This window comes from Nomascus leucogenys, chromosome 10, assembly GCF_006542625.1.
Source record: "Nomascus leucogenys isolate Asia chromosome 10, Asia_NLE_v1, whole genome shotgun sequence".
Classification (NCBI taxonomy): Eukaryota; Metazoa; Chordata; class Mammalia; order Primates; family Hylobatidae; genus Nomascus; species Nomascus leucogenys.
The window spans coordinates 56,172,507-56,233,454 of NC_044390.1; the positions used below are offsets into that span (position 1 = coordinate 56,172,507).

The 60,948-nt window shown below is 41.5% G+C and overlaps 3 protein-coding genes and 2 pseudogenes across 3 annotated transcripts in view; 1 reads left to right on the forward strand and 4 right to left on the reverse strand.

Annotated features, from left to right (window-relative positions):
- Nucleotides 1-1,469, reverse strand: part of LOC100588656 (olfactory receptor 7A17-like) — a 7,640-nt gene extending 6,171 nt beyond the window's left edge. The window contains exon 1 of the mRNA XM_003275869.3: nucleotides 1,397-1,469. The gene's annotated coding sequence lies outside the window, so the exon portion shown is untranslated. The remainder of the gene's footprint in view (nucleotides 1-1,396) is intronic.
- Nucleotides 1,470-1,666: 197 nt separating this feature from the next.
- LOC100601740 lies at nucleotides 1,667-10,978 on the reverse strand (annotated as a pseudogene).
- Nucleotides 10,979-15,176: 4,198 nt separating this feature from the next.
- Nucleotides 15,177-16,169, reverse strand: LOC100588325 (olfactory receptor 7A10-like). Its single transcript, XM_003275868.4, has one exon. It carries the CDS (start codon nucleotides 16,148-16,150, stop codon nucleotides 15,182-15,184), a length of 969 nt encoding a protein of 322 aa, XP_003275916.2. The 5' UTR covers nucleotides 16,151-16,169; the 3' UTR covers nucleotides 15,177-15,181.
- Nucleotides 16,170-40,671: 24,502 nt separating this feature from the next.
- Nucleotides 40,672-41,600, reverse strand: LOC100599989 (olfactory receptor 7A17-like). The gene is given in 2 exon segments (XM_012509382.2): nucleotides 40,672-41,090; nucleotides 41,093-41,600. Coding segments are annotated over 2 exon segments (927 nt in total).
- Nucleotides 41,601-54,024: 12,424 nt separating this feature from the next.
- LOC100588005 lies at nucleotides 54,025-54,921 on the forward strand (annotated as a pseudogene).
- Nucleotides 54,922-60,948: the final 6,027 nt, after the last annotated feature.

Consider the following 60,948-nt stretch of genomic DNA (forward strand, 5'->3'; position numbering starts at 1 on the left):
ATACCCCACCTTAACTCCAATTCCTTTTATTGTTTTGTGAGATAAGGTCTGGTTCTGTCACCCAGGCTGCAGTGCAGTGGCATGATCTCAGCTCACTGCAACCTCTGCCTCCTGGGCTTAAGCCATCCTCCCACCTTAGCCTCCCAGTAGCTGGGACTGCACGTGCATGCCACCATGCCTGGCTAATTTTTGTGTTTATTTTTGTAGAAATGGGATTTCACCATGTTGCCCAGGCTGGTCTCGAACTCCTGAGCTCGAGCGATCTGCCCACCTCAGCCTCCCAAAGTGCTGGGATTATGGGCATTAGCCACCCTGCCTGGCCTAAAACTCCAATTCTTATGTTTGAAAGAATGCAATCAAAAACAGAAATAAAGACACTGCAAACAAACCCACTCCGTGAAAGCAAAGCACTCACACAGACAATTTGCAATTGAGAAAGTAAATGTCTAACAAACCCACAAATATGTTCAGACTCAGCAGTGAAGAAATAATTGCAAATAAAGCTCTTTAGTGTACCCTTTTCCACCTACCCAATGTATACTTTTTCCATCTGACTATCTAGCATGAAGGGAGATTACTGCAAAACGTATGCCTCACGAACTACTGTTGTAAGGTAGCATTAGCAAACAATCCACTGGTCTGGATCTTTCTCACCAGTGTGGAAGCATGCTCAAATATACTCCATCTTAAAAACAAAAAGGAGACCAGGCACAGTGTCTCATGCCTGTAATCCCAGCACTTTGGGAGGTCGAGGCAGGCGGATCACAAGGTCAGGAGTTCAAGACCATCCTGGCTAACACAGTGAGAGAAACCTCGTCTCTACTAAAAATACAAAAAATTAGCTGGGCGTGGTGGTAGGCGCCTGTAGTCTCAGCTACTCAGGAGGCTGAGGTAGGAGAATCGCTTGAACCTGGGAAGCGGAGGTTGCAGTGAGCCGAGATTGCCCCACTGCACTCCAGCCTGGGCGACAGAGCCAGATTCCATCTCAAAAAAAAAAGAATGCGCTCACATCAGTGTGTATCCCTCCACAGCCAATACCCTATTTGTCTGCTTCCGAAAATTGCAGAGATTCATGGACATTTGTTCTCAAATATACATAGAGTGTTTCTACTGGAACCACTCTATGCCTACAGTTCTCTCTTCTCATTATGCTTCCATCACTTAAATATCAACAGTGAGCAGTACATTGCTGATGTCAATGTTTATGTCCCTTTTTAGCGTCATAAACAAAAGCCTGAATTAATTAAGCAGACAAGCAAAAAAAAAAAAAAAACCCACTGCAATCTCTGGGCTCTGGACTAGGCTGTACTGACTCTCAAGTGACCTCAGAAAAATGTTCTCTGTTTCTATTCTCTCTGAAGCTTTTCTGAAGTAGCTACTGGGCTGTCCGACTCACCTGGATGGGATCTCTCAGAGGAAAGGCTCTGTGTGGGAATTCAAATTCTTCTCTGAATGGTTGATGGTGGAGATTGAAACTCTGTCGCCAGACAAGACAGCAGGAAGGAGTCAAGCACTGGTCCCTGAGGTAGACCTAGCACTCCAGAATAAATAATCACGTGTGTCCCTTCCAGCCCAAAGTTGTACACGCTGAGGGACAACAGTGATATTTATAGCTCCCCGTATCTGCTCGTTAGGCACATAGCTTATTATTCAGACCCTGAGCACATCATTTTCCTGTGGGACGTTGCTTTGCACAGAAAGGAATTTTTTCTTGCAGATTCTTTAAGAGTCCAAGTTAAAAGTTAGGTGCATCATGAGAACACATAGACACAGGGAGGGGAACATCACACACCGGGGCCTGTCAGGGGGTGGGGGACAAGGGGAGGGAGAGTATTAGGACAAATACCTGATACATCCAGGGCTTAAAACCTAGATGACGGGTTGATAGGTGCAGCAAACCACCATGGCACATGTATACTTATGTAACCAACCTGCATGCTCTGCACATGAATCCCAGCACTTAAAGTAAAATAAAATAAAATAAAATAAAATAAAATAAAATAAAATAAGTCAGGTGCATCTAGTCTTTATTATTCCTTCTCCATGAGCTCTCCTGCTTCCCAGAGGTCTAATCTCCCATCACCTTGTCCCAACCCTGAGAGAAAGTTTCCCCGGAACTCGAAGAATGAAGAACCTCCCCTGACTAGGTTTCTTGGATTTCCAAAGCATTGACATGGTGGGCACAGCCCTCACCCCGATACCTCCAGAAAATTGTTATTGTTTTCTTCAACAAGGGAGAGAACTATATTCCTTTGATATAAAATCATAGATACTGTACTCCTTGGCTTCATAACACTTTTGATGAAAAAATAAGGAGATCCATGCTTGTGACACAAGTCAAGAGCTGTCCTCCTCCTCCATTTATAAAACATTTATTAGGCCCACAGTGGCTCACGCCTGTAAACCCAGGACTTTGGGAGGCCAAGGTGGGTGGATCACTTGAGGTCAGAAGTTCAAGACAAGCCTGACCAACATGGTGAAACCCCGTCTCTACTAAAAATACAAACATTAGCCAGGTGTGGTGGCGCATGCCTGTAATCCCAGCTACTCGGGAGGCTGAGGCACGAGAATCACTTTAACCTGGGAGGTGGAGGTTGCAGTGAGCCAAGATCATATCTGGTGAAATGTTGCTTGTCACAACTGGGGAGGTGCTACTGGTGCCTAGTGTGTTGAGTCCTGGGATGCTGCTCCACAACCTATAATACATGTGACAGCCCCCACCACAAACAACTACCCAGCACAAATGTCAAAAGTGAGTAGGTTGGGTAGCTTTATTAAAGACAAGCACTTCTGCAATTTCGTTGTGTAAGAATCACTTGGAGAGCTTGTTCAAGTGCAGGTGCTAATTTGTCAGGGCTGGGGTGGGCCCAGAGATGCTCCATTGGTAACCATCTCCCAATTGATGTGGTTGCTGCCAGTTTTTGCTCTGTGGACCACTCTTTGAGTATTAAGGCAATGGCCAAGTTTTACAGTCAGGTGTAGATATTTTGAGGCCACCACCAACTGTTGGACTCAGTAGCTCAGTGCTATGATTTGCAGGGGTCCCTCAAAATTTATTGTTGGACACTTAGGCTGTTTCCATACTAAAATTCACAGTATTGTGAATACTGCTGCAATGAACATGGTAGTGCAGATTTCTTTTTGACATACTGAAGCGGCATCATTGTTTGGGGTAAATACTCGAGGTTCGTTGTCTCATGCCAAGGAAAGCAAGGACATGGATACACAAGAAGTGAGTTTAAGAGCAGAGGTTTAACAAGGAAGAGAAAAGTGAGAAGCTCTCATTCCTGCAGAGAGAGAGGGGCTCCAGAGTGGGTCTTCTGGCCCATGGCGAAGTGCAGGAGTTTTTTAGATGAGCTTGAGGAGGTGGTGTCTGATTTACATAGGGGATGAGAGATTGGTCGGACCAGGACGTTTGTGAGAAGAAGCTGCCCACCTCACCCTAATCTTTTATTATGCAGATGGAGTCTACCTGACCGGTGCCACGTTGCTGTTCCTTTACTGTACACGTGGTTGACAAAGAAAAGGAAGAGGGAGCCTCCATGTTGAACATGCCTGGCCCCCAGCTAGCCCTTTTTCTCTTGGCACAGCTGCCGGCATTCACTCACAAAAGCTTCCAGCTTGCTTATCTATGGCTGCAGCTCGATTTTACAGGCTGCTCTTTGTTAGAAAAGAAATGATTTGGGGCTGCTTTTTGTTGAAAGGGAAACCTTACCAAGGACTCTCTTAGCCTCTCTAACTGCCTAAATAATTTCTTTTTAGCTCCTATATCAATACCAATTTTAATTCCTTTAAATATGTACTCAGAAGTGGGATTGCTGGATCGTATGGTAGTTCAATTTTTAATTTTTTTTTAGAAACCTCTTTAGTATTTTCCAAACTGTCTGTACTACTATACTTTCCCACCAACAATGTAGAGGTGTTCCCTTTTCTCTATATCCTTGCCAATACTTGTTATAATTTATCTTTTTATCAATAGCCATTCTAACAGATGTGAGATGATTTCTCATTGTGGTTTTATTTTGCATTTCCCTGATGGTTAGACACGATGAGCATTTTAAAATATACCTATTGGCCATTCATTCTCTTCTTTTAAGAAATGTCTGTTCAGATTATTTGCCTGTTTTTTCACTGGGTTATTTGTTTTCTTGCTATTGAGTTGTTTGAGTTCTTTATGTATTTTGGTTATTAGTCCCTTATCAGATACATGATTTGCAAATATTTTCTTCCAGCCTATGGGTTGCATCTTTACTCTGTGAATTGTTTCCATTCTGTGCAGAATCTTTTTAGTTTGATGCAATCTCACGTATCTATTTTTGCTTTTGTTGCCTGTGGTTTTAGAGTCTTATCCAAGAAATCATTGCTGAGACCAATGTCATGGAGTTGTCCCCCTACGTTTTCTTCTAGTAGCTTTACAGTTTCACTTCTTACATTTAAGTCTTTATTCATTTTGAGTTGATTTTTTTTTTTTTTTTTTTTTTTTTTGAGACGGAGTCTCGCTCTGTCGCCCAGGCTGGAGTGCAGTGGCGCAATCTTGGCTCACTGCAAGCTCCGCCTCCCGGGTTCATGCCATTCTCCTGCCTCAGCCTCTCCGAGTAGCTGGGACTACAGGCGCCCGCCACTACGCCCAGCTAATTTTTTTGTATTTTTAGTAGAGACGGGGTTTCACCATGGTCTCGATCTCCTGACCTCATGATCTGCCTGCCTCGGCCTCCCAAAGTGCTGGGATTACAAGCGTGAGCCACTGCGCCCAGCCTTGAGTTGATTTTTTAAATATGATTTGGGTTAAGGATCCAATTTTCATTCTTCTGCATGTGGATTTCCAGTTTTCCCAATACCATGTACTAAAGAGTCTGTCCTATTTCCATTGAACGTTTTGGCACCTTGATTGAAAATCAATTCACTGTAAATATTTAGGCTTATTTCTGGGCTTTCTATCGGCTTCATTAGTGGCTGTGTCTTTTAAAATGCCGGTACCATGCTGTTTATAATAAGATTGTTTTCTTAATTTCTTTTTCACATAGTTGGTTGTTAGTGTATAGAAACACTACTGATTTTTCGTATGTTGATTTTATATCCTACAACTTTACTGAATTTGTTTATCAATTCTAACAGTTTTTTGGCAGAATCTTTAAGATTTTCTTTTTTCTTTTCTTCTTTTTCTCTTTTTTTTTTTTAGTTGGAGTCTTGCTCTGTCACCCAGGCTGGAGTGCAGTGGCATGATCTCGGCTCACTGCAACATCTGCCTCCCAGGTTCAAGCAATTCTCCTGCCTTGGCCTCTTGAGTTGGGACTGGGACTATAGGCACGCACCACCGTCAGGCTAATTTTTGTATTTTTGGTAGAGACGGGGTTTCACCATGTTGGCCAGGCTAGTCTCAAACTCCTGACCTCAGGTGATCCACCCACCTCGGCCTCCCAAAGTCCTGGGATTACAGGTGTGAGCCACTGCACCTGGCCCAAGTTTTTCTTTATATAAAGTCATGTCATCAGCAAAGAGTGACAGTTTTACATTTGCCTTTCCTGTTTGGATGTCTTTTATTTCTCTTTATTGCCTAATTGTTCTGGCTAGGATTTCAAGTACTATGCTGAAAAGAGTGTGAATCCTTGTCTTGTTCCTGATCTTTCTTAGAGGAAAAGCTTTCAACTTTTCACCTTTGAGTATGATGTTAGCAAGAAAAGAGAAAGTGCTGGAATATGCGTCCAAACTCATCTATCTGTATATATCAAACACATGCAGTACTTGTATATTAATTATACTTCAGTAAAGCTGATACCCAGAATCTACAAGGAATTCAAACTATAATCAATGTAATAAACATATCCATAATTTCTCAGAGTATCCTGTGTCCTTTTCTTGTTTTGTTTTGGTGTTAAGAACACTTTAGGCTGGGCGCAGTGGCTCACGCTTGTAATCCCAGCACTTTGGGAGGCCTAGGCGGGTGGATCACGAGGTCAGGAGATCAAGACCACGGTGAAACCCCGTCTCTACTAAAAATACAAAAAAAATTAGCCGGGCGTGGTGGCGGGCGCCTGTAGTCCCAGCTACTCGGAGAGGCTGAGGGAGAAGAATGGCATGAACCCGGGAGGTGGAGCTTGCAGTGAGCCGAGATTGCGCCACTGCACTCCAGCCTGGGCGACAGAGCGAGACTCTGTCTCAAAAAAAAAAAAAAAAAAAAGAACACTTTAACACAAGGTATTAGTCTATTCTCACACTGCTAATAAAGATATACCTGAGACTGGGTAATTTATAAAGGAAAGAGGCTTAATGGACTTACAGTCCCACATGGCTGGGGAGGCCTCACAATCATGGTGGAAGGCGAATAAAAAGCAAAGTCATGTCTTACATGGCAGCAAGCAAGAGAGCTTGTGCAGGGGGGCTCTCATTTATAAAACCATCAGATCTCGTGAGATTTATTCACTACCACGAGAACAGTGCAGGGGAAACTGCCCCCATGATTCAATTATCCCCACCTGGCCCCACTCTTGATGACACATGGTGATTATTACAATTCAAGGTGAGATTTGGGTGGGGACACAGCAAAACCATATCAAGAACCAAAGCTGCGGTCCCATGTAAGAGTCAGATATAACTGTTTTGAGGCCTTTTCCAACAAGAATTCTATCATGCACCTCATGTCTGACTTCAGGAGGTCAAATGTTGGACTTGGTAGCTCAGCTTTTGCACAGGTTTACACATGCCTTTTGAGTACTTCTCTCCGGACAGGAAATGGAACTTTAGAAATTCCATCTACCTTAGGGAGTTTACTTGAGATGTAAATAATATTTTAAAGCTCATTGGAAAGTGCCTGCCACAGAGCAGATGTTTGATGGACAGCAGCTTGTGACTGTATCATAGTTTCTTATATTTACTAAGATCATTGTGACACCAGAAAGGTTTCTTGGGACAGGAAGTGAGTCTACCAGTGCTCTGCTTCTGGGAGACAGCAAGTTGTGCTTTTGAAGGAAGACCTCCTCCAGGACCCCACACAGGGAAGAGAGTGCTTGAGAGTTCGCCAGTTTATGCTTATTATTACACTGGCTTCAAATAGTCACATTAGAAATTTTTAGAATCTTTTAAAGCTGTCCTACTATCTTCTACTCTTTTTTTTTTTTTTTTTTTTTTTTTTTCGAGACAGAGTCTCGCTCTGTCACCCAGGCTGGAGTGCAGTGGCGCAATCTTGGCTCACTGCAAGCTCCGCCTCCCAGGTTCACGCCATTCTCCTGCCTCAGCCTCTCTGAGTAGCTGGGACTACAGGCGCCCCCCACCATGCCCGGCTAATTTTTTGTATTTTTAGTAGAGACGGGGTTTCGCCGTGGTCTCGATCTCCTGACCTCGTGATCCGCCCGCCTCGGCCTCCCAAAGTGCTGGGATTACAAGCGTGAGCCACCGCGCCCAGCCTCTTCTACTCTTAAGAATATCTATAAAGCTGATGTTTTGTGGTGCATCAAATTATTTCTTCAATTCTTCTAGGACCTCCTCCAACACTTCATAGAACTCTTACCTTCCCTGTTGCCAGTTTATAGTATATAATTCATAAACATTTAATGTCAACAGAAGGGAGAATGTCTCATGTGTCTGTTTCCCCGCCAGATATATTCTATATATCAGATACATTTTCACTTATTTATTAACTCTCCTGTTGTCTCAGGAGGATTTTTTTCTTCTCCACTCTCTGGGTCTTCATGAGAACTCAGTTGGGGAAGAGTGGATATCTCTTTAATGGTGGAGTTTGATCTCGAACATGTGACATGCTTTGTCCGGAAGAAAGAGCATGTCTCATTGGTCGTCACAGAGTCATGAGACAATGACTCATGAGCTATGAGATGTTCAATGCCTGAGAAGATGCTGTAAGAGGCATTGTGAGATCACTTCACTTCTCTTGATCTTCCTTTCTTCAATTGTCCTTGCTCTCCCAAATTCAAGAACTAACTAGATTTGGATAGTCACATGGACTAAAAGTGTTTGTCATTTCCAAAATATATGTGTCCTCATACCCGAAGTGAAAACTTCCCCAACATAGATTCTGATGTGTTCTTTTTTTTTTTTTTTTTTTTGAGATGGAGTTTCACTGTTGTTGTCCAGACTGGAGTGCAATGGTGGGTTTTCGGCTCACCACAACCTCTACCTCCTGGGTTCAAGCAATTCTCCTGCCTCAGCCTCCCAAGTGGCTGGGATTATAGGCATGTACCACCACGCTGGCTAATTTTGTATTTTTAGTAGAGATGGGGTTTCTCCATGTTGGTCAGGCTGGTCTTGAACTCCTGATCTCAGGTGATCCACCCGCCTCGGCCTCCCAAAGTGTTGGGATTACAGGTGTGAGCCACCGTGCCCGACACTCTGATGTGATTTTTAAAAAGCATGACATTAAACCATTTGGTATTGGGAATTTTTGTTATGCAAGAGTAACTTACTGACACAATAATCGATGTAAACAGAATTAGTGACATTCAGAATCATCTTTGCTTCTTTGTTTTTCACATTTGTTCTGATATTTGAAGGAAACATTCATGATTACCTGGTTTTCATGTTCGTTTCAGATAATTGTATTAAAATGAGTCTACTTTTAGATTTCCTTCTAGGCAACCAAGAGAGGTTGAAAAAACATGCGATTCGGAGAAATAAATTATGACCCTGTAGATTTTTGGGGAACAGGAGTTCAGTTACATGAGCAAGCTCTTTACTGGTGATTTGTGAGATTTTGGTGCACCCATTACTCGAGCAGTATAGACTGCACCCAATTTGTAGTCTTTTATTCCTCAACCCGCTCCTTTTTATGCTCTCTCCCCACAAAATCTATGGAAATAAAAACAAACAGCCCCTTTTGATGGCAGACTTGTTAATTTCCCCTTGTAACTTACTATAATAAATTTTGCTTTCTATGTTTAAAAAAAATTGTGACCCTGAATCCCGAGTCTCTATTCTCACAGGCAATAGCGGCCAGAAATTCAAACTATTGTGTGAGTTGATCCTTTCATCATGAAGATTGGAAGGAGTTGAGTGTAAAAGACATAAAGCAACTAATGATAAAGTAAATACAAACATTCTTCATTAATTTACACTTTAATGATTATGACACTTTTTTTGTAGGTGGAAGTATTAGTTAGGACAATAGAAAGAATCATGGTTGCAGGTAGCAGTGGGACATTTTAAACAGGAAGAACAATAGGATTCAATTTAATATAGACCATGATACAAAATCCTTCACCTGGATGAACAAATCTCATTACACAGAGAGACCAAGCTTTCACACTTCAATGAGTAGATGCACGTCATCAAAAACAAATGTTACACAGTAATGCAATGTATGATTGAACATTTTACTCCATCGTATTTAAGGTCATATCTGAATCTAAGGCCATATGAAGTCAATGGATTCAGGCAAATTTATCTCTCTGTGTAGATTACACCTGAAACATGTATTTGATGTGCAATTTTTTTTTTTTTTTTGAGACAGTGTCTCGCTCTGTCACCCAGGCTGGAGTGCAATGGCACGGTCTCGGCTCACTGCAGCCTCTGCCTCCTAGGTTGAAAAGATTCTCCTGCCTCAGCCTCCCAAGTAGCTGGGACTACAGGTGCGTGCCACCACACCCAGCTAAGTTTTGTATTTTTAGTAGAGGTGGGGTTTCGCCATGTTGGCCAGGCTGGTCTTGAACTCCTGACCTTGGGATCCACCCACCTTGGCCTCCCAAAGTGCTAGGATTACAGGCGTGAGCCACTGCTCCCAGCCTGCAATTTTTGTTCCATTCCTGCCCAGGGAATGTGGTAGGCACTGTGGACACTGGTCTGAATAGAGCACAGGATCCTAATGAGGAGAATAAAATGTGATGATGAGCTGTAAACACACTAATGTGTTAAAGTTTACATTGTCAAATGCAGCAGTCAAGTAGTGATAGGGAAAAGAATGGTGGACTCAGAAGAGAAAAACTGTGGTCTCAGATATTTACCTACAGTAAAATTACATTAATGAGGCTGGGCGCGGTGGCTCACACCTGTAATCCCAGCACTTTGGGAGGCCGAGGCGGGCGGATCACGAGGTCAGGAGATCGAGACCAGCCTAGTCAACATGGTGAAACCTGGTCTCTACTAAAAATACAAAAAATTAGCCGGGCATGATGGCAGGCGCCTGTAATCCCAGCTACTCCAGAGACTGAGGCAGGAGTATTGCTTGAACCTTGGAGGTGGAGGTTGCAGTGACCCAAGGTCGCACCATTGCACTCCAACCTGGGTGACAAGAGCGAAACTGTCTCAAAAAAAAAAAAAGATTACATTAATGACTTATAGTTGCCAAGTGTAATTTTTCTTTGCGCTAACACAGCTCACAACTCTATGGACTAATAGGAATCTCCACTTTGTTTCTGACCTTAGTTTGGGAATAACTTTGGAAAAGTAGGAAAATGACAAAAACAAAACAAAAACAAAAACAAAAAAAAAGGCGGGTGACCTGATTAAGTTTACAAAGCGTGGAATTTGGAAATCTGTGCAGAAGGGCAGTGACAACACCATGAAGCTATGTAATGAGGAATCCAGAGCACCAATAATCCAGGACACCAGAACCAGCAGTCCACAGAGCCCAGGGGCTCATGATGACCGTGTAGTGCAGAGGGTGACAGACGGCCACAAACCGGTCATAGGCCATCACGGTCAGGAGTAAGCTGTCCAATGCTGCAAAGAGTACAAAAAAGCACATCTGGGTGCTTGCATAGGTGATGACTCTGCTCTGTGTCTGGATGTTTATGAGCATCTTTGGGACTGTAGTGGAGATGAAACAGATGTCTGCAAAGGACAGGTTGGAGAGGAAGAAGTACATGGGGGTGTGGAGGTGGGAGTCTGAGATTGTGGCCAGGATGATGAGCACATTCCCGAGCACGGTGACCAGGTACATGGACAGGAACAGCCCAAAGAGGAAGGGCTGCGATTCTGGTTTCTCTGAAAGTCCCAGAAGAAGAAATTCTGAAATCTGTGTATCATTCCCTGGTTCTATGTGATTGATAATGACTTTCAAAATGAGAGAAAAAGAACTTGATGAAAGTGTGCATTACAAACCTATCAGAAACGCTGTCATTTATATTCTACTGTCAATAACTTAATTTTTAAAATAAATTTTATTTCTTTTTAAGTTGACAGAATTGTTTGTATTTGCTGTGTATAATATGATGTTTCGAAGTATATTTACATTGTGGATTGGCTAAATCTTGTCAATTAATATTAATTAATATCACCCCACACAGTCATCATTTTTATGGTGAAAATACTCTGCAACCACTCTCTTAGGATTTTTCACGAATACAATGTATTACCATTGACTAGAGTCAACATACTGTACAATAGATCTCTTGAACTTTTTTTAATTTAACTGTAATTTTGTATTCATTGACCATCATCTTCCCCAACAACCCCCCTCCCCCAATACTCCCAGGCTCTGATAACCTCCATTTTACAAGAAGTTAATTTCTACATTTTGCATGTGAATCTAGCCCCTGTTAGGGCATCCCTTTGACAATTCTGGTTAGGAATTCCTGTCCCACTCACAATCTTTCCCTGAATGCATGAACTCTGCAGTATTCATGAGAAAATTTTTAGGCATTTGAGGACTGTAAAGTGAATTCTGATGTGTTACAAATACTGGCTGGACATCGAATAATTAGTTCTATAAAACAAGTCACTACAGGCTGGGCGAGGTGGCTCACACGTGTAATCCCAGCATTTTGGGAGTCCGAGGAGGGTGGATCACCTGAGGTCAGGAGCTCGAGACCAGCCTGACCAATGTGGTGAATTCCCATCTCTACAAAAAATACAAAACAAACAAACAAACAAACAAACAAAAACAGCTGGATGTGGTGGCACGCACCTGTAGTCGCAGCTACTCTGGAGGTTGAGGCAGGAGAATCGCTTGAACCTAGGAGGTGGAGGTTGCAGTGAGCCAAGATCACGCCACTGCACTTCAGCCTGCGTGACACACCGAGACTCTGAAAAAAAAAAAAGTTGCTACAAATCAGTGACAGAGAAAGAATACAAACAAGAGAAATGCCATATGGTATCACCATATGGTATCCGATGGTGACAAATCCTTTGAAGAGGAAAAAAGAAATAAGAAGGAAAGTGTGGATGGGGTGTTATATTTTTTTTTACTGACCATTTTTTTACTGGTCATTGATGCAATATCAGCAGACCAGGTGACAATTGAACAGACACCATAGTGAAGGCAGGGCAGAAGTCCATAAATTATTGGGGTACAGTTGGTATTTGGTTACATGAGTAAGTTCTTTAGTGGTGATTTGTGAGATTCTAGTGCACCCATCACCCAAGCAATATACACTGCACCATATTTGTAGCCTTTTGTCCCTTACCCCCTTTCCACTCTTCCCCCCAAGTCCGCAAAGTCCATTGTATCATTCTTATGCCTTTTTGTCTTCATACTTTAGCTCCTACATATCAGTGAGAACATACAATATTTGGTTTTCCATTCCTGATTTAATTCACTTAGAATAATAGTCTCCAATCTCATCCAAGTCACTGCAAATGCCGTTAATTCATTCCTTTTTACGGCCGAGTAGTATTCCGTCAGGAACCACCACACTGCTTTCCATAGTGGCTGTGCTAGTTTACATTCCCACCAGCCGTGTAGAAGTGGTCCCTAATCACTGCATCCACACCAACATCTACTGTTTTTTGATTTTTTGATTATGGCCATTTTTGCAGGAGTAAGGTGGTATTGCATTGTGATTTTGATTTGCATTTCCCTGATCGTTGGTGATGTTGAGCATTTTTTCATAGGTTTGTTGGCCATTTGTATATCTTCTTTTAAGAATTGTCTATTCGTGTCCTTACCCCACTTTTTGATGGGATTGTTTGCTTTTTTTCTTACGATTTGTGTTTGTTGTAGATACTGGATATTGTCCTTTGTCATATGTATAGACTGTGAAGATTTTCTCCCACTCTGTGAGTTGTCTGTTGACTCTGCTGTCAAACAGACTTCTGCCATGCAAAAGTTCTTTAGTTTAATTAGGTCCCAGCTATTTATCTTTGTTTTTATTGTATTTGCTTTTGAGTACTTGGTCATCAAATCCTTGCCTAAGCCAATGTCTAGAAGGGTTTTTCCAATGTCATCTTCTAGAATTTTTATAGTTTCAGGTCTTAGGTTTAAGTCCTTAATCCATCTTGTGTTGATTTTTGTATAAGGTGAGGGATGAGGATCCAGTTTTATTCTCCTACATGTGGCTAGCCAATTATCCCAGCACCATTTGTTGAAAAGGGTGTCCTTTCCCCACTTTCTGTTTCTGTTTGCTTTGTTGAAGATCAGTTGGCTGTAAGTATTTGGGCTTATTTCTGAGTTCTCTATTCTGTTCCATTGGTCTATGTGCCTATTTTTATACCAGTACCACACTGTTTTGGTGACTATGGCCTTATATTATAGTTTGAAATCAGGTAGTGTGATGCCTCCAGATTTGTTATTTTTGCTTAGTGTTGCTTTGGCTATGTGGGCTCTTTTTTGGCTCCATATGAATTTTAAAATTGTTTTTTCTAACTCTGTGAAGAATGATGGTATTATGATGGGGATTGCATTGAATTTGTAGATTGCTTTTGGCAGTATGGTCATTTTCACAATACTGATTCTATCCATCCATGAGCATGGGATGTGTTTCTATTTGTTTGTGTCATCTATGATTTCTTTCAGCAGTGTTTGGTAGTTTTCCTTGTAGAGGTCTTTAGACTCCTTTGTTAGGTGTATTCATAAGTATTTTATTTTTTTTGCAGCTCCTGTAAAAGGGATTAAGTTCTTAATTTGATTCTCCACTTAGTCACTGTTGATGTATAAAAGAGTTACTGATTTGTATATATTAATCTTGTATTTGGAAACTTTACTGAATTCTTTTATCAGTTCTAGGAGCCTTCTGGAGGAGTCCTTAGGGTTTTCAAGGTAAACTATCATATTGTCAGCAAATAGCGACAGTTTGACTTCCTCTTTACTGATTTGGATGCCCTTTATTTCTTTCTCTTCTCTGACTGCTCTGGCTAGGACTTCCAGTCCTGTGTTGAAGAGGAGTGGTGAGAGTGGGCATCCTTGTCTTGTTCCCATTCTCAGAGGGAATGCTTTCAACTTTTCCCTATTCAGTATTATGTTGGATGTGGGTTAAATGCATAATTTTAAATTTACTTATATTAACTTTTATCTCTGACTCTAATGCCATACTAAGACAAATCATTTTTTTCAAATTTGTCCATTTGGAGACATGTGGATGAAAATCAGTTTTTTATCAGTCACTGTGTATGCACTTTGGACACCAAGCTGAATAAGAAAAAGGATTCTAAAGATGAGAATAAAACCCAATGGCAAGTAATTAAACAAACTGATGTGTTAATCACCACGTTACCACGAAGAACAGTTTGCGTGGTGATGTACAAAGGCATAACGAACACGAAATTGAAAAAGTATTTTCTTCTGCTATAAAATTACACAAATGACTTTCATTGCCAAGCGTAGTCTTTTTCCCTTCATTGAAGAAGTACAGCATATAACATTTTTTAGAAGAAAAATTATTTAACATATGTCATTTGAGAAGAACTTATTCTTAAGAAGTCCATGTTGCTCCATGAAATGAATTGGATTCCATGTATTTCTATTAAATTAAATTAAATTAAATTAAATTTATTTATTTATTTTTTGAGACAGATTCTGTCACCCAGGCTGGAGTGTAGTGGTACGACCTCTGCTCACTGCAACCTCTGCCTCCCGGGTTCAAGCGATTCTCCCACCTCAACCTCCCAAGTAGCTGGGATTACAGGCACCTGCCACCACACTTGGCTAATTTCTGTATTTTTAGTAGAGACGAGTTTCATCATGTTGCCTAGGCTGGTGTCAAACTCCTGACCTCAGGCAATCCACCCACCTTGGCCTCCCAAAGCGCTGGGATTACAGGCATGAGCCACCATACCCGGACCCAGATTCCATGTATTTCTGACCCGTAGTTTGTATTAACAGGTGAAAATATAAAAATGGACAAAAAGCAGAACTGTCTAGATATTAGACAGAGCAGAAAGCTTAATGAAGTGAGTCACTTACATTGTATAACGAAGGTGTAATCAAAGTAATGGAAAATCCAGGAGGTAAGTAGAAGGAACAATTTCAATTTCCATATTCTAATCAGATTTCAAAGCTCTGAGGCTTTGAGTCCTGCTATCATGGACACTTCTTTAGCCCAAGGAAAATTGATCCTTTTGTAGTTTTCCTCTTGAGGAATCTTCCCAGAGCCCCCTTTATGTCTTTATTCCTCAGGCTGTAGATGAAGGGGTTGAGCATGGGGGTGACCACAGTGTACATCACCGAGGCTGCAGCACTTGAGTGTGAGTTGTGGGTTGCAGCAGAACTAAGATACACCCCTAGGAGTGTACCATAAAATAAGGAGACAACTGAGAGGTGAGAGGCACAGGTGGAAAATGCCTTATACTTCCCCTGAGCTGATGAGATTGCACGTATGGAGGAAACTATCTTAGAGTAAGAGTAAAGGATCCCAGTGAGGGGACCACCGCCCAGCAGCACAGATGACAAATACATCACCATGTCATTAAGAAAGGTGTCAGAACAGGCAAGGTGGGTGACCTGATTAAGTTCACAGAAAAAGTGGGGGATTTCCAAATCTGTGCAGAAGGAAAGCCGCAGCACTATTAAGCTTTGTAACAAGGCATTCAGGGCACTCATGATCCAGGATGCCAGAACCAGCAGTCCACAGAGTCTGGGGTTCATGATGATCATGTAGTGCAGGGGGTGACAGATGGCCACAAACCGGTCACAGGCCATCACAGTCAGGAGAAAGATGTCCAATCCTGCAAAGAATATGAAAAAGCACATCTGGGTGATGCAGCCTGCATAGGTGATGACTTTGCTGTGTTTCTGGATATTCACCAGCATCTTTGGGACAGTGGTAGACACAAAACAGATGTCTGCAAGGGACAGGTTGGAGAGGAAGAAGTACATGGGGGTGTGGAGGTGGGAGTCTGAGATTGTAGCCAGGATGATGAGCACATTCCCGAGCACGGTGAGCAGGTACATGGACAGGAACAGCCCAAAGAGGAAGGGCTGCAATTCTGGTTCCTCTGAAAGTCCCAGAAGAAGAAATTCTGACATTTGGGTATTATAGCTTGGTTCCATGTGGTTGATGTCACTATCAAAAAGAAAGAAAAGAAACGATAAAAAAAGGGAGAGAAAGAGTACATGACATAGGCATGCATTACAAGCCTAACAAAAATGCTACCATTTCTATTCTATCGTCAAGAAGTTAGTTTCTACTTTTTTTATTTTTATTTTAAGTTCCAAAGATCTAGAGCCAGAAATACCATTTGACTAAGCAATATCATTACTGAGCATATAGACCCAAAGGAATATGAATCATTCAATCACATAGGTACATGCACACGTATGTTCATTGTAGTTTCTGTTTTAAAATGTTTATTTATTTTTAATTGGACACAGCAAGTTGTATGTATTTCTTGCATACATCATGATGTTGTGAAGTATATTTACATTGTGGAATGAAAAGTTACCTTGTGGGATGGCTAAATCTAGCCAGTTAACATCTGCATTACATATCCTTTTTTTTGTGGCGAGAACACTCTACATCCACTCTCTTAGCATTTTCCAAGAATAAAATATGTCATCATTAACTATAGTCACCATGGTATACAGTAGACCTCTTGAACTTAATCCTTCTGTCTAACCGTAATTTTGTGTTCATTGACCAACAGCTGTCCAATCGCCAGCCTGTGAACCACCCCAGGAACTTCCATTCTATAATACTAGAATTTAACTTCTATAGTTTTTGTGTGAAGCTGGTACCTGTTATGGGATTCTCTTGTTATTTCTCATTAGGAATTTCTGCCCCATTCTCAGCCTTTCCCAGAGGGCATATATTTTGCAGGATTTATGAGAAAATCTTTTATGCATTGGAGGATGATAAAATGAATTTGTCATATTCTAGGAGGTCTAGGATAGTGAGTGAGTGGTGCTATATAACAAATGTCCTTACAGTTTCATGAAAGAGAAAGAATACAAGCAAAGCAAAGCAAAACAAAAAATTGGAATGTACTATGTCAGGTGGTGATGAATATTTTGAAGAGGGAAGAAGAGGTAAGGAGGAAAGTGGATGGGGTGTTATTTTTTACTGGGCATTCAGGCAAGACCAGCAGACAAAGTGGCAGTTAAACGGAGATCGTAATGAAGACAGGACAGGAGTCACCATGTGCCCTGCAGAAGTGTGTGCAAGGCGGAAAGAATGATCAGCAAAAGACCCAGAGAAACGTGCTTCTTTCGGGTCTTCGAAGCCAGCAAGGAAACCAGAGTGCAGAGGAATGAGCAAGAGGAGACGGATGAGAGGATACTGAAGAATGAGGTGGCCTCGTAGCTGCTGAAACTTGAAGACACAAAGAGTTCAGGGCGGATCACCTGAAGTCAGGAGTTCAAGACCAGCCTGGCCAACATGGCAAAATCCCATCTCTACTAAAAATACAAAAATTAGCCAGGCGTGGTAGTGCATGCCTGTAATCCCAGCTACTCGGGAGGCTGAGGCACAAGAATTGCTTAAACCTGGGAGGCAGAAGTTGAGGTGAGCCGAGATCATGCCATTGCACTCCAGCCTGGGCAACAAAAGTGAAATTCTGTCCTCCTACCCCCCAAAAAATTACCAAAAGACAAATGCTTACAGATTGAGAACTTCAACAGAAAACATGAGCAAATTAAATAAACCTAAAGGAAATATACAAGGAACCACAACATTTTGGCATTTATTTTTACATGAAACAGTGGAAGATTTGTTTTTCCTATGCCTATTCTATGCTCATTTAAACAACTAGTTTTTATATAATCTGATAGCAGATGAGACAGCCTTCTTTTCATTTTTCATGTGGTATCTTTTGTTGTTGTTGTTATTCTTGGTCTTTGGATTTTGATGTCTTTTTGACAAGTCTAATGGGCACACTCTAGTCCTGGTTCTGGTCTTTATGTAACATGCAAAGACCTCCCCAGATCATGCTCTATGAAATCCTAGAGTCACCAGGGTAACCATATCCTCTTGTACTGAATATAATCCTGTACATGATTTTCCCCTGAGAACATTGTTTTATACACACATTTATTCCAATGTACTGTTTCTCTGCTGTTATCATGCAAGAGCCAACTGAGCAGAAATTTCACTTGTTTTGTTTACCTTTGTATTTTCACAAAGGTGTACGGATATATGTGCATTATTTAGAAAAAAATTAAAGCAAGAGGAAGTTATGAAATACAAAGATTTCAGAGCAACAAAGCCAGGCTAAGTAGAGGGATTTTTAAAACAACAGTAGTAAACAAAATTGAATGGAACATCAAAACATTAACTTAAATGAGATACAAATAACAGTAATTTAATAGTATCAAAATAGATTATTTAATTGAGAATGAGCTAGACATAAAATTGTATAATATATGATGTTCCTAAAATGTTTTAGTACATGGAAAATTCTCATTTTTATTGAAATAATCAGGAAGTAAGTTTCAACATATATGGACATTTAATATTTGAAAAAGTTCGTATTTCACTTGGAAAAGGCTAGTTTGTTGAATCAAAGCTGGCATAAAAGCCTATCTACTCAGAAGACAGTAAGGTTAGTCCCCTGCCTCACATCTTACTAACAATTAGTGGGTTTAAAAAACTCAGTGTAAAAGGAAACAATACATATTAGATGAACAGCTAGAAAACTATATATACAATTTATATGTAGGCAAACCTTCCAAACTAAGGAAACAAACAGAAGTAAGAAGATGGACATATAGTTAGCTAAATAAAAGTTAAAACTCTCTTTTTTTGTTTGTTTGTTTGAGACAGAATCTCACTCTGTCACCCAGGCTGGAATGCAGTGGTGCGATCTTGGCTCACTGCAACCTTTGCCTCCTGGGTTCAAGTGATCCTCGTGCCTCAGCCTTCTGAGTAGCTGGGATTACAGGCACACACCACCACGCCTGGCTCATTTTTTTGTATTTTTAGTAGAGACAGGATTTCACCATGTTAGCCAGGCTGGTCTTGAACTCCTGACCTCAGGTGATCCACCTACTTCAGCCTCCCAAAGTGCTGGGATTACAGGCGTGAGCCACCAAGCCTGGCCTTTAAAACTCTTTATGGCCAAAAATATCTCCTTAAAAATCTATGAAGAAACAATTTTCTGTAAAAATCATTTGAAACGCTGATAATTATAGAAAAATAGGAATATAGTAATAATATTTATAATAACAATAATAACAATAACAATAACAAATGCAAATACTTTTTATTACATGAATTTTTGCTCAATCCCAGGAATAGTTTAAGACAACAAGAAGTCTCTTGCACATCCATCAGCCTGGGAAAAAACTTAAGCGCTGCCACATTGAGTGGGGTTGGAACTTTTAAACAGGCAGCAAAAGGGGGCTCTCTAATTTTTCTGGCAGAAATGTGAAGTGTTACAAGACTTTGGGGGAAACAGTTTGGATATGGTTATAAATGTTAAAAATGTACATATTCAATTAACTTGAAATTTATCAATGCCAGTGCTACTGCAATTCTGGTCCACATCATTTATTGTGCTGGGGTCTGCCCTGCAGATTTCATTATGTTTATCAATGTCCTTGTTCTCTGCTGACCCCACCCCAGCGTGAAACACAAACATGTCATTTCTCAGTGTTCCCTAAGGAACAAAATTACTTCCCAGTGAGAATCACAGTTTTAACATAAAAATTTAAAACTATTTTTTTGGTATTGATATATAGAAAAGAAGAGGAAGAAACATGCTTAAAAAAAAAAAAGACTACACTAAATTGGCCAGGCATAGTGGCTCACACTTGTAATCCCAGCACTTTGGGAGGCCGAGGCGGGCAAATCATGAGGACAGGAGTTCGAGACCAGCCTGGCCAACATGGTGAAACCCCATCTCTACTAAAAATACAAAAATTTAGCTGGGCGTGGTGGCGGGAGCCTGTAATCCCAGCTACTCGGGAGGCTGAGGCAGGAGAATTGCTTGAACCCAGGAGGCAGCGGTTTCCGTGAGCCGAGATTGCGCCACTGCACTTCAGCCCAGGTGACAGAGTGAGACTGTCTTAAAAAAAAAAAAAAAGACACTAAATTATAAGGAGCATCTGTGATATCCAAAGAATACTATTCAAATATTTGCATAGACATTGTATGAATATATATGTGGTATGTAATAAAGAAAGAAAAGTTTTTAAAGAAACTAAGAACTCTGAGGACAAAGAAAGGCAGTGAGGATGCAATTAAGTTAAGCATCGTCATGTCAAAGCAACTGCATTGGACAATATAGGATGAAAATCTGAAAAACTTTATATATAAAGATATAAAATAGTAATAATTTAATGACAATAATGCATCATTACTTCAAGATTAAATAGCCCAAGACTTGGAAATTGAAGACTATAAGAGGAAGACTTTTGAAATGTGAGGAGGAAGCCATGTGTAAGGTTATAATTTAATCTTATATAATGATAGAAGTATTCAAATATATTTTTGAGATATAAAAGTGATCTTTATGGCCAGCACGGTGGCTCATGCCTGTAATCCCAGAACTTTGGGAGGCCAAAGAGGGTGGATCATCTGAGGTTAGGAGTTTAAGACCAGCCTGACCAACATGGCGAAACTCCGTCTCTACTAAAAATATAAGAATTAGCTGGGCATGGTGGGGGTGCCTGTAATCACAGCTACTTGGAGGCTGAGGCAGGAGAATTGCTTGATCCTGGGAGGCCTAGGTTGCAGTGAGCCAAGATCGCACCACTGCACTCCAGCCTGGGCGGAGCAAGACTCCATCTCAAAAATAAAATAAAATAAAAAAGTGATCTTTATTCAGATTTAGAGAATGATTTTCAAAGAATGGCCAAAGGTGATGCAGAAGGTGAGGAACAGACTGAATACAAAAATCCAAAAGATACAATAAGGAATGATAGAGGTAGGAAAACAAGTTGGAAATGTATGTATGAGAGGTGATTTATTTAGCCAACCAATGCAGAATAGCTTTCTACATTTAAAACGCAAGGTGATAAACACTCTATGACTGATAGATTGATGTGGCCACACAAGATTTATAAGCTTTCACACATTCCTCTCAAATACACTGATGCTTACATAAAAGTACTAAGTGACAAATTCCAAAATTGGTGAAAAACTTTCAATTCTTATGTTTTAAAATATGCAATCAAAAACAGGAATCAACACACTCCAAACCCACTATCCAAAAGCAAAGAACTTGCACAGACAACTTGCAATAGAGTGATACACGTCTAACAAACACACAAATAGATTTAGCCTCAACAGTTAGAAACAATTGCAAAGTTAATGTCAGGATATCACTTTTCACCTATGAAATAAATTTTTATTTCATTTGAATCATCAGCATAAGAGAAGATACTGCAAAATATTTGCTGCAAAATGTTTGCCTCATAAACTCCTGTTGTCAGGTGGTATTTGCAATGAATTCATTGATCTGGATCATTCTCCTTAATATGGAAACACTCAGAAAACAAACCGTTCATAAAAATAAACAAATGCCCTCACTTTAGTATATATCCCTCCACAGCTAATACCCTATTTCTGTTCTCCACTTAATTGCAATGGTTCTTGGGTAAATGCTCTACTTTTATTGGGACCACCTTATTTTATTTTTTATTTTTATTTTTTGAGACAGAGTCTCGCTCTGTCACCCAGGCTGGAGTGCAGTGGTCTGATCTCAGCTCACTGCAGCCTCCACCTCCCGGGTTCAAGCGATTCTTGTGCTTCAGCCTCCCGAGTAGTTGGGATTACAGGTGCACACCACCACACCTGGCTACTTTTTGTATTTTTAGTAGAGTCAGTGTTTCACCACGTTGGCCATGCTGGTCTCGAACTCTTGACCTCAAGCGATCCTCCTGCCTTGGCCTCCCCAAGTGCTGGGATTATAGGCGTGATCCACTGTGCCTGGCCTTATTGGGACCACTTCAAGCCTCCCTAATCCTCTTCCAATTGGGCTTCCATTACTATTAATCATCCACAATCACCCTCTACTCCTACATTTATTGTTTTCTTTTTAGCATTATAAATAAATTCATGAATCAATTATTTCATCAAGCAAGCAATCGAACAACCGCAGCAATCTCTCCACCTAGATCTAGGCTAAATTGGCTCACAGGTGACCTCAGGTCCATCAGCATGGCTTGCATTCTCCATACACTCTTTACCACATTACCTACTGGGCTCTTAGACTCACCTTCCTGGGTTTTCTGAAAGGAAGGTCTCCATGTGGATGTGTGAGTTTCTCCCTGGATGGTCCATGATAGAGATGGAAGCTTTGTCCCCAGACAAGATAGCGGGAAAAGTTGAAGCAAGTGTATCTGAGCCAGATTTAGGACTCCAAAAGAAACAAACATGTCCCATCCAGCCCAAGGTTGCATTTGCTGAGGGCCAACGCAGAGGAGATATTTAGAGCTTTGTATTTCTGTTCATAGGCACATTTCTTCCTGTTATTCCAACTGTACCACTCATGTCCCTGTGGGACATTGCTCAGCACTAAAAGATATTTTTTTGTTCCTTCATCCTCTGTTCCCAAGACATCTGATTAAAAGTCACATGAATGCAATTTTTATTCTGTCTCCACGGGCTTATTTGCCTTCCGGAGGCCTAACCTTCTAATACCTCATCACAGACCTGAGGGAAAGATTTCTCCAAAGTCTAAACTGAGGAACCTGTCTTGGCTAAGTGCCTTGAGATTTCCAAAACATTGACCTGTGCTGGAAATACAGCCCTTCATATCTCCAGAAAATTGCTATTTCCTTCTTCAACAAGGGCATGAACAGTATTCTCTTGATAGGAAACCATGGAAACGGCATTACTTGACTTTATGATACTTTTTCTGAAACAATTAGAAATTTCATACTTGTAATGAAAGTTAAGAGCTGTGATTTAATCCTTCATTTATAAGACATTTGGTAATTGGAAGAGATATATTTAGATCTTCTTATGCAAGTTTCCCCGAGCGTAGCACCTTTTAAGGATTATCTTATTTAATTTTTCAACATTTATTTATTTATTTAAATTAACAGATAAAACTGTGTGTATCCATTGTGTACAACGTGATGTTTTGAAGTATTAGGTTGGTGCAAAAGTAATTGTGTTTTTTTCTGACTTTTTCTAGTGGGAAAATATATAAGATATACACATTGTGGAGTGGTTAAATTTTTCTAATTAATATATGCAATACTTAACATAGTTATTATTTTTGTAGTGAGAACACTTCATATCTACTCTCAGCATTTTTCAGGAATACATTCTATCATCATTAAATATAGTCACCATGCTGTACAAGAGACCGCTTGAACTTATTCATTTTAACTGAAATTGTGTATCTTTTGACAAACATCTTCCTACTTCTCTTCCCTCAACTGCCCCAGCCTCTGATAGCCACCATTCTACTTGATAATTCTGTGAAATCAACTTTTGTAGATTTCACATGCGTGAGATCATATGATATTTGTCTTTCCATTCAGAGCATATTTCACTTAACATAGTATTCTCCAGGTTCCCCCATGTCGTGGTAAATCACAGGATTTCCTTCTTGTCTATGGCTGAATAGTATTCCATTGTGTAGACACACCACATTTTAATATCCATTCGTCCATTGATGGACATGTGGATTGATTTCCTATTCTATTTCCAGCTCTATTAAAGAGTGCCGCAATAAACATGAGAGTGCACATATCTCTTTGACACGCTGTTTTCATTTCCTTTGTGATATGGTTTGGCTGGGTTCCCACCCAAATCTCATCTTGAATTGTAGCTCCCATAATTTCCACATGTTGTGGGAGGGACCCAGTGGGAGGTAGCTGAATCATGGGGACAGGTCTTTCTTGTGCTGTTCTCATGATAGTGAATAAGTCTCACTAGATTGGATGGTTTTATAAAGGGGAGATCTCCGTCACACACTCTCTTGCCTGCCACCATGTAAGATGTGACTTTGTTCCTCATTCGCCTTCTGCCGTGACTGTGAGGCCTTCCCTGTGGAACTGTGAGTCCATTAAACCTCTTTCCTTTATAAATTACCCAGTGTCAGGTATGTCTTTATTAGCAGCGTGAAAACAGAGCAATACACTTTGGATAAATGCCAGCAGTGGGATTGCTGGATCATATGGTAGTTCTAGTTTTAATTTTTGGAGGAAAATGACTGTACTACTTTACATTACATTCCACCAAAAATAATGACTGTACTACTTTACATTCCACCAGGAGAATGAATAAAATGTAAGAGAAAATATCAGAGGGCATCTTATATATAATAACATAAAAAGGGTGATACAGAAGGGTACGTACAAAATCACTTCATGATATTTTTTCTTTTTTCTTTTTTTTTCTTTGAGATGGAGTCTTGGTCTGTTGCCCGGGCTGGAGTGCAATGGCACGATCTCGGCTCACTGCAGCCTCTGCCTCCCGGGTTCAGCAATTCTCGTGCCTCAGCCTCCCAAGTAGCTGGGACTACAGGCTCATGCCACCACATCCTGCTAACTTTTGTATTTTTAGTAGAGACGGGGTTTCACCATGTTGGCCAGGCTAGTCTCGAACTCCTGACCTCAAGTGATCTGCCCACCTCAGTCTCCCAAAGTGCTGGGGTTACAGGCGTGAGCCACTGTGCCCGGCCTCATGATATTCTTTCTTTGTGTCTGTGTGTGTGTCTGTCTGCATGTTTGTGTATGTGAATGTGCAGGCCTGCTACATCACAATATAAAAAGTAATTCGTACTCTTGGAAGAGTCAAAACATTTGGAATCCACTGTAGTAAAGTCAATAATACTTTCATTTCTTGTCTTCATATATTTTCTTTTCATTTATTTATTTATTTCTCTTTTGAGATGGAATCTCACTCTGTCACCCAGGCTGGAGTGCAGTGGCGCGATCTTGGCTCACTGCAACCTCCGCCTCCCAGGTTCAAGCAATTCTCCTGCCTCAGCCTCCTGAGTAGCTGGGACTACAGGCATGCACCACTACGCCTAGCTAATTCTTTTTCGTATCTTTAGTAGAGACAGAGTTTCACCATGTTGGCCAGGATGTTCTCGATCTCTTGACCTCGTGATCCGCCCGCCTCGGCCTGCCAAAGTGCTGGGATTACAGGTGTGAGCCACCGCGCCTGTCCTTAAATTTTTATTTCAATAGCTTTTTGGATACAAGAGTTTTTTGTCACATGGATGAATCATATAGTTGTGAATTCTGAGATTTTAATGTACCTGTCACATGAATAGTGTACAGTGTACCTAACGTGTAGTTTTTTTTTAATCCCTAGGTCCCCTCTTACCCTCCACCTTCTGAGTGTCTAAAGTCCCTTATATCACTATGTATGAAAAATACTGTTTGGGCCGGGCGCGGTGGCTCACGCTTGTAATCCCAGCACTTTGGGAGGCCAAGGCGGGCGGATCACGAGGTCAGGAGATCGAGACCACGGTGAAACCCCGTCTCTACTAAAAATACAAAAAAAATTAGCCGGGCGTGGTGGCGGGCGCCTGTAGTCCCAGCTACTCGGAGAGGCTGAGGCAGGAGAATGGCGTGAACCCGGGAGGCGAAGCTTGCAGTGAGCCGAGATCACGCCACTGCACTCCAGCCTGGGTGACAGAGTGAGACTCCGTCTCAAAAAAAAAAAAAGAAAAATACTGTTTGTTTTTTGTTTGTTTTGGAGACTCCCTCTGTCACCCAGGCTGGAGTGCAGTGGTGCATCTTGGCTCACTGCAACCTCCGCCTCCCAAGTTCAAGTGATTCTCCTGCCTCAGTCTCCTGAGTAGCTGGGATTACAGGCATGCACCACCATGCCCAGCTAATTGTATTTTCGGTAGAGATGGAGATTTGCCATTTTGGCCAGGCTGGTCTCAAACTCCTGACCTCAGGTGATCCACCCACCTCAGACTCCCAAAGTGTTGGGATTACAGGCGTGAGCCACTGTGCCTGGCCATAAGGAATTCTTCAAAAAGAAGGCCAGTTCCTGCTAATGAGGAAGAAGCAGCCTGAAGGTTGTTTGGGAAGCAGGCAGCCAGGTGGAGCCAGAGTCACCTCCAGACCCAAGTGCCCACACACCGAGCACACTTTTATTGATTGACGGGCCTCATCATGGCATCCACGTCAGGACACTCACTCACGTTTCCTTGTGGCATCTGTCCTTTGTTATTCTTGGGCTTTGGGTTTCTAGCTCTTTTTCTGAAAAATCCAGTGAGCACTCTCTAGTCCAGGTTCTGCTCCTGGTCCTACATGCAAAGGCCTCTCCAGATCATATTTCACCTGGTTTGTTCATTTCTAGATGAACACTAAGGTGTGCACCTAGGAACAAAATGTTTGTTTGTTCGCTTGTTTTAGAGATGGACTGTCCCTTCGCTGCTCAGCCTGAAATGCAGTGGCTATTCACGGGTGGGAGTGTTGCCCACGGAGCCTGCAACTCCTGCGCTCAAATAATTCTCCCGCTTCAGCATCCTGAGGAGCTGGGATTAAAGACACTCACCATCGCACCCAGCTTAGAAACAAATTTTATGAAAGTGAAAATTTATAGTAGAATAAGAATGGCAGAGAACATAAAGCCAGGGTAATTAGAGTCCATTCGAAATGACTGTATTAAATGAACTAGAACAAAAATTGATAGCTGACTTCTGGAAGAAAAGATAGGTTGGGCGCGGTGGCTCACGCCTGTAATCCCAGCACTTTGGGAGGCCGAAGCGGGTGGATCACCTGAGGTCAGGAGTTCAAGACCAGCCTGGCCAACATGGTGAAACCCCGTCTCTACTAAAAATACAGAAAACAATTAGCTGGGCGTTGTGACAGCCGCCTGTAATTCCAGCTACTCGGGAGGCTGAGGCAGGAGAATCGCCTGAACCTGGAAGAAGAGGTTTTAGTGAGCCGAGATCACGCCATTGAACTCCAGCCTGGGCAACAAGAGTGAAACTCCATCTCAAAAAAAAAAAAAAAAAAAAGTAAATATATACAATAATAATTTATTGACATCAACATGGATGATAAATTCAATATTGAACTGTCAAAGACTTGCAAAGAAAAGAACATGTTAATATGCTTTTTTAGAAGCCATAAAGGAAGCAGTATTTAAAGTTACAAGTGTACAAGTGTACCTTTTATGAACATAAATGGATTTAAACATGCTCATGAAAAAGAGCTTAGGTTCAGTATAATCTTAGGTTGCACCCAATCTTAGGTAGAGTGCAAATCTTGCGGTCCGGCCGCAGGGGTTATTCAGGAATGCACCGAGAAGTAGTGGGAAGAATGAGGAAAGAAAGACACAGAGAAGCGGGATTAGGAGGGATGGTCCCCTGATAGGGAAGCGACCCAAGTTCTGCTTTATTCAGTGCTTTTATACATGCCAGGGGTCAAAGGTCCCTGTTATATAACACACAATAATTGTTTTTGTCTTCTTCAATAGGTGCGGCCTCCGCAGTCTGTCCTGTACTAACCACTAACTGTGAAAAGCCATTCTCAGCGCTTCACTGATCTGCTAAGAACAGGAAGATACCCAACAACAGGATCTTCAGTGGTCAGGTCCTTGACCATGCCACCTACTTCCCTGTCTGCAGGCCTTGCCAGTGCATGGGAACAACTCTGCTTTGGCTCCCCACATGCAAAAGAACATGTTCCATAGAATGGCAGAAGATGATTAATATTGAAAAAAATAAGTCTGTGTTCTCGCATGCACATGCGATATAAATATTCAAACTCATTGAAGTATAGAGTAGAATGGACGTTACTAGAGGCTGGGGGTGCGGGTAGGGTGGATGGAGAAAAGGGAAGTATTTGTCAAAGAGTATACAGTTTCAGTTGGACAAGAGGAATCATTTCTAGTGATGAATTGCACAGCATGGCGACTATTGTTGAAAATAATGTATTATATATTCCAAAATTATTAAAATGTTAAATTTTAAATGTTCTTCCCACAAACAAATTATAAATATGTGGGGACATGGATAGGTTAATTAGCTCAATTTAACCATTCCACAATCTATATACATATTGTAACATCATATTGTACTTCATAAATATATATAGTAGGCCAGGCACAATGGCTCATGCCTGTATCCCAGGACTTTGGGAGGCTGAAGGAGGTGGATCACCTGAGGTCAGGAGTTCGAGACCACCCTGATCAATATGGTGAAACCCCGTCTCTATTAAAAATACAAAAATTAACCAGGCATGGTGGCATATGCCTGTAGTCCCAGCTACTTGGGAGACTGAGACATAAGAATTTCTTGAACCCAGAAGGTGGAGGTGGCAGTGAGCTGAGATCGTGCCACTGCACTCTAGCCTGGGTGACAGAGCAAGATTCTGTCTTAAAAAAAGAATATATATATTCCTTTTTATGTATGTGTGTAGTAAGATTCCTTACTATATATATATATATACACATATATATAGATATACACATATATATGTATATACACATATATACACATATATGTATATATATATACAGTTGCTATTGGTCCATCAAAATAAAATTTAAAATTCCATTCAATTAAAAAAAACTCATCACAAAAGGCAAAAAGGTAATGGTCAAAAAAAAAGGATGTGAAATAAGATGGCAATACATATGAAAGGCAATTTATTTCTATTAAAGATGGAGGAGAATTTTCTAAGTTAAGAAAAATTGGAGAGGGTGGGTACACAATATGACAAGCTGAGAGATTAGACCAGAGGAAATTTATAAACTTTCACATATTCCGTCGAGATATAATCTATACATACATAAACAATGAACTATTATTATTCTGCAAAGTTGGTGAAAATCTCTTCTTCTTTATCTGAAACAATGTAATCAAAAGAATAAAAGCACTCAGACTCTCGGACATAAAAGCAAACAACCTTCAAAATTTGCAATAACTAATAAACCAACAAACACTGTCTACTCCGCCTCAGCTGAAAGGAAATAATTAAGATTAAAAACTCTTGGGTATTCCTAATTCGACCTATCACATGATTTTTTTTCATGTGATTATGAAAAATAATCCAGGGATGCTGCTCAACATCCTACAATGCCCAGGACAGCCCATAGCACAAAAATTACGCAGCAAAAATGTTAACACTGGGGAGGTTGAAAGTCTATTTTGTCCAGAATATGCCCAACCTCAATGTGTGTGTGTGATTCAATTAGGGATCTCGTTCAAATGTAGATTCTGACATGGGGCCTGTAGGACAGGTCCAGATATTCCACATGTGTAGCATTTTCCCTGTTGATGTTGATGCTCCCTGACCAGTTGGGTGGTTCACTCTTTGAGGATCAAGGCTGTGGTCCAGTGTTAGAGTCAGATATTAGTACTTTGAGGTCTTCTCCAGCAGGAATCTTACTACACACCTCATGTCTGACTTCAGGTAGTCAAATGTTGAACTTGGCAGGTCAATTTGGCATAAATCAAGATTGCATGTGCCTCTTATGTGCTTTTCTCATGACAGGAAGTGAAATCTTTAGAAATTCTATCTTCTTTATGGAGTTTCTGTGAGAAGTAAGTAATATTTTGAAGCTCATTGGAGATTACCTTGCACAAACCAGATGCTCAGTGGAAAGCAGGTATTCTACGTCTCCTGGTTCATCAAATTACTCCTTCAACTCCTTTTTTTTTTTTTTTTTTTTTTTTTGACAGAGTTTTGCTCTTGTTGCCCAGGCTAGAGTGCAATGATGCAATCTCGACTCACCATAACTTCCACCTCCCGGGTTCAAGCGATTCCCCTGCCTCAGCCTCCCTAGTAGCTGAGATTACAAGCATGTGCCACCATGCCTGGCTAATTTTGTATTTTTAGTAGAGACGAGGTTTCTCCATGTTGGTCAGGCTGGTCTTGAACTCCAGACCTCAAATGATCTGCCCACCTCGGCCTCCCAAAGTGCTCCTTCAACTCTTGTAGAAAACTCTTAAAGGACCTCTTATAACTCTTCATAGAACACTTCTCCTTGTTGAAACTAATAGCACATTATTCATCAACAACTATTGTCAACATAAGTATGAAATGCCTGCATATCTGTTTCGCATGCCAGTAGATACATTTAATTTTCACGTATTGGTTAACTCCTCAATTGTCTTTAGGAGAATTGTTCTTCCACACCTTTGGCTATGGGTTTTGGTAATACCTCAGTTGGGAAGTGTGTATATCCCTACAGTGGTTGATGCTGAGCTTGGACATGTGATGTGCCTTGTCTGAAAGAATGTGAGCAGTCAGGAGAGATCCAGCGTCTGTGAAGATGTTGTGAGAGGCATTCTGAGATTCTACCACTTTGTTTCATCTTCCTCTGCCAAATTGTCCTTCCTGTTCAAAATTCAAAAACCTACTAGATTTGGAGAGTCGTAGGAGTGACTATATTGTCCTCTCCAAAGTTCATATGTTCTAATTCCAATGTAGAAACTTTCCCGACATAGATTCCTATGTGATAAAAAAGCGTGACAATTAAGTCACTTACCAATGGGATGGTTTGTTATGTGGCATTAGCTTACTGACACAATAAACAGTGCAAAGAGATCTAAAGACATTCAGAATATTCTGATGCCTCTTAGTTTTTAACGTGAGTTCTGATGTTTGACGGCAGCCTTCATGATTACCTGGATATTCATGTTTATGCTGGATAACTGTATTAAATGAGACTATTGTTTACTTTTTTTTCTAGGTAGCCAGAAGAGGCTGAAAGGACACATATTTTATTTAAATTTAACTTTTATTTTAAGTTCAGGGGTACATGTGCAGGTTTGCTATACAGGTAAACTTGTGTCATGGGGGTTCGTTGTACAGATTATTTCATCACCCAGGTATTAAGCCGTGGCGGCAAGCCATCCAGGTGCTGAGGCAAGAGACCGAGGGCACGAGCTGTTCCAGTACAATAAAACATATAAAACAACAAGAGTTATACTAGATCTAGATAATAGACATGATTATATACGAATATCATTAATCATTAGTTTGTAGCAATTACTCTTTATTCCAATATTATAATAATCCTCGCTCTATAATCACAACCTAGAAAAAACCAGGCCATACAGAGATAGGAGCTGAGGGGACACAGTGAGAAGTGACCAGAAGACAAGAGTGCGAGCCTTCTGTTATGCCCAGACAGGGCCACCAGAGGGCTCCTTGGTCTAGCAGTGACGCCAGCATCTGGGAAGTCTGGTCTAGCCGTAGCCTTAGCGTCAAGGAAAAGCACCCGCTACTTAGTGGACCCGGAAAGGGAGTCTCCCTTTCCCCCGGGAGTTTAGAGAAGACTCTACTCCTCCACCTCTTGTGGAGGGCCTGACTGATGTCAGGCCCACCTGCAGTTATCCCGAGGCCTAACCGTCTCCCTGTGATGCTGTGCTTCAGTGGTCACACTCCTAGTCCGCCTTCATGTTCCATCCTGTACACCTGGCTCTGCCTTCTAGATAACAGCAGCAAAATTAGTGAAAGTACTAAAAGTCTCTGATATGCAGAAATAATGGCGTCAGCTGTCTCTCTCTCCCTCTCTCTCTCTGCCTCGGCTGCCAGGCAGGAAAGGGCCCCCTGTCCAGTGGACACGTGACCCACGTGACCTTACCTATCATTGGAGATGACTCACACTCTTTACCCTGCCCCTTTTGGTTTGTATCCAATAAATAACAGTGCAGCCAGACATTCGGGGCCTCTACCACTCTCCACGTCTTGCTGTTAGTGGTCCCCGGGCCCAGCTGTCTTTTCTTTTATCTCTTTGTCTTGTGTCTTTATTTCTACAATCTCTCGTCTCTGCACACTGGGAGAAAAACCCACCGACCCTGTGGGGCTGGTCCCTACATCTGGCGCTCCGATGGGGGCTCTCCCTCGCTGTGTGAAGTTGCACTCTGACTGTGGGATGCAGCGGAGGAGGTTCAACAAGAGATTCCTGAGGACTGCGGTCGATAAGCTTGGTGGTAAGCTAGAGCACTCAGAGTATTCCAGGGACACCATTGGACAAGCCAGTACTAAGTACTCAGACTCAGAGTCACAGGCTCCCTTGAGGCCAGGTTCCTTTCCTACCAATCGGACTCGGCTACAGTCACAGGCTCCCTTGAGGCCTGGTTCTTTTCCCCCCCGATCGGACTCGGCTACAGTCACAGGCTCCCTTGAGACCTGGTTCTTTTCTTCCCAATCCGACTCCGCTAGAGTCACAGGCTCCCTTGAGGCCTGGTTCCTTTCCTCCCGATCGGACTCGGTTAGAGTCACAGGTGAAATGCCTAACCTTGTTTTTACTTCAACTCGTTATTTTAAATTTTGTCCTGCTTGTCTCTTTAAATCACCTAGCCTTGCTTCTCATGTATATAAGACTCTCTAACTAGGAAAGCCGACAAACTCCAATTGACCCCTTAATTTACAAGACACTAGGGCTCCTCACCCAACCCCCTTTTGTGAGGAGTTGGCCTGGGTAAACAGATCCTCAGCATTTCAAAGGAGCCCAGTTAACTGATAAGGTACCAACACCAACAATGTATGAAGTTCCCAGGAATTTTCTCCAAGAGATAACAACATAAAACCTTGAGTTCGTGTCCGGCATAAACCCTGTATCTAAGTTTAATGAAAGACTTAGAATCTTGCACCTGGTACCGTTGCTCTTCTTGTAACCATTTGTCTTTTAAGTTGTTTATCATTCTGTAACCATTTTGATTCTTTTGATTTTTGCATGTTTTTACTTCTGTAGAATTATTGCATTTGAGTCCCCCTCCCCTTCCTAAACCTAGGTATAAAAGTTAATCGAGCCCCTTCCTCGCAGCCAAGAGAATTTTGAGCCATTAGCCATCTCTTTGGCTGCCAGCTTAATAAAGGACTCTTAATTTGTCTCAAAGTGTGGCATTTCTCAACTCCCTTGGGTACAACACAGGCTCGCTTGAGGCCTGGTTCCTTTCCTCCTACTCAGACTCGGCTAGAGTCACAGGCTCCCTTGGAGCCTGGTCCGCAGTTGCTGTGGCAGCCTGGTTTTCAGGCCCATGAAAGACCTGCTCAGCAGATAATCTCATCTACCCTTGCGGCTCACGAGCAACAAATTACATACATCCCTGAAAATGACACTCCTCTTATGAGGGCTATAGCTCAGGCAAGGGAATACCGGGATCCCGAAGCCTGGCAATTTCCTGTAATTTTACAACCTCCAGTACCTGCCACCCCAGCAGCACAAAATCACCCACAGCCCATTGTTGATCTTGCTTAGCAGGCGGCTGATCTCATGGCACCTTCACGCTCCGTATTAATATCGTGTTTTTCTGCAGTACAACAAGCAGTTGCAGTAGCCGGTTTGGTTATTGCCCCAGAAAAAATCCAGACTTCTTCTCCTTATCACTATTTAGGAATGCAGCCAAAAGACAAGGTTATTAAGCCTCCCCCCCAAAAAAAATCATTGTTCCCCTCACCTGATTACAAGTTCAACAGGCTTTTGCTACTTGCATCACTTGGCAAGTGCATTTGGCAGGTTTCCCAGGTATAATTGATAATCACTATCCTAATGTAAAATTATTTCATTTCCTTAAACTCACTGCTTGGATTTTACCTAACATTACTAGAAACACCCCATTACCTGAAGCTGTCACTGTTTTCACTGATGCTTCCTCTAATGGCCGAGCAGCATATACAGGACCAAGAGAACGTGTTCTTAGCACAGGAGCTATTTCAGCACAACGAGCTGAGCTGCTTGCTGTTATGGCTGTCCTTGAAGATTTCCCTGAACCAGTTAACATCGTCTCTGATTCAGCATATGTAGTACATATTGCTCGCAATATTAAAACTGCCTTAATGAAATTTCTGCCTGATGATAACCTATTCTTTCTTTTTCAAAGGTTTCAATCTGTGCTCAGAGCAAGGTCTTCTCCTTTCTACATTACTCACATTCGGGCCCACACACCCCTCCCCAGGAGCCTCTCAGCAGCAAATGCCAGAGCTGATACATTAGTTACTCCCGTTTTCACAGGTGCAGAAAATTGTCATGCTTTAACCCATGTCAATGCTGCGAGACTCCGAAAAAAATTCCCCCTTACATGGAAACAAGCTAAAACCATTGTACGTCACTGTCCTAGTATGTCAAGTGTTAATTTTACAGCCACTTTCTTCAGGAGTTAACCCTAGAGGACTTTCACAGAATGCTCTCTGGCAAATGGACGTGACTCATTATCCTGCTTTTGGCAAGCTTTCTTTTATATGTGTAACTATTGATGCCTTTTCTCATTTTATTTGGGCCACTTGTCAAACAGGAGAAAGTACAGCTCATGTTAAACCACATATGCTTTCCTGTTTCTCGGTTATGGGCTATCCCGAGAAACTGAAAATTGATAACGGCCCCGGCTACACTAGTGCTGCTTTTAAAAAGTTCACTCAAACATGGGCAATTAACCACACAACTGGCATCCCCTATAACTCTCAAGGACAGGCCTTCGTTGAACGAGCCAATAAAACACTCAAAGATCAACTTCGAAAACAGGATACTAAATCAAAGGGAGATGCTGCTACTCCTCATGACCAATTAAATCTGACTCTTTTCACACTAAATTTCTTAAATCTAACAAGAAATCAACCTTTTACAGCGGGAGAAAAACATTTCACTGGAAATAAATTTGATCCACAAAAAGGAATGTGGGTACTGTGTAAGGATGCAAAAACTAACACATGAGAATTAGGCACGGTCATAATTTGGGGTAGGTGTTTTGCTTGTGTTTCCCCAGGAAAAGGACTACAGCCCGTGTGGGTTCCCTCCCGACAATTAAAATTGCACCATAACTCCAAAGATGAAACGCTCCCAGAAACAAAAGGCAAAGACCCCTCGGAAACCAAAGAGCAACTTTCGCCGCCTGACACATAAACTTCATGACCTCCACATTGAGACAAAAATCTCGCCGTGTGACCTACAACACCGCTTGTTCAACTCCACCTACATGGGGTCATATAAAGGTTTTATCGCATCAAACAGAATTTTTTTTTTTTTTTTGAAACGGAGTCTCGCTCTGTCGCCCAGGCTGGAGTGCAGTGGCGCAATCTCGGCTCACTGCAAGCTCCGCCTTCCGGGTTCACGCCATTCTCCTGCCTCAGCCTCTCCGAGTAGCTGGGACTACAGGCGCCCGCCGCCTCGCCCGGCTAATTTTTTGTATTTTTAGTAGAGACGGGGTTTCACTGTGTTAGCCAGGATGGTCTCGATCTCCTGACCTCGTGATCCGCCCGCCTCGGCCTCCCAAAGTGCTGGGATTACAAGCGTGAGCCACTGCGCCCGGCTCAGAAAATTTTTTAAAAGAAAAAGGAATCCCAAAAACGACCAGTAATATAATTCTGGCTGCCTTTATGGTAGTCAGTGCAGCGGTAAGTATACCACCGGTTGGGGCAATTCAAAATTATACTTATTGGGCATACGTTCCTTTTCCCCCTCTAACTGGGTTTGTCTCTCGGATGGACTCCCCAGTAGAAGTTTACACTAATAATCCCTAATGATGATCAGTTTCCAGCTCAACCGGAAGAAGAAGGTATGCACTTAAATCTGTCAAGTGGTTATAAATATCCACCACTGTGCATTGGGAAGACGCCTGGCTGTTTAGCTTATTCGTACCAGAATTGGATGTGGACTGTACCGTCCTTTACAAATGATTCTTATCAACTGCATAATGTGTTCAGTACCAATTCTTTTCAACGTTTCACTGTCAAACTTACTTCACATGAGGCATGGAGAGCTCCTCTCACTACCAAAGCTAATAAAACAAAAGGACTGCCAGACTGCCCAAAGAAACCTACAAAGGGGCCTTTTATTGTGACTTCAACTTTATGAGATAATTGTAATGCTCCCAAGGCTGTTGTACTTCAAACTCTAGCCACGGGTATTGTTATTGATTGGGCTCCAAAAGGGCATTATTGGGAAGATTGCTCCAGCAAAAATACCTCATGCTCGGAGTTTAATTATTTGTTAGATTATATAGAGGATGGATGGCAGTCATACAGGCTGAGACAATGGGTGTCTCCTTACCCATTTAAATTGATGGACGCAGGCATTGCTCCTCCTAGGCTAAAATTGATTCATCCCTTTGTTACCCCAGAACATCCTCAACTATGAAAATTAGCTGCAGCTATGACAGGAATAAGGATATGGAACACTACCTATCAACTCCTTCACACTAATACCAAAACACCCACATTCAACATCACCTTCATATCTGAACAGGTGATACACATCAGGAGCTGCGTCAAACCCCCTTACATGCTGTTGGTTGGAAATATAATTAGCATTCCCAATACACAAACTATAGAATGTGATAACTGTAAGCTGTTCACGTGCATTGATGCTACTTTTAATCCCACTACAAGTATTCTTTTAGTAAGGGCTACGGATGGGGTATGGATACCAGTTTCTTTACATCGTCCATGGGAATCTTCCCCCTCTATTCACATAGTCAATGAAGTTCTTAAAGGTATCCTCAAAAGAACAAAGAGATTTATTTTTACTCTTATTGCAGTCATTGCAGGACTAATTGCGGTTACTGCAACAGCAGCAACTGCTGGAGTTGCCATCCACAATTCTGTTAAACCGCTCACTATGTCGAAGCATGGCGAAAAAACTCCTCCAGACTTTGGAATTCTCAGGCTCAAATTGATCAAAAATTAGCTAATCAAATTAATGATCTCTGCCAAAGTGTAATCTGGCTGGGAGATAGAGTTATGAATTTGAAACACCGTATGCAATTACAGTGTGGCTGGAATACTTCTGATTATTGCATAACACCTTATGCTTATAATAAAGATCAATATAGCTGGGAAAAGGTCTCAAGACATTTAAAAGCCTGGGATGATAACTTAACCTCGAATATTTCACAACTTAAAGAGCAAATTTTCGAGGCTTCACAAGCTCATTTATCCACTGTTCCTGGCTCAGACATTTTTGAAGGCATAACTAAACAATTATCTGATCTTAATCCCTTCAAATAGATCAAGCCCCTCAGAGGATCATTGTTGTCACTGGCATTATTAATATTGGTATGCTTATGTTGTCTCCTTTTAGTCTGCAGATGCCTCCAAGGAGTCCGAAAACAAATCCGAAGTCAACGACAAGCAATGATGGCGATGGTGATCCTAGTTAATAAAAAGGGGGGGAGATGTGGGCGGCAAGCCACCCAGGCGCCGAGACGAGACCGAGGACACGAGCTGCTCCAGTATAAAATATATAAAACATCAAGAGTTATACTAGATCGAGATCATAGACATGATTATGTATGAATATCATTAATCATTAATTTGTAGAAATTTCTCTTTATTCCAATATTATAATAATCCTCGCTCTATAATCATAACCTAGAAAAAACCAGGCCATACAGAGATAGGAGCTGAGTGGACACAGTGAGAAGTGACCACAAGACAGGAGTGCGAGCCTTCTGTTATGCCCGGACAGGGCCACCAGAGGGCTCCTTGGTCTAGCCGTAACGCCAGCGTCTGGGAAGTCTGGTCTAGCGGTAGCCTAGACATCAGTCAGGCCCACTGGCAGTTATCTGGAGACCTAACCATCTCCCTGTGATGCTGTGCTTCAGTGGTCACGCTCCTAGTCCGCCTTCATGTTCCATCCTGTATACCTGGCTCTGCCTTTTCGATAACAGTAGCAAAATTAGTGAAAGTACTAAAAGTCTCTGATATGCAGAAATAATGGCGTCAGCTGTCTCTCTCTCTCCCTCTCTCTCTCTCTCTACCTTGGCTGCCAGGCAGGGAAGGGCCCCCTGTCCAGTGGACACATGACCCACGTGACCTTACCTATCACTGGAGATGACTCACACTCTTTACCCTGCCCCTTTTGCTTTGTATCAAATAAATAACAGTGCAGCCAGACATTCGGGGCCGCTACCGGCCTCCGCCTCTTGGTGGTAGTGGTCCCCTAGGCCCAGCTGTCTTTTCTTTTATCTCTTTGTCTTGCGTCTTTATTTCTGTAATCTCTCATCTCCGCACACGGGGAGAAAAACCCACCGACCCTGTGGGGCTGGACCCTACATTAAGCCTATTACCCATTAGTTGCTTATCCTGAGCCTTTCCCACCTCTTAGCCTCCACCCTCCGATAGGCCCCAGTGTGTGTTGTTCCCTTCTAAGTGTACATGTGTTCTCATGATTTAGCTCCCATATATGAGTGAGAACCTGTGATATTTGGTATTCTGCTTCTGTGTTAGTTTGCTAAGGATAATGGCCTCCAGGTCCATCCATGTTGCTGCAAAGGACATGATCTCATTCTTTCTTATGGATGCATAGTATTCCATGGTGTATATGTATTTTAAAAAATCCAATCTATCATTCACTGGCATTTAGATTGATTCCATGTCTTTTCAAATGTGAATATTGCTGCAATGAACATATCCATGCTTGTGTCTTTATAATAGAAGGATTTATATTCCTTTGGGTATATACCTAGTAATGGGATTGTTGGGCCAAATGGTATTTCTGTCTTTAGATCTTTGAGGAATCACCACAGTGTCTTCCGCAATGACTGAACTAATTTGCACTCCCACCAACAGTGTAAAAGCGCTCATTTTTCTCCACAACCTTGCCAGCATCTGTTATTTTTTGACTTTTTAATTATGACCATTTTGACTGGTGTGAGAGGATAATCTCATTGTGGGTTTCATTTACATTTCTCTAATCAGTGATGTTAATTTTTTTTCATATGATTGTTGGCTGCGTGTATGTTTTCTTTTGAAAACTTCTGTTCAAAAGGACATACAAGTTTTTGGGAAATGAGTTGTGACCTTGATTCACACAAGTCTCTATTTCCAGGAGCAATACTGGGCAGAAATGCAAGCTCTTGTGTGAGTCTTCTTTTGATCATGAGGGTTGTAGAGAGTTTATAGTATAAAAGAGATAAAGCAATGGCTGATAAATTAAACACACATATTGTTCACTTATCTGCACTTTAATGTTTATGATGCATTTTTTTTTGTATTGGAGTCTAGCTCTGTTGCCCAGGCTGGAGTGCAGTGGCAGGATCTCAGCTCACTGCAACCAGCTCCTCCCGGGTTTAAGCAATTCTACTGCCTCAGCCTCCCAAGCAGCTGGGACTACAGGCGCATGCCACCACACCCAGCTAATTTTTGTATTTTTCGTAGGGACGGGGTTTCACCATATTGGTCAGGCTGGTCTGGAACTCCTGACCTTGTGATCCAACCACCTTGGCCTCCCAAAGTGCTGGGATTACAGGTGTAAGCCACTGCCCCCAAACTATGATGCAGTTTTTTAAAGGGAAAGATATTTCTTAGTACAATGGAAAGAGTCGTATTTGCAGGCAGCACAGGAAAATTTTAGGTAGAATGAAGATGATACAGTAAAATTATATAGACCATGACATCAAATCGTTCACTCAAATGAACAAACTTCATTACACATGGACATCAAGATTCCACACTCCAAATGTTCCAGAGTAAGTCCATGCATGATCAAAAATTTTACTCTGTCATAGTTAAGACAACCTCTGAGTCTAAGTCCAGATGGAGTCAGTTGACATATGCTAATTTGTCTGTTTAGACTACACTTGGAACATGGATTTCATAAGCAATTTTTGTCTTCTTGGTTTTTTTTTTTTCTTCAGAGTCTTGCTCTGTTGCCAGGCTGGAGTGCAGTGGCACAATCTTGGCTCACTGCAACCTCTGCTCCCAGGTTCAAGCAATTCTCCTGCCTCAGCCTCCTGAGTAGCTGGGACTACAGGCACGCACCACCACGCCCAGGTAATTTTTGTATTTTTAGTAGAGATGGAGTTTCACCATGTTGCCCAGGATGGTCTTGATCTCTTGACCTCGTGATCTGCCCACCTCGGCCTCCCAAAGTGCTGGGATTACAGAGTCTTCTTTGTTTTTAATCAGAAATGCAGTAGGCATTTGGACGTGGAGATGACGAGAGAACAGGATCTTAATGGAGAGGATAAAATGTCACCACTGGCTAAAAACACATTAGTATATTAAAGTGTCTTTTTGTTTGTTTGTTTTGAGACAGAATTTTGCTCTGTCACCAGGCTGGAGTGCAGTGGCGCGATCTTGGCTCACTGCATCCTCTGCCTCCCGGATTCAAGCCATTCTCCTGCCTCAGCCCCCCGAGTAGGTGGGATTACAGGTGCCCACCACTATGCCCAGCTAATTTTTGTATTTTGAGTAGAGACAGGTTTCACCATGTTGGCCAGGATGGTCTCGATCTTCTGACCTCATGATCTGCTTGCCTCAGCCTCCCAAAGTGCTGGGATTACAGGCGTGAGCCACCGCGCCCAGCCCCCTAGTATATTAGTTTTACATTGTGAGGAGGAGCAGTTAAGGCAGTGATAGAAAAAGAAATGACAGACACAAACTGGGGTCTCAGCTATTCATCCACAATAAAATTATATTAATAATTTTTGTAGTTGCCATTCTTGGTTCCTTGTGTGAACGCAACTCACCACTGCGTGAGACCAACAGGAATCTCTACCTTGTTTCTGACCTTAGTCTGGGAATAACTTTGGGAAAGTAGGAAAATCACAAAGGAGAAAACAGTTGACCATCTGAGAGCTGAAAGCTTCTTAAAGAAAATGCATATAGTTTACAAAGCAGGTAAGATCACAGAATTTGAACATCCAAGAAATTAATAGAAGGAATCATTTCTATTTCCACCATCTGACTAATAAATCAGTTTCTGTGTCAGGGGCTTAGAGCTCTGGCATCACAGGCCCTTCTTGAAAACAGCTCTTTTATTGTTTCCCTCTGAAGAATTGTGTCAGAGCCCCCTTTATGTCTTCATTCCTCAGACTGTAGATGAAGGGGTTAGGCATGGGGGTGACCACAGTGTACATCACTGAGGCTGCAGCACTGGAGTGTGAGTTGTGGGTTGCAGCAGAACTAAGGTACACACCTAGACTCGTACCATAAAATAAGGAGACAACTGAGAGGTGAGATGCACGGGTGGAAAATGCCTTGTACTTCCCCTGAGCTGATGAGATTGCACGTATGGAGGAAGTGATCTTAGAGTAAGAATAAAGGATCCCCGCGAGTGGAGCACCATCGAGCAGGCCTGCTGCAAAATACACCCCCATGTCATTAAGAAAGGTGTCAGAACAGGCAAGGTGGATGACCTGACTAAATTCACAGAGAAAGTGAGGGATTTCAAGTCTGTGCAGAAGGACAACCACAACACCATTAAGCTTTGTGACAAGGAATTCAGGGCGGTAATCATCCAGGATGCCAGAACCAGGAGTACACACAGCCAAGGGTTCATGATGACTGTGTAGTGCAGAGGATGACAGATGGCCGCAAACCAGTCATAGGCCATCACAGCCAGGAGCAAGCTGTCTAACCCTCCAAAAAGTACGAAAAAGCACATCTGGGTGATGCAGCCTGCATAGGTGATGATGTTGTTCTGTGTCTGGATGTTTACGAGCATCTTTGGGACTGTAGTGGAGACGAAACAGATGTCAGCAAAGGACAGGTTGGAGAGGAAGAAGTACATGGGGGTGTGGAGGTGGGAGTCTGAGATTGTGGCCAGGTTGATGAGCAGGTTCCCAAGCACGGTGACCAGGTACATGGACAGGAACAGCCCAAAGAGGAAGGGCTGCAATTCTGGCTCCTCTGATAGTCCCAGGAGAAGGAATTCTGAAATCCCTGTGTCATTCTCTGGTTCCATCTTTTTTTTTTTTTTTAACATAGAGACGGTCTTTCACTCTGTTGCCAATGTTGGTCTGAGACTCCTGGGCTCATGCAATCCTCCCACCTCAGTCTCCCAAAGTGCTGGCCTTATAGGCATAAGCCATTGCACCCAGCCTTGGTTGCAAATTTTCAATGTGACTGCCAAAAAGAGAGAGAATATGACAATGTAATTATGCATTACAAACGTACCAGAAATTCTCTCATTTATATTCCAGAGTCAAGAACTTATTTTTCTTTTAAAAATTATTTATTTCTATGGTGACAGATAAAACGGTATGCATTTATCATGTATAACGTCATATGTTGAAGTATATTTACATTGTGGATTGGCTAAACTAATGTTAATTAGCCAATTAACATTAGTATTACCTCATATAGTCATCATTCTTGTGTCGAGAACACTTAACATCCATTTTCTTGGCATTTTCCAATAATTCAATATATCATCATTAACTATATTCACCATGCTGTAAAATACATATTTTGAAGTTATTCCATCTAATTATAATCTTGTATCCCTTGACTGACATCACCTCAAGCCTCCATACCAATTTTCCCAGCCTCTAGTAATCTCCATTCTATAAGAAGTTGTTTTCTATGTTTAGTGTGGAAATCTGGTCCCTGTTAGAAGATCTCCTTGCCTTCTCTGATTAGGAATTCCTATGCCACGCTCTCTCTCTCTCAGCCTTTCCCTGAAGGCATGTATTCTACAGTATCATTAATGAGAAAAATCATTCATGCATTTGTGGACTGCAAAGTGAGTGTTCTGATGTTCCGGGTACTGTGTAGACAATGAGTCAATGGTGCTATAAAACAAAGTCCCTACAATTGAATAACGGGAACAAATACATATACACTATGTCAGATGGTGAGGAGTCCTACGAATAAAAAGGAAAAAATGTGTTACTTTTAGTAGGTGTACAGACAAGATCAGCAGACACGGTAAAAATTGAACAGAGAGCAGAATGAAGACAGGGTGAGAGTCACCATGTTCTTTGCCAGAGTCTGTGCCAGGGGAAGGAAGGACCAATGAATGACTTGACAGAATGTGCTTCTTTCACATGTTCAAGGTGGACAAGGAAGCCAGTGTGGCAGGAGAATGTACAGGAAGAGAGTGATGAGAGACGGTTTCAGAGGATGTTGTGGGATGAGGTGGCCTTGAAGCTGCTGAAACTTAAAGATACAAGGAGTCCCTCTGACCAGATGCTGTTGCATTTGCATTTTATTAATTTGCCTGCAAAGGTGTCTCAGTATGTGTAATGCATCCCCTCTTTTCTTCCCGCTGTGTCTTTGACTTCTGGCTTTTCTATTATGAGTTACCTCTTGGAATATAGACCCCAAATCCCCTTTCTCTGTAACCTGCTCTTATGCTGAAGGTGCTTGCACGTGCACGCGCACACACATACACACACACACACATTGCCTACGTGCACGCAGCACACTGTAGCTCCCTGGAGCCCTGTTACTCTTGTGTTGTTCTCACCCTAGTTACACTATTAGAAAGAAATGAATACCAGGAAAGTTGTCAATTTCAAATTATCTTTCCCCAGGAGAATTCAGAAATGGTCTGATAGCAGGTGAGACAGCCCTCTTCTCATTCTCTTCTTTAATTATTCATGTGGCATCTCTTCTTTAATCATTCAGGGTCTTTGGGTTCTGAGCTCTTTTGAACAATTCCAAGGAATTGCACTAGTTCTGGTTCTGGTGCCCTAAAGTCGTGCACCCACACACGTATACACACAGAGAGAACGCATCCACACATGCAGCCATGGCTTCCTGGGGCCATGTTACTCCCTCACGCTTCTCATCCCACTCACAGTATTAGAAAGGAATGGATACCTCGAGGTTATGTATGGCAAATTCTTGATATCAAATTATCTTTCCCCAAGAGGATACAGATATGGTACCTAGAAGTTCCAGTTTGGAAACTTCCCATGCATACGTAACCTCGAGGTTCCATTTTGGGATGGCCTTTTCCTGCCCTATGTTTAAAGAATAAAAATCTGCTTAATAAGCAGAGAGGTGGCTGCCTTTGTGGCTCATCCTTGTAATCCTAGCACTTTGGGAGGCCGAGGTGGGTGGATCACCTGAGGTCAGGAGCTTGAGACCAGCCTGGCCAACATGGTGAAACCCCATCTACTAAAAATACAAAAATTAGCTGGGCGTAGTGGCACGTGCCTGTAATCCCAGCTACCTGGGAGGCTGAGGCAGGAGAATCTCTGGAACCCAGGAGGTGGAGGTTGCAGTGAGCTGAGATTATGCCACTGCACTCCAGCCTGGGCAACAGACAGAGACTGTGTCTCAAAAACCACCACCACAACAAACAAACAAACAAACAAAAAAGCAAGAGACAGAGAGAGAAGAATCAATTGGATCTGAAGGGAAAAATAATCTAATAAGCTCACATAGTCCCTGAGAGACCTAAAGGAAGAAAAGGCTTCCTTAGTTTTGAAAACTTTCCAACTCCCATTATATCCCTGAGGCCCAGCAAAAATCAGAAAAGACAAAGGGAAATTTACCAAATATCAAACATGGTGATGTCTTTTCTGTGTCAAGACACTGATATGTTGAGAACCCCTATGGAAAAAAATGAGCAAATGATATAAACCAACTATTCAAAAAGGAAATACAAAAGCAAATGCTGGGCCAGCTTGTTTATTGTGCCGGGGTCTTTCCTGTGCATTGTGTGATGTTTATCAGCTTCCCTGTTTTCTACTGACCCTCCCCAGGGTGACAGCCAAACCAGTCATTGCTCACTGTTCCCTGGGGGACAAAATTACTCCTGGGTGAGAACCAGTTTTTAACATAAAAATCACAAAATATTTCCATACCAGTTATCAACTGAGAAAGGAAAGGGGAAGACGAGCTTTAAAAAAAAACAAACAAACCCATAGTCAAATATAAAAAGCACATGTGTTATGCATAGCAAACTACTCAACCTTTGTGTAAACACTGTATGAATGTGTATGTGTGCATTCAGAAAGAGAAGGTTTATGAGAAACCAAAATCTTATGGAGAAAAGAATATAAGTGAGGATGCTATTAGGTTAAGGATAGTTATTTCATTTTATGGCTGCATAGTTTAAATTAAACAATATACATCAGATGAGCATCCACATAACTACATACAGAATCTTCGCATAGATAAATCATCCTAAGGCAAGAAATAGAAGTAGGAAGATAAACATACATATAGCTAAATAAAATTTAGAACTTTTATGACCAAAAATATTCCCTTAAAAGTCAATGAAGAAATGATAACCTTTAAAAGTCGTTGGAAATGCTGATATCTATATAAAAAGGAACAGATATTGCTCAATCAAAATGGCGATCATATCTATGAATCTTTGCTCACACCCAGTAATAGTTTAAGACAGCAACAAGAAATCTCTCTCAAACCAATGAGCCCTGGAAAAAACTTAAAGAGTTGCCACATTGAGTGGGGTTGGAACTTTAAACAGGTAGCAAAGGGGATTCGAATTTCGCAGAAATGAGAGTTACAAGGTATGGCGGAAACAACCTGGATACAGCCATCAGACTAAATACAGGTATTCATGAACTTAAAGTTTCTCGGTCTCAGCACTACTGAAATTCTGGGCTGGATTATTTACTGTGTGGGGTCTGTCCTGGGCATTGTGCTATGTTTATCGACTTCCCTGTTCTCTATTGACCCACCTCAGGGTGACAGTGAAATATGTCCTTGCTCAGTGTCCCCTGGGTGACAAAATCATGTCCAGTGAGAATCACAGTTTTAAAATGAAAAATCCCCAAATGTTTTTGTCACATTGGTATAATGGGAAAATAAAGAAGAAAACAAGTTAAAAGCTACACCAAAATATAAAGAATATTTGTGACATGCATAGGATACTATTCATGCATTTTTATAAACTCTGTATGAATGTATATGCGTGCATAATATAAGAAAAGAAGGTTTAAAAGAAATTAGTTCTTATGGAATAAAGAATCTAAGTAAAGATGCAATTAGGTTAAAAATGATCATTTCAAAAAACTGTCACGCCTGTAATCCCAGCACTTTGGGAGGCCGAGGCGGGCAGATCACGAGGTCAAGCTGGCCAACATGGTGAAACCCCATCTCTACTAAAAAAAAATACAAAAATTACTCATGCCTGTAATCCCAGCTACTTGGGAGGCTGAGGCAGGAGAACTGCTTGGACCTGAGAGTCGGAGTTTGCGGTGAGCCGAGATCATGCCACTGCACTCTGGCCTGGACGACAGAGTGAGACTCCATCTCAAAAAAAAAAAAAAAAAAAATTAGCTGGGCATAGTGGAACGCGCCCGTAGATCCAGCTACTCAGGAGGCTGTGGCAGGAGAATCGCTTGAACCCGGGAGGTGGAGGTTGCAGTGAGCCGAGATCGTGCCACTGAACTCCAGCCTGGTGACAGAGTGAGACTCCGTCTCAAAAAAAAAAAAAAGAATAAAAATCCGAAATAAAATTTATATAAAGATATAAGATATGGCGGGGTGCAGTGGCTCACGCCTGTAATCCCAGCACTTTGGTAAGCCGAGGCGGGTGGCTCACAAGGTCAGGAGTTCAAGACCAGCCTGGTCAATATAGAGAAATCCCATCTCTACTAAAAATACAAAAATTAGCTGGACGTGGTGGTAGGTGCCTGTAGTCCCAGCTACTGGGGCCAGAGAATCGTTTGAACCCGGCAGGCGGAGGTTGCAGTGAGCTGTGATCGTTCCTTTGTACTCCAGCCTGGGCGACACGGTGAGACTCCGTCTCAAAAAAAAAAAAAAAAGATCTAAGATAGTAATAATTTAATGATACCAAAATGGGTCACTAAGTCAAGATTAAATCACCCAAGCCCTAGAAATTAAAGAATATAAAATGTAGAGAGGAAGTAGTATCTAAGGTAATAATTTGATCCTATATAAAGATAAATATTTAAATACGTTTTTGAGAGATAAAGGTGATCTTGCATCAGATGATAAAGAATGATTTTCAAATGATGGCCAAAGGTGATGCGATGTTTAGAAACAGAGCCCCAAAAGCCAAAAGGCATAATAAAGAGAAAAGAGGTGTGAAAACGAGTTGGACATGTGTATATAAAGGTAGTTGTTTACTTAGCCAAACGATGCAGAACTCTCTACCTTTGTAAAGAAATGAGAGTTATATGATATAACTGTCAAAGGCATGTGAACCAGAGCAACTCTATCTTGAATAGGGGCTGGGCAAAATGAGGCTGGGACCTACTGGGCTGCACTCCCAGATAGTTAAGGCATTCTCAGTCACAGGATGAGATAGGAGGTCAGCACAAGGTACAGGTCATAAAGACCTTGCTGATGAAACAGCCTGCAGTGAAGAAGCCGCCAAAACCCACCAAAACCAAGATGGCGAGAGAGCGACCTCTGGTGGTCCTCACTGCTACACTCCCACCAGCGCCACGACAGTTGACGAATGCCACGGCAATGACAGGAAGTTACCGTCTACGTTCTAAAAAGGGGAGGCATGAATAATCCACCCCCTGTTTAGCATATCACCAAGAAATAACCATAAAAATAGGTAACCAGCAGCCCTCAGGGCTGCTCTATGGAGTAGCCATTCTTTTATTCCTTCGCTTTCTTAACAAACTTGTTTTCACTTTACTCTATGGACTCGCCCTGAATTCTTTCTTGCGCGAGATCCAAGATCCCTCTCTTGGGGTCTGGATTGGGACCTCTTTCCTGTAACATCTTTCTGGTGACCGCTAAAGGGACTAAAGTGAGAAAATCCCGGACCCAAAGGCTAAATTTGGGTAAGTGGTGGGGTCGCGTAACATAACCAATGGGAAGATTTGACAATATAAAATTTATAAACTTTCACACATTCCATGAAAACACATTCATACTTACATAAAAGAACTAAATGAAACATGTCAAAATTCGTAAAAAATCTCAAATTTTATCTTTTAAAAAATGCAATAAAAAACACTACAAGGCTGGGCGCAGTGGCTCACGCCTGTAATCCCAGCACTTTGAGAGGCCAAGGAGGACAGATCACTTGAGGTCAGGAGTTCAAGACCAGCCCGGCCAGCATGGTGAAACCCTATCTCTACCAAAAATACAACACTTAGCTAGGCATGGTAGCCCCTGTAATCCCTGCTACTTGGGACGCTGAGGCAGGAGAATCTCTTGAACCCAGGAAGTGGAGTTGCACTGAGCCAAGATCGTGCCACTGCACTCCAGCCTGGGCAACAGAGCAAGATTCTGTTTCAAACAAACAAACAAACACACTACAAACCCACAATACAAAAGCAAATTGCACAGAATTTGCAACAGAGTGATAAATGTTTGACAAACACAAATACATTCAGCCTCACTAATAAGAAAATAATTACAAAGTAAATGTTAGCGTACTACTTTTTAACTATGAAATAATTTTTAAAGTTTCATTTGAATACTCAGCATAAGAGAAGAAAAATGAAAAATGTTTGCCTCATGAATTTCTGTTGTCAGGTAGTATTTGGAGAAGTTTATTGGTCTGAAGACTTCTCGTCAATGTGGAAACATACTCAGATATTCCCACTCTTAAATATAAAAAAAAATGCCCTCACTTCATTGTAGATCCCTCCACAGCTAATACCTTCTTTCTTTCTTTTCTCCACTTAATTGCAAAGATATTTCGACAAATGTTCTAATTTTTTTGGAACCACTTTAAACCTCCCATTCCCTCTTCTAACTGGGCTCCCATTACTGTGACTTAATTGACAACAATCACCCTTCATTGCTGAGTTTATTGATCACTTCTCTTTTTAGCACTAAAAATGATTACATGAATCAATTAATCAAGCAAACAACCTCAGTGTTCTCTCTGCTCTGGGTTAGGCTGCATTGGCTCTTAGGTGACCTAGGGTCCGTGTTCATGGTTTCCATTCTTTCTGATCCTTTTCTTTCCTTTACTTTTCTTTCTTTCTCTTTTTTTTTTTTTTTTTTTTTTTTGAGACGGAGTGTCACTCTGTTGCCCAGGCTGGAGGGCAGTGGTGCAATCTCAGCTCACTGCAACCTCCACCTCCCAGGTTCAAGTGATTCTTCTGCCTCAGCCTCCCAAGTAGCTGGGACTACAGGCATGGGCCACCATGCCTGGCTAATTTTTGTATTTTTTAGAGAGGTGGGGTTTCATCATATTGGCCAGGCTGGTCTCAAACTCCTGACCTCGTGATCCACCCACCTTGGCCTCCCAAAGTGCTGGGATTACAGGGGTGAACCACCGCACCCGGTCTTCCTGATCTTTTTCTACAGTACCTACTGTGTTCTCAGACTCACCTTGATGGGTTTCCTGAAAGGAAGGTTTTCTACATGAAAGTGTGTCTTCCTCCCTAGCTGGGTGATGATGGAGACTGAAACTCTATCCCAAGACAAGAAATCAGGAAAGGTGAAGCATCAGTACCTGAGCCAGATTTAGGACTGCAAAGAAAGAACAGTGTCCTGTCCAGCCCAAGGTTGCATGTACTGAAAGCCAACAGGACAGGAGGTATTTACAGCTTCATATATCTGCTCGTGAGGCACATTTTCTCTTGTTATTCCACCGCTGAGCACACCATGTCCCTGTGGGACATTGCTCTGCGATGAAATAATTTTTTTTTCTTGTATCCTCTATTCCCAAGACACCAGATTAAATGCAAGGTGAATCCAGTCTTTATTACTTTCTCTCCATGGACTTTCTTCTCTTCTAGAGACCTGAACTCTTAAGAGGTTATCAAAACCCTGAGGAAAAGTTGTTTCCAAAGTCTAAATTGAGGAACTTGTCTCAACTAGGTACCTTGGATATCAAACGCATTGACTTGTGGTGGGAGCAAAGTCCTTGATATCTTCAGGAATTTACTATTCTCTATAACAAGGGTCTGCACTATGTTCTCTTAATATGGGTACAATATTCCTTGGCTTCATGATTCTTTAGTAAACAAATAGAAATGTCATACTTATCACACAGGCAAAGAGCTGTCACTTAATCCTTTGTTTATCAAATATTTGGTAATTGTAAGACATATCTTTAGATGTTTCTATACTAGCTTCTCTGAGATTAGCACCTTGGAAAGAGTATCTTGTAAATTTTTCAAAATTCATTTAAATTCACAGATACAATAGTATGTATTTATTGTGTACAACGTGATGGTTTGAAGTATACATACCTTGTGGAATGGTTAAATCTAGCAAATGAATACATGCATTACCTCACATTTTTATCATTTTTGTGTTAAGAACACTTAACATCCATTCTCTTAGCATTTGTCAAGAATGCAGTAAAATATCATCAGTTGTCACAGTCACCATGTTGTACAATAAACATCTTGAATTTATTTATCCTAACTGCAATTGTGTATCCTTTGACAAATATCTCCTCATCCCTCTTCCCTCAACCTTAAACCTATAGAATAGATGCCCCCAGGAAAAGACTGACTAAAGATAGTCAGGGATGAAAAGGGGATACCCTAATGGGAACAGATTGACAGGCAAATTATATTAACTTATAGAATAAAAGTTACTGGAGATTAGTAGGTTGGGAGTGAGGGTTGGGGAGATATTGGTCAAAGGACACAAAAATTGCAGTTAGGGGGAAGGAGTAAATTCAAGAGATATGTTTTATGGCATGGTGACTATTGTAAATGGTAATATTTTGTAATCTCAAAAAATATTAAGAGTGGATGTTGTATTCTCACAGGAAACACGAGGACAATGTGAGGTCATGCAGATATTAATTAGCTACATGTAGCCATCTCACAATGATATTTTGTGTATATTTCAAACTATCACATTGTGCGTGATAAATACACATGATTTTATCTATCAATGTAAAAATGTTTTTGTTTTTTTTTGAGACGGAGTCTCGCTCTGTTGCCCAGGCTGGAGTGCAGTGGCGCAATCTCTGCTCACCACAAGCTCCACCTCCCGGGTTCATGCCATTCTCCTGCCTCAGCCTCCCAAGTAGCTGGGACTACAGGCACCCACCACCACGCCCGGCTAATTTTTTGTATTTTTTTTTTTAGTTGAGACAGGGTTTCATCGTGTTAGCCGGGATGGTCTCGATCTCCTGACCTGGTGATCCACCTGCCTCGGCCTCCCAAAGTGCTGAGATTACAGGTGTGAGCCACCGCGCCCAGCCAAATGTTTTTTATTTTCTTTCTTATTTTTGTGTTTTAATGATTCCTTTAATTTTTTTATTTTTATATATTTATTTATTTATTTATTTATTATTATACTTTAAGTTCCGGGATACATGTGCAGAAGGTGCAGGTTTGTTACATAGGAATACATGTGCCATGGTGGTTTGTTGCACCCATCAACCTGTCATCTACATTAGGCATTTCTCCTAATGCTATCCCTCCCCTAGCCCCCCACCCCCTGACAGGCCCTGGTGTGTGATGTTTCCCTCCCTGTGCTCATATGTTCTTATTGTTCAACTCCCTTTTATGAGTGAGAACATGCAATGTTTGGTTGTCTGTTCCTGCGTTAGTTTGCTGAGAATGATGGTTTCCAGCTTCATCCATGTCCCTGCAAAAGATGTGAACTCATCCTATTTTTGGCTGCATAGTGTTCCATGGTGTATATGTGCCACATTTTCTTTATCCAGTCTATCATTGATGGGTATTTGGGTTGGTTCCAAGTCTTTGCTATTGTAAATAGTGCTGCAATAAACATACATGTGCATGTATCTTTATAGTAGAATGATTTATAATCCTTTGGGTATATACCCAGTAATGGGACTGCTGGGTCAAATGGTATTTCTGGTTGTAGACCCTTGAAGAATCACCACACTGTTTTCCACAAGGGTTGAACTAGTTTACACTCCCACCAACACTGTAAAAGCATTCCTATTTCTCCACATCCTCTCCAGCATCTGTTGTTTCCTGACTTTTTAATGATTGCCATTCTAACTGACGTGAGATCGTATCTCATTGTGGTTTTGGTTTGAATTTCCAGTGATGATGAGCTTTTTTTTTCATACGTGTGTTGGCCACATACATGTCTTCTTTTGAAAAGTGTCATATCTTTTGCTGACTTTTTGATGCGGTTGTTTGTTTTTTTCTTGTAAATTTGTTTAAGTTTTTTCTAGATTCTGGATATTAGCCCTTTGTCAGATCAATAGATTGCAAAAATTTTCTCCCATTCTGTAAGTGCCTGTTCACTCTGATGATAGTTTCTTTTGCTGTGCAGAAGCTCTTTAGTTTAATTAGATCCCATGTGTCAATTTTGACTTTTGTTGCCATTGCTTTTGGTGTTTTAGTCATGAAGTTTTTGCCCATGCCTATGTCCTGAATGGTATTGCCTAGGTTTTCTTCTAGGGTTTTCATGGTTTGAGATCTTACGTTTAAATCTTTAATCCATTTTGAGTTAATTTTTGTATAAGCTGTAAGAGAGGGGTCCAGTTTCAGTTTTCTGCATATGGCTAGCTAGTATTCCCAATATCATTTATTAAATAGGGAATCCTTTCCCCATTGCTTGTTTTTGTCAGGTTTGTCAAAGATCATATGGTTGTAGGTATATGGTGTTATTTCTGAGGCCTCTGTCCTGTTCCATTGGCCTCTATATCTCTTTTGGGACCAGTACCATGCTGTTTTGGTTACTGTAGCCTTGTAGTATAGTTTGAAGTCAGGTAGTGTGATGCCTCCAGCTTTGTTCTTTTTGCTTAGGATTGTCTTAGCTATATGGGCTCTGTTTGGTTCCATATAAAATTTAAAGTAATTTTTCTAAGTCTGTGAAGAAAGTCAATGGTAGCTTGATGGGGATAGCATTGACTCTATAAATTACTGTAGGCAGTATGGCCATTTTCATGGTACTGATTCTTCCTATCTATGAGCATGGAATGTTTTTCCATTTGTTTGTGTCCTCTCTTATTTCCTTGAGCCGTGATTTATAGTTCTCCTTGAAGAGAACTTGTAAGTTGGATTCCTAGGTATTTTTTTTTCTCTTTGTAGCAATTATGAATGGGAGTTCACTAATGATTTGGCTCTCTGTCTATTATTGGTGTATAGGAATGCTTGTGATTTTTGCACGTTGATTTTGTATCCTGAGCCTTTGCTGAAGTTGCTTATCAACTTAAGGAGTTTTTGGGCTGAGAAGATGGTGTTTTTTAAATATACAATCATGTCATCTGCAAACAGAGACAATTTGACTTCCTCACTTCCTATTTGAATACCATTTATTTCTTTCTCTTGCCTGATTGCCCTGGCCAGAACTTCCAATACTATGTTGAGTAGGAGTGGTGAGAGAGGGCATCCTCGTCTTGTGCTGGTTTTCAAAGGGAATGCTTCCAGCTTTTGCCCATTCAGTATGATATTGGCTGTGGATCTGTCATAAATAGCTCTAATTATTTTGAGATACGTTCCATCAATACCTAGCTTATTGAGAGTTTTTAGCATGAAGGGGTGTTGAATTTTATCAGAGGCCTTTTCTGAATCTATTGAGACAATCATGTGGTTTTTGTCATTGGTTCTGTTTATGTGATGGATTACATTTATTGATTTGCATATGTTGAACCAGCCTTGCATCCCAGGGATGAAGCTGACTTGATTGCACTGCTGGATTCAGTTTGCCAGTAGTTTATTGAAGATGTTAGCATCAATGTTCATCAGGGATATTGGCCTGAAATTTTCTTTTTTTTGTTGTGTCTCTGCCAGGTTTTGGTATCAGAATGATGCTGGCATCATAATGAGTTAAGGAGGATTCCCTCTTTTTCTATTGTTTGGAATGGTTTTAGAAGGAATGGCACCAGCACCTCTTTGTACTTCTGGTAGAATTCAGCTGTGAATCCGCCTGGTCCTCGGCTTTTCTTTGGTTGGTAGGCTATTAATTACTGCCTCAATTCGAGAACTTGTTATTGGTCTATTCAGGGATTCAACTTCTTTCTGGTTTAGTCTTGGGAGGATGTTTTGTGTAGAGGTACTTATGGCATTCTCTGATGGTAGTTTGTACTTCTGTGGGATCAGTGGTGATATCCCCTTTATCATTTTTTTATTGTGTCTGTTTGATTCTTTTCTTTCTTCTTTATTAGTCTGGCTAGTGGTCTATATATTTTGCTTAGTATCTGGGCCAGATAGCACCGTCTCTCACTCACAGCTTCCCTTGGTTAGGGGAGGGAGTTCCCCAACCCCTGGCGTTTCCCTGCTGAAGCAACGCCCTGCCCTGCTTTTGCTCACCCTCTGTGGGCTGCACCCACTGTCTAACCAGTCCCAGTGAGATAAGCCAGATACTACAGTTGGAAATTCAGAAATCACCCACCTTCTCCCTGGGAGCTGCAGACCAGAGCTGTTCCTATTCGGCCATCTAACCCAGGAATCCAAAAATGTTTTTTAATTAACTTTTTGGCATGGAATACAAGTGATAGAGTTTCTGATAGGTTTGTAATGCATGCTTGTGTCATGTTCTCTTTCTCTTTTTTTTTTGGAGATCACATCAACAAGATGAAACCAAGGAATGTTACACGAATTTCAGAATTTCTTCTTCTGAGACTTTCAGAGGAACCAGAATTGCAGCCCTTCCTCTTTGGGCTGTTTCTCTCCATGTATCTGATCACCATGTTTGGGAACCTGCTTATCATCCTGGCCACACCTCAGACTCCCACTTCCACATACTCTACCAACCTGTCCTTTGCAGACATCTGTTTTGTCTCTACTACTATCCCAAATGCTGGTGAATATCCAGACACATAACAAAGTCATTTTGCCTACGCAGGCTGCATTGCCTAGATGTGCTTTTGCCTACTCTTTGCAGGATTAAATAGTATTCTTCTGACCATAACGGCCTATGACTGGTTTGTGGCCGTCTGTTGCCCCTGCATCATGACCCCTGGCTCTGTGGACTGCTGGTTCTTGTGTCCTGGATCATGAGTGCCCTGAATTTCTTGTTTCTAAGCTTAACGGTGAGGCCACTGCCATTTCGTACAGACTTGGAAATCCCCCACTTTTTTGTGAACTTAATCAGATTGTCTACTTTGCCTATTCTGACACCTTTCTCAATGACGTGGTGATGTATTTTGCAGCAGGGGTGATGTATGTTGGTCCCCTCACTGGGATCCTTCACCCTTACTCTATGATAGTTTCCACCATACTTGCAATCTCATCAACTTAGGGAAAGTACAAGGCATTTTCCACCTGTGCATCTCACCTCTCAGTTGTCTCCTTATTTTATTGCACAAGGCTAGGGGTGTACCTTAGTTCTGCTGTGACTCAAAATTTACACTCAAGTGCAACCATGTCAGTGATGCATGCTGTGGTCACCCCCATGCTCTACCCCTTTACAGTCTGAGAAATAAAGACATAAAGAAGGCTCTGAAACAATTTTCCAGAAGGAAACACTAAAAGGGTCGCTTTTAAAGAAATGCATGTGATTCCAGAGCTCTATGCCCCAAAACCAGAAATTGGGATTTAAGAGTCAGATTGTGGAAGCAGAACATGCTCTATCTATTAATTTCCTGGAATTTGAGTTTCCTTGATCTCAACTCCTTGACAGAATGTGTGCTATTCCCTTATGAAGCTTTCTGCTCTGTGATATCCAACAGTTTTTTGCATTTGTCATTTTACTCCTTTCCCACAGTAATTTCCAAACTAGCATCAGACACAATTTGGAGATTCTTATTTGTCTGGTACAGTGGTGAGTCATACTCATCCTACAGAATCAACTATACTTGGTAACTGTGAGGTCACTAAGATGTTTCATTGTAGGTGAATATTTGAAACCACAGTTTTTCACATTTGAGTCCATAATTCCTTTCTCTCTAACTATCTTAACTGTGCTTCCTGGTAATGTTAACTTTACCAGTCAAGGGTGGTTTTAGTGACTTGTGGTATTTTATTCGACTCATGGGAGTTCTGTCCTCAATTAATTTTAGTGTCTACAGTGCCTGCTACATTTATTAGCACTGAGTACTTAGGCAAATGTTGCTTATCAAATACATGTTTCAAATATAGTTTATACAATCTGACATATTTACATAAATTAATTGACTTAATATGGCCTTAGAGTCAGAGATGAACCTTAAATAAGATGGAGTAAAATTTTTAGTCATGCATTGAATTACTATAAAAGAGTTTTCAATGATGTTTATCTGCTGATTGAGGTACAGAACCTCAGTGTCCATATATAATCAGATTAGTTCATCCCGGTAAAGGATTTGGTAACATAATCTGTATTATGTCATTGTACCATACTGTTTTTTCTGCTTAGTATTTTCCAGTGCTACCTACAAATATGACTTCTACCATTGTCCTAACAAGCATCTCCCTCTTTAAATTGTTTTTATAAATATTAATGTGCAGGCAAATAAACAATATGTTTATTTACTCTATTATCAATTGCTTATTCTCTCTCTCTCTCTTTCTCTTTTTTTTTTTTTTTTTTTTTTTGACAGAATCTCACTCTGTTGCCCAGGCTGGAGTACAGTGGAGCAATCTCAGCTCACTGCAACCTTTACGTCCTGGGTTCAAGCAATTCTGGTGCCTCAGCCTCCTGTTGCTGGGGCTACAGGCATGCACCACCACACCCAGCTAATTTTTGTGTATTTTTAGTAGAGACAGGGTTCTGCCAAGTTGGCCAGCCTGGTCTCAAACTCCTGGCCTCAAGTGATCCGCCCACCTCAGCTTCTCAAAATGCTGGAATTACAGGTGTGAGCCACCCCACCCAGCCGCTTTATCTCTTTTATACTCTAAAATCGCTTCAATCTTCATGATCAAAGAATATCTCACACAAGACCCTGAATCTCTACCCAGTATTGCCTCTTGGAATAGAGACTTGTGAATCAGGGTCACAGTTTACTGCTGCAAAAACACGTATATCTGTCCCACATCTTCTGGTTACATATAAGGGAATCTCAAAAGTATTCTCATTTTAGTTCGGTTATTTGAACTAAGTATGAATAACAAGGTAATTATGAATGTTACCTTCAAATATCAGAATGCATGTCCAAGAACATGAAGAGTCAGATTATTCTGAATGCTTTCATCTCTGTTTGCGTTGGTTATTGGATCAGTAAGCTATTGCTGCATAAACGCCATGCCAATAGTAAATGGTTTAATGTCATGCATTTTTACACACAACAGTGTATGTTGGAGAAGTTTTCACAATGGAAATTAGGTCATAAGAATTTTGAAGTGAACAAAAATATTCAGTCCATACGACCAATCAAATCAAATTAGTTCTTGAAATTTAGACAAGGAGAATTTGAGAAAGGAGGATGAAAAGAAGTGGTGGGATCTCACAATTTAACATCTCATGAGTGCACACGTTCTGTCAAACACGCACGTCGCACGTTCAAGCTCAACATCAACCCTTGTAAGGATATCCATTTCTCTCTATGAGGTATCATCAAAACCTGGAGTCCTGGGTGGAGAACAGTAATCCTGTTATGGAGAGAAGGGGAGTTAATAAATATCAAAATATAATTATCAAAATTATAAAAATATAATTATCCACCTGGGGGAGAAACAGACATGCAAGCCTTTCACACATCTGTTGACATTAAATGTTTATGAATGATACGCCGTAGACTTAACAATAAGGAAGATAGAAGTTCCATGGAGACACGGAGGATTTTCTGGAAGAGTTGGAAGAGTAATTTGATGCACCAAGAAACTTCAGCTTTAGATATTCCCATGAGTAGAAGACAGTAAAATAGCTTAGAAGAGTCTAAAAATTGCTGATGTGACTATTTGAGAGCACCAAGAAAAGCACAGAGACAACGTCCTGGAGAACAGCAAAGCACAATCTGATAGACTCTCAAGCACTGTACTTTCTGTGCAGGGCTCTGGAAGAGGCCCGCCTTCAAAACCGTAGTATTGTGTCTCCCAGGAGGAGCACGACACCAATATAGGAGTTAAAAAGAAATTATTTCGGCAGTTGAGAGGGTATGGGAGTCCTCGGTAAGGTTTTCCTTTTAATAAAAAGCAGCCCCCAGCCGGGCCTGGTGGCTCACGCCTGTAATCCTAGCACCTTGGAAGGCCGAGGTGGGTGGATCACCTGAGATCAGGAGTTTGAGACCAAACTGACCAACGTCGTGAAACCCCGTCTCTACTAAAAATACAAAAATTAGCCAGGTGTGGTTGCGCATGCCTGTAATTCCAGCTACTCGGGAGGAGGAGAGAGGAAAATTGCTTGAACCGGGAGGCGGAGGTTGCAGGGAGCCGAGATCACGCCACTGCACTCCAGCCTGGGCCACAGAGAGAGACTCTGTCTCAAAAAAAAATAAAAATAAATAAATAAAAAGCAGCCCCCAAATCATGTCTTTTCTAACAAAAAGCAGCCGGAAAAATCAAGCTGCAAGCCTAGATAAGCAAGCTGGAAGCTTGCATGGGTAAATGCCAGCAGCTGTGCCAATAGAAAAGGGATACCCGGAAGCCAGGTGTATTCAACATGGAGGTTGTTTTTCTCTTCTTTTTTCTTTGTCGCCATGTGTGCAGGTGACATGGCGCCAGCCAGATAAAAACTCTATTTGCCTAATAAAAGATTAGGGTTGGATGGCCAGCCTCTTCATGGGCTACGCAAATGTCCCATCTAGTCCAGTCTATCCACTATGTATGCCCTATGCAAATCAGACCCTGCCTCCTCAAGCTCATCTATAAAACCAGCCGCATCTTGCCCCAAACCCGGAAACCCACTCAGGTCCCCTTCCTCTGCACGAGGAAGCTCTCTCTTCTTTCTTTTGCTTACTAAACTTTTGTTCTGAAACTCACTCCTGTGTCAGGCTCTTTGACTTCTTTAGTGTGAGACAACCAACCTCAGGTATTTCCCCAGACAAACAACACTGCTTCAACACTAGGCACATTTCGTGTCCCAAGAAAACTTTCTGCTTTGACCATGAGCATAGTAAATGGGAAACTGGGACATAGTCACAAGGTGCTACCTATTGAACATCTGCTCTGTGCCAGTACTTTCCAATGAGCGTTGAGTTCCCACAAATCTCCACTGAAGAACTTACTCATGTCACCAAATACCACCTGTATCCCCATAACTTATGGAAAAATAAAATTTAAAATAAATAAATAAATAAATCTGAAAATTAAAATAAAAAAGCGGGAAGGCTAACATCCATCATCATCATCATCACTATCATTAATAAAAAAAAGAAATTACTTACTTCTCATATAAACTCCATAAGACAAGTGGAATTTCTAAAAGTTTCATTTCCTATCATGAGGAAAGTACTTAAGAGGCAAATGTAAACTTATTTTTGCAAAAGCGGGACGGTTAAGTCAACATTTCACCAACTAAAGTCAGAGACATGCGGAACATGGTAGAATTTTATGTGGAGAAGACTCAAAATACTTATTATCTGGCTCTAACACTGAACCACAGCCTTTTTTTTTAATTTTCTGAAACTAGATTCTATGGAATGGACCACAGGCTTGATCCACAAATGGGTGAACCATTGAATAGGAAGGGTAGCATCAACATGAACAGGGAAATAGTCGCGAATGTAGAATGTCTGGACCCATCCTAGAGGCCCCAGATTAGAAGCTATGTTTGAACAGGATCCCCAAGGGATTCATATGCACATTGAAATTCCAGAAGTTTGGACTAAAACCATCTCCCAATCTCCCCAGTGTTAACGTTTGTTGTGGATTATATTTTTTTGTGGTGAGTGCTGTCCTGTGCATGGTAGGATGTTAAACAGCACCCCAGCTTCAATCCAGTAGCACATTCCATGTGACAACTGAAAATTTCACCAGATTTTTCCAAAGAGTCTCCAGGAGGGACAATCAACTCTAGTTGAGAACCACTGCCCTGCAGTGTAAGAACTGGAAACATTGTGGCGGAGTTCCAATCAAAGCTCTTCCTCTACTCTATGGATAGCTTTGGGCAAGACAAACTCTTTACTTGTGTTTACAAGCCTAGAACTCTAATTGCTTTGTCAAAGCATCAAGAAGCCAAGAACTGTAGTAACTACCCATGGCTTTATTGCAAATAAACACAGTTCTCTCCGTTGTTGAAGAGGGAATAGCAATTTTCTGGAGAGGTCAACAGCTGGGTCCCGACCACAAGTCAATGCCTTGAAGATCCAAAGGACCTGGTAAAGACAGGTTTCTCAATCTTACACTTTGGATAAAATTTTAACTCAGGGTTGGGCAAAGGTGCTAAGGAGATTAGACCTCTGCAAGGAGAAGAGTCCAAAGAGAATGAGGAATGAAGTCTGGATTCACTTGGCCTCTAACTTGGTCTCTTGGGAACAGAGAATCAGCAGGAAGATTTTTCTTGCCTTTCAGACCAGTATCCCACAGGGAAATCAGGTGCTCAGGGGATGGAGTAACAACAGAGAAATGTACCTAATTAGCTGTATTTCTTCTGCTGTTGCCCTTAAGATTGCACAACCTAGGGAAGAACGGGACGTGGTCGATTCTTTGAAAGTCCTATATCTGGCTAGGGGAGTGATGCTTAACTTCCTTCTACCATTTCATGTGGGGACGGAGGTTTAGTCTCCATCATCCACCATCCACGGAAGAACTCAGGATTCCATATGGCGACCTTCATCCTGGAGTCCTCATACAGGTGAGTCTGAGCACCAGAAAGGTATTGCAGGAAATGTTCAAAGGGAATGGAAGCAAGACCCTTTACCTGAGATCACCTGAGAGCCAAACTCACCTATAGCCCAAACTGAGACATCGATGTGTGCTTGCTTGCCTGGCTGACTCATCTAAAGTTAATTTATTTAATATGTTAAAATGTATCTGTTAGACTCAGCAATGTGAGCATTATTATTGACAGCTAAGGGTTGGAAGTTAAGTCCAACTGGATGAAACTAAAGAAGGAATGGGAGACACAAAGTAGTTTCAGTAAAATAAGAACGTGTACTAGGAGTTTTGCAGTTAAACAAGAAAGTGGAATATTAAGTGTGGATAAACGTGCAATGAATTGAGGGCTTATGTTTTGAATTTTTATGATGAGTGTATTTGAGCACACTTATGTATTCACTAGAAAATACAGACCAATAGATCACTTGCAAATACCACCCTGCAAAGCAGTCCAAAAAACATACATTTTATTTTATTTTATTTTATTTTATTTTATTTTATTTTATTTTATTTTTTGAGATGGAGTTTCTATCTTGCCGCCCAGGCCAGAGTGCAATGACACCATCTTGGCTCACTGCAACCCCTGTCTCCTGGGTTGAAGGGATTCTCCTGCCTCAGCCTCCTGAGTACATGGAACTACAGGGGCATAGCACCACGCCTGGCTAATTTTTGTATTTTTAGTTGTTATGGGGTTTCACCACGTTAGTCAGGCTGGTCTCAGACTCCTGACCTCAGGTGATCCACTTGACTTGGCCTCCTAATGTGCTGGGATTACAGGCGTGAGCCACGGTGCCCGGCCTTTTTTTAAATGTCAGTCATCTTGTG

Coding starts and splice junctions, on each gene's coding strand:
- LOC100588325 (XM_003275868.4), bottom strand. CDS start 16,150: ATGGAACCAAGCTATAATACCCAAATGTCAGAATTTCTTCTTCTGGGA.